Consider the following 72089-nt stretch of genomic DNA (forward strand, 5'->3'; position numbering starts at 1 on the left):
AAAAACACAAACATACATAGCCTAGTAACAAACAAAAACAGCACACATGGACACAATTTAAAAGGCCATAGATTGTTTAATTAGCCAAAGGCCTGAGAGAAGAGGAATGTTTTTGCATGGCACTTAAAGATGTATAATAAAGACAAACCTCCCCAGGGAGAGCATTCTTTAATTGTGGAGCCACTGCAGAAAAGGCCCTTTCTCATGTTGCCATCCTTTGCAGGAAACACATGAAGAGCAGCCTCATGATAATAGCAAAATTCAGATCAGTTCAGATGGGGAGCAGCAGTCCTCGAGGTTATAATTATGAAATGTTATCATTGCGTAACACCTCGCATAGCTCAGTTGGTAGAACATGAGACTTCTAATCTCTGGGTTGTGGGTTCGAGCCCCACATTGGGCAAAAGGATTGCAGGGGGTTGGACTAGATGATCCTCATGGTCCCTTCCAAATCTACAATTCTATGATTTCCCCTTTACTAATTTATGTATGTAAAAAAAGGGGGGACCACACTGTACACATGTTCTTCAGCAAGCATCTAGGAGGTTCTGAAGGCTGGCAGGTCAGTAGTTTCACCAATCTTGCAGAGGCTACTTTTCACTAATTCCAGTTTTGCTTTCTAGGACCCATCATTCCTGCCTTTAACAAATCGAGATCTGTTCCGCACAAAGCTTCCCATGCAGTCCAGGGTCTCACAGCTATTGCCCAGTTGCTCACTTTTTAATGGTTCTGCAATCAGTTATCAAAGACAGGAGTGCCTGGCATGCTCTGGTCCATGGGGTCACGAAGAGTCGGACACGACTAAACGACGAAACAACAACAATCAGTTATCATTATAGTAGCACCCCAATGACTGGTCCAGGGGTGTCAACTTGGAAAAAAATACTGGGGGGGGGGGTAAGTAAGCCCTGCCCTGCATAATCAATCACATGATGCAACGCATGGACACCATTTGAATGGCAATACCCACCATCAATGTGGGGGGGGACTGAATACCCCTTGGCCTCTAGGAGTTGGCTCCTGCGGACTGGCCTAAATTCCTATAGCATACTAGGCAAAACTGTATACTTGTAACTCATAAAGCTCCAAGCTGCTGAAGAACTGAGTACCTTAGAATTACCCCTCTTTCCTTCCATAATCTCCACAGTCTGCAGAAAACAACATATTTGATCACTCCACCGATGGAGCAGTGGTGGGATAGATAGATAGATAGATAGATAGATAGATAGATAGATAGATAGATAGATAGATAGATGAGAGAGAGAGATGCCAATTTTACTGGCTCCTGCCCCAATTTCTGTATGCCTGGCAGCAACTTGAGCTCTAGATGTTAGCTAATGTCTATCTCATGAAAAGAGTCCCCTGCTAATTTCTTTTTCAAACCTCACTTAATTAGGTCCGCTATAGAAGCAACAGCAACGATAGCAGCACTCTGGCTATGGTGTGGAAGGGGTTTTTAATACTAGCAGGGGGAAAAACAGGGGTTTCATAATGTCCACCTTTTCTTTAAAGTTAGCATTTTTAAGTCCCATAAATTCATATCTGGGCCTTATCCTAGCAAACATTTCCAGCATTTGCTGGAATAATAAATTGACTTAAAGCAATAATCCGAAATGTTATCTGCAATAGCAGTTACTGCTCACCACCTGCCAGATTTGGCCTCCACTGCTTCCCTTTGTGTCCAAAACATAAGAAACCAGAAGACAAAAGAGCATCAAGTCATCTACCAGAAAAAACTCTCTAGGAGGGTCCATTACAAGGCATCAAAAGAAAGCCATAAAAATTCAAAATTTCCATCTGAAATACACTAACGCAACAACTGTACCAGTGGCTTCAAAGTATCACTCCTGGAACATATAGGTAAATGAAGACCAGAGAATTATTCCAATACGTCTTCCCAAATGTTTCAAAATGAATTCTGAATATCCACCCTCATAAGTTGCATAAGGGTTTGATGAGAGAGAAAAGTTTCAATTTCTTGCTGTACTAGTTACATCTCTCTGTAGCCATAAGTGATCAAAACAAATGTTAATGCTGTGATGCCCAGTATTCTGTTAAAGACTTTGCACTTCCACTGCCCAAAATGCTTTTCCCCCTGCCTGGGATGGGGAAGAGGTGCATTCCACAGTATGAGATCCTGTGATCTATTATACCATTAAAATGTTCTTATTTCTCTCCAGAGTGTTAGAAAAACATTTGCTGATCAATAGACTAATAACAGCTTATAAGCAGAAACCACACTCTTAATGTTTGCAAGTAGAAGAAATAAAAAGAACACTGATAGCTTGTATTAAACTGGCCACAACTTTATTGAAGGAATAGGCCAATAACATGGCAGCTATGAAGAACATTGTGGAGTGGAATGGTTATAACCCTTTCTGTGAAGCTGCCTAGGAAGACTGTGTAGGAAAGGTCCTAGAACATATAATTCAACAGTTGGTCTATGCGCATTTAAGAAAAGGATGCTGTGATTGCTAAGACTCAGCATGGGCTTCTCAAAAATAAGTCATTCCAAACCAATCACATTGCTTTTTTTTGATGGAGTTGCAAACTTGGTGGATCAGGGGAATGCTGTGGGCATAGTGTATCTTGATTTTAGTAAGGCTTTTGAGAAAGTGATATTCTTGCGAGGAAGCTAGTAAAATGTGGGTTGAACAAGGTAACGGTTAGGTGGATTTGTAGCAGGTTGACTGACTGAACCCAAAGAGTACTCATCAATGGTTCCTCGTCATCCTGGGGGAAAGTGACAAGTGGGGTGCCGCAGAGTTCCATCCTGGGCCTGTTGTTGTTCAATGTCTTTATAAACAACTTTATAAATAGCCCATCAAATTTGTGATGACACCAAACTGGGAGGGGTAGCTAATGCCACAGAGGACAGAATCAGGATTCAAAATGATTTTTACAGATTGAAGAACTGGGCCATGTGCCTTTTGGAATGTTGCCAAGTAAGAATCCAAATTGAGATTTCAAAAGTTTATAGTTAAATGAATGGCTTGGCTTGGATATAATGTGGAAGTGATTATATATCCCACCTTCTCTGTATTAGTTGCCTCTCCCAAGAGGAAATGAAGAGCTAGTAAGACCCTTGTAAAAAACTTGAGGGTGACAGAAATTCATGGCCAGCCTTTGCACAATAAGCTTCAAGCCTTGCACCACAATTCCCAAATAGAATCATAGAATCATAGAGTTGGAAGAGACCACAAGGGCCATCAAATCCAACCCCCTGCCAAGCAGGAAACACCATCAGAGCACTCCTGACATATGGTTGTCAAGCCTCTGCTTAAAGACCTCCAAAGTAGGAGACTCCACCACACTCCTTGGCAGCAAATTCCACTGTCAAACAGCTCTTACTGTCAGGAAGTTCTTCCTAATGTTTAGGTGGAATCTTCTTTCTTGTAGTTTGGAACCATTGCTCCGTGTCCGCTTCTCTGGAGCAGCAGAAAACAACCTTTCTCCCTCCTCTATGTGACATCCTTTTATATATTTGAACATGGCTATCATATCACCCCTTAACCTCCTCTTCTCCAGGCTAAACATGCCCAGTTCCCTTAGCCGTTCCTCATAAGGCATCGTTTCCAGGCCTTTGACCATTTTGGTTGCCCTCCTCTGGACACGTTCCAGTTTGTCAGTGTCCTTCTTGAACTGTGGTGCCCAGAACTGGACACAGTACTCCAGGTGAGGTCTGACCAGAGCAGAATACAGTGGCACCATTACTGTATTCTGATATGATAGCCATCTCCAAATATCTGAAGGGCTGTCACATGGAAGATGGAGCAAGCTTGTTTTCACCTGCTCTGAAGGGTATGACACAAACCAATGGCTTCAAGTTACAAGAAAGGAGATTCTGACTCAACATCAGGAAGAACTTTTGGACAGTAAGAGCTTTTTGAAAGTAGAACATACTCCCTTGGGAGGTGGTGAATTCTCCTTTATTGGAGGTTTTTAAGCAGAGGTTGGATGGCCATCTCTCATAGATGCCTTAGCTGAGATTCCTGCATTGCAGAGGGTTGAGTTCCTTCCAACTCTATGATTCCATGATTTGCAAGTCTGCCAAGGGGTTTGGCTGGTAAGTACTTCCATGTCTACTGGGCAGGACTAGCCCAAGCATCAAAAAAAGAGAGGGCCCTGCAGCCATGAAGTGTTTTGTACTGCTGAGAGGTGATTGCAGTCATCAGTGCAGGCTAGCAACTAGGAACAGTGACTGCAGCAACTATATTTAAGGCTCTGAAGGCAGGTTTTAAAGGCGCCGTGAAATGAGATTAATTACTTGTTGATAATTCATACATCTGCTTGATTTGTTAGCTAGTAGCAAAATTTTATTTTTATGATTAATAAATAAGAGCTTTAGATACACCAGTGTTTAGTCTTCCAAATTCTGAGCTCTGACCACCTGAAATAATTATCCATATTTGTGAAAGTGCCCAGGAGTGCAAACTTGGAAAACCCACTCAAGGAGGTGAGAAACACAATTCACCTACAACTTTTTTTTTTAAAAAAAGCTATGAATCTATCTTATACTGAGTCAGGCCATTGATCTATCAAGCTCAGTGTTGTCTTCTCCATTTGAAACTGGCCAGATTCTGAGGCAAAGGTCTAATAAAGCGCTGCTACCCAATATCCTTTAATTGGAGATACTAGGAAATAATAAACCTTGAGATTGCTTGCATGCTTTACTGCTGAGTTATGTCCCCTTTACAGAGAACAGAGCAAGACGTAAACATGACAGGTATCTGTGAAGTGTCAGAATATTTAAAATCAGCAGTCACTGTGTCCCTAGAATAACTCTGGTGATGCTGTCACGTCACTTCAATTACTGCGTCAAACTGATAATCTGAATTCATTGAGCAGTAAAAGGACTTTTATAGAGGAGAAAACACAAACCACCAAACCAACACCAACACCAGTTTGAAGAGGCACTTAAGTATTATACATTAATGCCTATGATGTATAATACTATTGCTTTGTCTTTGGCCACCTCTCAGGCATGAAGGTACATTAGAGATTTCATGGCATATTGGCCACTTAGGCATATTGCACCAAACACTGAAGAAATGCATTAGAAACCTAGGCATAATATTACACTTCACTGATTCCATGATGTTTCAGCATTTGGCAGTGCAAAAAGATGTATTTATCTTCTGCTGGTGGGCAGCTGGTGACCTCATATTTTGATTTCAATATAGCTTACTTTGATTCCTCAGTCCAGCTCAGAGCTTCATTGGGCACACTACAACTATTAGGATAGATGCCCTGGGCACACTCTGTCTAATAGCTGTGGATATTCTCTATTCATTTAGGCCTTTATAATCCCATGCAGAACTTTTGCCAACAGCAAATGGGCATCTTAACCCAAGAAGGAAGGCATTGGAATACAGCTTTACTAGATACTGCATGTTCTCATAACAATTCAGGACAAGTAAACATGCCCCTCATCAGACAGAAAGTTGACAGGTATCTGTGAAGTGTCAAAGTATTCAAAATCAACTGTTACTATTTCCCAAGAATAACTTTGGTGATGGTATCATGTCACATCAATTATTGCATAGAGGCCTTCCTTTTATAAATCAGATATGATTTCCCATGTGCCCATTAGCTGATTGCCAGCTCATATCAACAGTGTCAGAGTAGTACACTATGCCAAGTTGTAGAAACATCTCTGACTACAGCATACACAGTATAAGATTTAATTATTTTTTTAAAAAAAGAACAGCCAGTTAAAGATCCACAAATCTCAGAAATGGGAAGCTAGCACCGATACCTTAAGTGATTGCGATCAGTAAGAAATTGTGCACTATCACAAATGGTGCAATGCTTGCAACCAGCCTTCCTTTGCACACACACATTTAATTGGTCTTTCAAGCCTAAATCTAGATGGGGAAGATGTACTGCCAAGGACCAGTAAAGGGCCCCCTTGCTCCTGTATTGTTTTACAGAGCAGCTGAGCTTTTGGCCACTTCCATTAATCCATTTATATTTCAGCACATTTGTAGACCAGTGCCTCTTCCCTTCCAAACGGCAGGGACACGCAAAATATCAGGTTAGACAATTAAGCTCATTTATCTTAGCCCACACATCTTTTCTATTGCAAGTGATGCAAGAGAGTGCAAATTGAAGCAGAGAAGTGGGGTACCGGAAGAGTGTACTTATCAATTGTTCTTCTTTTCAGCTTGCCACATTGTCCTTCCCAGCCTGTTTTATCCGCACCAAGTAGCTCAGGTTCCAAAGCAAGTCCAGGTGTCCTGATGTGCTTCTGTTGGTGGAAATGTCAACACAATACTGATGAAACCGATTCTGGTAAAGCCAGAAACACATAAAACATAAAGTATAAGTATAAATACTTAGGATTATAAGGGAGGAAGTTTTCATTGTTCATAAGCTGTGTTTCAATGAACATCCTGTTTCAAGTCATTACATGTTTTTTGTGAACATTTACATATTTAATTACATTTTGTGTGTGTGGGCTGGCTAAACCCTCTTGATTAACCCATAAACAGCACTGATACCTTTTACGTCACATCATCAGTTGCTGTTCTTAAAGAGATTAACAATTATTATTTTTACATGCTTTATTTGCTGGTCTTTAGTTAGTCCCATTTTTTTGTCACGGCCTTTTTTATTTAATTGTTTTAAACATGTTAAAATGTCACACGAGTGCTTTTGTTACTGAGTTTCTACAGCTATGTCAAGTTGAATACTTATGATTTTCCCCAGTAAGACAATTCAACTTAAAAAGTATTCGTCCTTAAGAAACTCTTTAAAGTGCATCTTTTCATGTGTTCTCCTTTTTCTTCATCCCTCAGTGACTTCAACATGTATCTCAGGGGCAACCTAAAGCTCTCCAAATGTCGTTGGACTCCAGAGGTGAAACACTGTGACTGAAAATGTTCACAAAAAATCTTTTTTAAAGTACTTGGGGCGCTTTCAGGAGGGCAATTCTATGAAAGTGCCATATTTGTACAGAAAACATTTGGTTAAGAACACTTTAATCCGAAAATGTCCTGCATGTAACCAAAATGTATTACACTTGATTTGCACTATTACAAAAATGGATGTCCATACATTTCTTTAAAGGTAATTCTACATATATCCTAATTTAGAATCAAAGTTTCCAGGTAGAAATGCATATGAAATATATTTTAGATTATTTTCTGTTTCTATGATATAGGTGAAAATATATTAATAAACAGACATGGGGAAGGAGATAGTTACTAGTAGTATGGCTGCAAAATTTGTGTTGATGGATGTAGCAGCAAAATGGATAGTAATAATGATAATAATAATTTTATTTATACCCCACCTATCTTGCTGGGTTTCCCCAGCCACTCTGGCTGGCTTACAGTATATCTAAAAACACCCAACTGTTAAAAACCTCCCTATACAGGGCTAATAGTGTGTCACTAGAGATGTAAAAAGCAGAAAGGTAATTTGGGGCCTAATAATATTTGACAGGGTCATATTAATCATACCTTTCCTCTTTATTTTACACTCACTGAAATTAAAAAGCTAGAAAAACTGTTCTCCTAATCAGTTCTAAATTTCTATTCTGGCCACCCTGACTGGTGAAAGCATTCTTAGGTTTCAGACAATGGTATTTCTGAGCCCCACCTGAAGACACTTGGGATAGCACCAGGAAGTTTCTGTTTGAGCTATGCTCTTTCTTTCCCTCACCTCAGATAGTTTTTAGCACAAAGCGTGTTCTCCTTCATAGAGAGCACGTGTTGCGGTGGGATCTAGCAAGACATCCCACTGTTGCTGGGCGGGTGAAGGTAGTTGGCCATCATTGCGATTGGGCTCCTCTTGTCATTGGGGAGACATTGATGTTGCCATTTTGTGATTGACAGCTAAGAAGTCTTATATTCTCTGCACACAGTGTTGAGCTTCCTCTTTTTGCTGTGCACATCGGATCATCTGCCCACCCTCCCTATATTTAGGGTTGTTCGCTTGACCTTGCTATGCCTGTCATGGGGTTGTCTGCTCTTGGGGCAGGGGCCCGGTAGGAATTTTGTCCATTTGGCTGATTGGCTGGTGCCATTTGGTTTTTGCCTACTGCGTAGCAAATCGTCACAACTTGTAAGGTTGCGGTTAGGCATTGGTTAAAATTGGTTGGTGGAGGGGTATGGATTCGACTGTGCCTGCCCCTCCAAAATGCTGCTGCTGCTTCAAGGGTTTTCCGTTAAAGGAACCCAGGGGCTCCCCATGCTTTTGTCCGAACCCCTGTCAAGGGGCTAGAGCCACGCAAGAACCGTGCGGGGTCAGATAGTTGCAACCAATGCCTAAGCAACCACTCACATTTCTTGTATTTTAATAAAGTTGCGGCCAAAATTATGCCAAAAACCTTAACAAAATTTCTGTGTGAATTGTGTTTTATTGGGGTGGCTTGGGGACCTTGATACGCAACTCAAATAAATAAAGAATGGCAGTTGACTCTGTTCCTTCTGATTGTCTAATCCAGTGTTTCCCAACCTTTTTCCAACTGTGGCCCCCTTCTGAGCTTGTTTCCTTCATGTGGTCGTCCCCCCCGGCATAGCCAGTGGGGCAGAGGGGCAGCTGACCCCCCCCCCAATAAGTAAAAATCAATACAAATCAGAGGTTCTCCCCCCTCAATAAAAGCCAGTCCCCCTATCAAAAATCCTGGCTATGCCCATGCCCCCCCACCCTACTGGTAGAAAAGTAGCTATTTAAATGTTTTGTTTGTAAATAGAGCATGTTTTATTTATAATTTATTTATAATGTATATAAAATACAATTACATAAAATGATAGGAACATAATGAAATATTGTTGAAGCAGAAAAACAGAATCATGCAATCATAGAGCTGGAAGACGCTGAAGGTCATCTTTCAAGCTCTGCTTAGAAACCTCCGAGGAAGGAGAGTCCAGAACCTCCCGAGGGAGATCCATCTTCCATGTATTATAAAAAGTAAACAACACTTATTTGACCCCAGTTATTTGACACGGAGGAGGAAACCTACAGAAACAGTGCCCCCTACCCATTTATGCATTTTTACCTGTGCCCCCCTTGGAATATCCTGGGGGCCCCAGGGGGCCATATGGCCCCCAGCTGGAAAACCTTGGTCTAACCAATTATAATTTTCATATCTGTTTACATTATAATTCACATATATTTGCAGATAACTCTTTGAACAATTGAAACAGGTAAATTACAAGTGACGAAAAGCAGGATCTAGCATTATTAGAAGAAATCAAAGCTTTCCATTTCCTATAACATTTCTGTTATGTACTGAGTTGAATAGGATCCAAACTGCAGCAGTCTGATTGGTCCTAGAACAATGCAGCAGTATGATTGGTTGGCAGGAACGACCCAATCATGCTCCAGATATAAGTGAATCCACAACCTGATTGGCTTACAGTAGAATTCCAGAATTGGCCAATCATGTGCAGCCCATTGTGTAAATAATGTATATAAAGCAGATACTTTGAGGGGACATTCATTCATTCCTCCTCACCACTATGAGCTGAATGAAGAGCATGAAATCACTTTGCGACTCTGAGTATATTTCACTGGCGACGAAGGTGGGATCCCACTGAGCTGACTGCCACACACAGCACCACAGCACCGCCACCTGCCGCACCGCTGCCTCGCACCGTGTATCCAGGCTTCAGCTCTGGGACACAAGGAACTCAGAATGGCAACTGACAGCAGCTTCTCGCCATTCAACCCAGCATCTGGAGACTGGGAAGCGTACGCCTCCCGTTTCACCTTCCTCCTAGAAGCCAAAGGGGTCACCGATGAAGAAGACGCCAAGAAGAGGGCAATATTCTTCAGCGTCTGCGGAGAGGAGACATTTGAAATCGCCCGGGCTCTCCTTGCACCTGAAGACGTCGCTACTGTTCCATACAAAACAATAATGGAACAGCTGAAGGGGCACTTTTCGCCGCAGCCCTCAGTGGTGGCTCGTCGAAATGCCTTCTACGCAAAGCGGCAAGCCCCTGGGGAAACCATAACTGGGTTTGTGACCTCTCTCCGCCAAGCCGCCCGGTTCTGCAACTTCTCAGAGCTGGAGAACATGCTTCGTGACCGCCTCGTCGGTGGCCTGATGTGATGGCCTGGGATTCCGATTCAGAGGATGAACCAGAGGAATCCCAGCCTGCACAGGAGTCCCCGCCTCCAGGGCCGGCTGAACTGGGGCAAGGCCTAGATGCTGAAGAGCCTGCACCTGTGGCAGAGCACCAGGAGCTGGCCCCAGGTGAAATCCTTCAGGCCCCAGAGGGGCTTGAGGACTCAGTGGCTACAGGTGAGCCTCCTCCAGGGCCCAGTAACCCTTCGGCCTCTCCTGATCTGCAGAGGCTTAGGGCAGAGAGGCGAAGGGAACTGGTTGCTCCCAGGAGGAGTGCTCACCTTAAGGCCAGAGGAGGCGGGGCTCCTGGGGGCCGGGACCGCCCCTGGCCTTAGAAGAGGATAAAAGCCCAGTCAGCCCGGTCCCAGGTTGCGGGAGCAACGTCGTTGTTGGCTTTGGACCTTCCTGTGTTCCTGATCCCTGCTTGGCCTCCTGTTCCTGACCATCCGGTGCTCCTGTTCCCTGCTCGGCCTCCTGTTCCTGACCATCCGGTGTTCCTGTTCCCTGCTCGGCCTCCTGTTCCAGCGTTCCCGTTCCCCGCCCGGCTCTCCGCCTCGGACCTCGCCCCTCTTCGTGTGGACTCAGACTACGCTCACGGTACCTTTCCCCCGGGTCCAGCACAGTTTGCTCCCGCCACACCCGCACTCCCCCTTCGTTGGGGTGCGTTCGGGAAGAGCCAGAGGCCATGGCTGACCAGGTGGCTGCGCTGGTGGCTTTGGCCCAGAAGAACCAGGCCTTGACTCACACCGTGCAGCAGCTCAGCGACGCGGTTACGGCACTTCAGCAGCGCTTGGAAGCCCTACCGGCTCCTGGGGCCAACGCCCCGGCTCCTGGCAAGTACCCAGTGGCTTTGCCCGAGAAATTTGATGGAGCCCCGGCCAGCTTTCCCATGTTCCTCGCCCAAGCCAAGCTGTATATTCAGGGGCGAGCCCGGAACTTCCCTGACGACCGCACCAAGGTGCACTTTTTGATTAGTTTGTTAAAGGACCAGGCGGCCAAGTGGGCGTTGCCGCTACTCAGGCAAGACTCCCCCTTGCTGGCAGACTATACGGGGTTTTGCAATCTTTTGGAGGCCGCGTTCGGCAACCCCCAGAAAGGGAGTCAAGCCAACCGGGCGATTCGGCAGTTGAAACAGGGCGAGTCCACGGTGGCCGCATATACCACGGAGTTTCGGCTGTTGGCACAGGACTTGACCTGGAACGACTCGGCATTGCGGGACCAGTATCTCGAAGGGCTTTCGGACGAGATACTGGACCAGCTGGCCACAATGGAACGCCCCACCACGCTAGACACTCTCATTCAACGGAGTCTACAGATAGACGACCGGCTGGAGGATCGTCGCCAGGCCCGGGGCCGACGACACCTCCAGTTCTCGGCACCAGTTTCTTCCGGCAGCTCCACGGTCACAACTGAGTTATCGGAGGAGCCTATGCAGCTTGGGGCAGTGCGGCCACGCCTTTCCCCCGCAGAGAAGGTGCGGCGTCGGGAGGGGAATCTATGTCTCTACTGTGGCGGAAGTGGACACTACGCTCGGTCCTGCCCTGAGAAACGCCAGCCGCAGGGAAACCGCCAACCCCCAGTAGCTGATGGCCCTAGCTACCGGGGGTCCCAAACAGCGCAGAATAGGCCCGCACCAATGGACTTGCAACATCTTATGGTTCCGGTACGTTTATACCCTCCAGGTGGGCCCTGGATTCTTACCCATGCTTTGGTGGATTCAGGAGCAACCCGTTCTTATATGGACGCTGCTTTTGCTGCCCATCATCAGGTGCCACTTCGGAACAAGCCAGAACCGGTCCAGGTGGAAGCAATTGACGGACGGCTTCTACGTTCAGGAGCCGTTACTCAGGAGACCCAGCCCCTGGTCCTGTGTCTCCAGCAGCACCGGGAGTTGCGAACTTTGGACATTGCCTCTATGCCCCGGTTCCCCCTCGTGCTCGGGATGGACTGGCTGGAAGCTCACAACGTTCAGATTGACTGGGTCAAACGGACTGTGCACTTCCCAGACCCATGTTCCCATGCTCAATCCGAGACGCTGGCGGCCGCGCCCACGGAGGAGGCAGCACCCACGCTCCCAGCCGTGTACCAGGACTACCAGGACGTGTTCGAGGAACGGGGGGCAGACCAGCTGCCGCCGCATCGGCCTTTTGACTGCGGCATAGACCTCCAGCCCGGAGCGCCCTTACCAGTGAGTCGCTTATATTCTCTAACAGAGCCAGAGCGCGAGGCTTTGCAGGACTTCTTGCGCAAGAACCTGGAGCGTGGGTTCATTAGGCCTTCCACCTCGCCTACCGCGGCACCAGTGCTCTTTGTTAAGAAGAAATGTGGGGAACTTCGCCCTTGCCATGATTACCGAGCCCTGAACAAAATTACCATCCCAGACCGGTACACCTTGCCCCTTATCTCAGAGTTGCTGGAGCGGGTGCAAGGGGCACAGGTGTTCACCAAGCTGGACCTCCGGGGGGCCTACAACTTGATTCGGATCCGAGCCGGGGATGAGTGGAAGACAGCATTTGGGACCCGGTACGGGCAGTTCGAATACTTGGTTATGCCTTTCGGTTTGTGCAACGCGCCTGCTGTGTTCCAACGCTACATCAACCACGTGTTCCAGGACTTGTTAGACAAGTACGTGGTGGTGTACTTGGATGACATACTGGTTTACTCCCGTGACCCGGCTCGCCATGAGGGACATGTCCGGACCGTGCTGCAGCGCTTGCGTGAGCACCGTTTGTACGCAAAGCTCAGCAAGTGCGAGTTCCATCAGCGGACTGTGGACTTCCTTGGACACCGGCTCTCTCCAGATGGGGTGCAGATGGACCCTGGGAAGGTGGCAGCGGTTCGAGAATGGGCGGCACCCCGGAACCGCAAGGACCTACAGCGTTTCCTGGGGTTCGCCAACTACTACCGGACCTTCATCGCAGATTATGCTCATCGCACCACCCCGTTGACCCGGCTACTGCGCCCAAAGACGCCGTTTTCCTGGGACAAGGAGGCAGAGGAGGCGTTTCAGGGGTTGAAGGCCTGTTTCCAGAGGGCGCCAATCTTACAACATCCTGACCCCTCTCGACCCTTTGTGGTGGAGACCGACGCCTCCAGTACGGCTCTCGGTGCCGTCTTGTCTCAACAGAATGGACCTGAAGCGCCACTCTTACCCTGTGCCTTCTATTCCCGCCAGCTCCTACCAGCGGAGCGTAACTATACTGTGTGGGAGTGGGAACTACTGGCCATCAAGGTGGCCTTTGAGGTCTGGCGCCACCATCTTGAGGGGGCACGACATCCGGTGGAGGTGAGAACTGACCACCGGAACCTGGAGTACCTCCAGACCACCCGCAAGCTGAACCAAAGACAGATCCGGTGGGCGTTGTTCTTTTCCCGGTTCCAGTTCCGGATCCGCTACATCCCTAGCTCTCAGAACCAGAAGGCGGATGCCCTGTCCCGGAAACCTGAAGACAACTCAGACACGGTACAGCAAGCAGAACCCACCACGATCCTACCTCCAGCTGCATTCCTGGCCACCCAGGAGGCGGAGCCACTGCAGGCTCGGGTGCGGAAACAGCAGCGGGTCGACGCTTGGGCCCAGGAACGACTCCAGGAGCTGGCTGAAGGGTCCAGCCCACAGTATCCGGGGCTGGTCCTGCATCAGGGCCTTCTGCTGCACCACGGTCGTCTGTACATCCCGCCAGGGCCACTGCGGCTGGAGGTTCTCCGGATGGCCCATGATGCCCCAGCAGCGGGGCACTTTGGACGGTATCGGACCACCCATCTGGTCAGTCGTGAGTTTTGGTGGCCCCGCCTGAAGGCTGACGTGGCTCGATACGTTGCTGGTTGTGATGTCTGCCGGCGCGCCAAGGGCCCTACCGGGCGACCCCCCGGCCTACTTCAGCCATTGCCAGTTCCACCGCGCCCTTGGCACACGGTTTCGTTGGACTTTGTAGTGGACTTACCCCCGTCTCGTGGTTGTACCTGCCTCCTAGTTTTCTCCGACCATTTCACCAAGATGGTGCACTGCGCCCCCTGCCCATCTGTACCCACAGCCAAGGAAACCGCTCAGCTGTACCTTCAGCATGTCTTCCGCCTGCATGGCCTACCTGAGCGCGTGGTGTCCGACCGGGGCGTTCAGTTCACATCCCGGTTCTGGCGAGCATTACACCAGACCCTCGGGACAGAGGTCTGCCTCTCGTCAGCCTACCACCCACAGACCGATGGCCAGACGGAACGGGCGAACGCGGTGCTGGAGCAGTACCTCCGGTGTTACTGCAGCTACCAGCAGGATGACTGGGTCGACCACCTGGCATTGGCGGAGTTCGCCTACAACAACGCGGTGAATGCGTCCACCCAGCAGACCCCGTTCCAGGCCAGTTACGGTTATCATCCACGGCTGTTTCCAGATGTGCTGCCGGCATCCGCGGTCCCGGCGGTGACGGAGTGGCTTCAAGAGCTCCAGTCCCAGCAACAGCTTTTGGTGGAGCAACTGCACCAGGCCAAGGAAGCGTACAAAGCCCAGGCCGACCGCCACCGCCAGGTGGGGCCGGAACTTCGCGTCGGTGACCTGGTTTGGCTCTCCACTCGCCACCTCCACCCCTCTCGACCTTCGCGGAAGTTGGACGCCCGATTCACCGGCCCGTTCCCTATCGTGGACCAAGTCTCTCCTGTGGCATTCCGTCTCCGGTTACCCGCAACCCTGAAGGTTCACCCGGTCTTCCACAGGTCCCTTCTGAGTCCAGTGGCCCCACCCGACGAGTTCCACCCGAACCGTCCCCGACCGCAGCCAGTGTTGGTTCAGGGAGAGCCTGAGTACGAGGTGGAACGCATCCTGGACTCCCGATACCGCAGGGGAAAGCTGCAGTATCTCATTGACTGGAAGGGGTACGGACCGGAGGACCGTTCCTGGGAACCAGCGGCCAACGTCCACGCACCTGCCTGCCTCCGAGAGTTCCATGCGACGTACCCCGGCAAGCCGGGTCCGGACCCTCGGTTGAGGGGGGGGCCTGGGAGGGGGGATGGTGTGATGGCCTGGGGTTCCGATTCAGAGGATGAACCAGAGGAATCCCAGCCTGCACAGGAGTCCCCGCCTCCAGGGCCGGCTGAACTGGGGCAAGGCCTAGATGCTGAAGAGCCTGCACCTGTGGCAGAGCACCAGGAGCTGGCCCCAGGTGAAACCCTTCAGGCCCCAGAGGGGCTTGAGGACTCAGTGGCTACAGGTGAGCCTCCTCCAGGGCCCAGTAACCCTTCGGCCTCTCCTGATCTGCAGAGGCTTAGGGCAGAGAGGCGAAGGGAACTGGTTGCTCCCAGGAGGAGTGCTCGCCTTAAGGCCAGAGGAGGCGGGGCTCCTGGGGGCCGGGACCGCCCCTGGCCTTAGAAGAGGATAAAAGCCCAGTCAGCCCGGTCCCAGGTTGCGGGAGCAACGTCGTTGTTGGCTTTGGACCTTCCTGTGTTCCTGATCCCTGCTCGGCCTCCTGTTCCTGACCATCCGGTGCTCCTGTTCCCTGCTCGGCCTCCTGTTCCTGACCATCCGGTGTTCCTGTACCCTGCTCGGCCTCCTGTTCCAGCGTTCCTGTTCCCCGCCCGGCTCTCCGCCTCGGACCTCGCCCCTCTTCGTGTGGACTCAGACTACGCTCACGGTACCTTTCCCCCGGGTCCAGCACAGTAAGGTCCCCACAATGGGGGTGGGGACCTTCAGGGTGCAATACCGAGGGCGGACGCAGCAACTGGACTTGCTTGTGGTCAAGGGCCCCTACATTAGCTTACTGGGATTGGCATGGTTTGGACCACTGGGGCTAGCCATCACCGGGGTGAACCACACTACCTTACAAGTGGACGTGGACACCATATGCAAGGAATTTCCAGGGGTTTTCGATGGGAAATTGGGACAGTATACGGGCCCCCCCATTGCTCTACAGCTTGACCCCGCAGTACGACCGGTCAGGCTCAAGGCCCGCCGGGTCCCGTTCGCCCTGAAACCCCATATAGACGAGGAATTGGACCGGCTCGTGGAAAAGGAGTGCTGGAGCCGGTGCCTAATGCCCCCTGGGAAACCCCAATCGTCACACCCGTCAAGCCTAATGGTTCGGTCCGCATCTGCGCAGACTACAAATGTACCATAAACAAGGCCCTCACGGCCCATGCATACCCAGTGCCAGTGGTCAGCCATGTCCTTGCCACCCTGGCTGGGTCGAAAATTTTTGGCATGCTGGACTTGGCCCAAGCATATCAACAGCTGCCAGTAGATGAGGCCACAGCAGAGGCACAGACGATTGTGACGCACAGAGGAGCGTTCAGGGTAAAGCGGCTGCAATTCGGTGTCAGTGTGGCACCAGGCATATTCCAGAATCTAATGGACTCGCTCCTTAAAGGGATTCCTGGCGTCACCCCCTTCTTCGATGATGTGTTGATTGCCGGGCCCACACCAGAGGAGTTTGAGGACCACCTCCGCACTGTTCTGCACTGTTTCCAGACGGCGGGTCTCAAGGTGAAGCAGGAAAAATGTCTACTAGGAGTGCCTCAGGTGGACTTTCTGGGATTTATGGTGGATGCAGAAGGGGTCCACCTGACTGGGGACAAGGTACAGGCCATTTGTGATGCCCCAGCGCCCAAGAGTAAGACTGAACTTCAGGCCTTCTTGGGACTATTGAACTTTTACCATTCCTTCCTTCCCCACAAGGCGGCGGTAGCGGAGCCCCTACACAGACTCCTGGACAAGCGGGCCCCTTGGGTGTGGGGCCAGCGCCAGGAGGCTGCATTCCAGGCAGTCAAGGACTTGCTTGTCTCAAACTCGGTCTTGGCACACTTCGACGAGAGGCTGCCAGTGGTGCTAGCATGCGACGCCTCGCCCTATGGCATTGGTGCTGTCCTGGGACACCAACTCCCGGATGGAAGAGAGGTACCAGTAGCATACTTTTCCCAGACACTCAACGCAAGCGAGCGGAACTACTCACAAATAGACAAGGAGGGTTTGGCAATCGTGAAGGGAGTAAAAATATTCCATGATTTCTTGTACGGGCGGCCCTTCACTGTGGTGACTGACCACAAGCCGTTGCTTGGCTTGTTTGCCCCCGAAAAGCAGACCCCCCAAGTGCTGTCTCTTCGCGTCCTCAGGTGGTCAATTTTCCTTGCCAGCTACCAGTATGCACTGATTCACCGCCCGGGGAAGGCGATGGGCCATGCGGACGCCCTCAGCAGGCTACCACTACCGGAAACAGGTCCCGACCCAGCACCTGCACAAGAGGTTATGAGCCTGGAGCTGCTTCCCGACTGCCCCATTCAGGCACAAGAAGTTGCACACCATTCCAAGAAAGATAGGGTCATCTCCCGGGTCCTGGACTGGGTGTGGAGGGGATGGCCCAGCAGCAGCCCTGGGCCAGAATTCGCTGGCTACACAACCCGCAAACATGAACTGTCGGCCCACAAGGGGTGCCTGTTATGGGGAAGCAGGGTCGTTGTTCCCCAGCCCCTCCGCAAAAGGGTCCTCACAGCCCTACACGAGACACACCCAGGGGTAGTAAGAATGAAGGCCCTTGCCAGGAGTTATGTGTGGTGGCCAGGGATCGACAGAGAGATAGAGGCATGGGTCAAACACTGCCAGGCCTGCCAAGAATCCCGCCCAGAGCCCCCAAGGGCCCCAGTCCAGTCCTGGGAGTCCGCCGGAGCACCATGGTCACGCCTGCATGTGGACTTCGCTGGCCCCTTTCAGGGGAAAACATTCTTCATAGTGGTGGACTCCTACACCAAATGGCTGGAAGTTGCACTGGTACCGTCCACTTCTACATCCGCAGCCATCCGGGTACTACGCGGGCTGTTTGCAACCCACGGGCTCCCTGACACTCTCGTCTCAGACAACAGGACTGCATTTACGTCAGGAGAATTCCAAACCTTCACAGCGCAGAACGCCATCCGCCACATCCGTTTGGCGCCATTCCACCCTGCCACCAACGGCCAAGCAGAAAGCATGGTGCGGACCACCAAGGACACCCTTCGCCGCATGACGCAAGGGGATTGGGAGTACCGCCTTGCCACATTCCTCCTAGCACAGCACAGCACCCCCAGCTCAACGACTGGCCAGAGCCCCGCTGAACTACTAATGGGTCGGCGCCCTGCAATCAGATTGGACCGCCTTCACCCCGATAGAGCTCAGGATGAGGTATTGGCGGGGGAAGGCAGGAACCCCCGGACCTTCGAGGCCCAGGACCCAGTGTACGCAAAGAATTTTGGGGCAGGCCCAGCATGGGTACCTGCCACAGTCACCAGGGTCACTGGCCCCGTGTCGTACGAGGTGCTAACAGATGGTGGGCAATGCTGGCGCCGCCACTGCGACCAGATATGGCGACGATTCCTGGGAGAAAACCAGGAGGAGGAAAGGTCAGAGGAATCCCAAGGGAACAGTGGGGCAGTGAGGCCCATAGAGCAGCAGGGGCCAGCAGGAGAGGCAGAATCAGTAAATACAGAGAGTACCCGCGAGGCCGAAAGGACACCAGAACCAGAACCACGACTGAGCGAGCCGGTTGTGCCAGACCAAACAGCCCCATCACAGCCAGCATCCTTGGAACACGAGCCAGAACCTGAACCCCGGACCAGGGAACACCACAGGCCGCAACGCACACGTAGGCCGCCGGCGTACCTCGAGGACTATGAATGCGACCTCCCGGGCAGGACTGGAACTTAGAGGGGAGGGGTGATATGTACTGAGTTGAATAGGATCCAAACTGCAGCAGTCTGATTGGTCCTAGAACATTAGGATCCAAATTGCAGCAGTCTGATTGGTCCTAGAACAATAGGATTCAGAATGCAGCCGTCTGATTGGTCTTAGAACAATGCAGCAGTATGATTGGTTGGCAGGAACCACCCAATCATGCTCCAGATATAAGTGAATCCACAACCTGATTGGCTTACAGTAGAATTCCAGAATTGGCCAATCATGTGCAGCCCATTGTGTAAACAATGTATATAAAGCAGATACTTTGAGGGGACATTCATTCATTCCTCCTCACCAACATGAGCTGAATAAAGAGCATGAAATCACTTTGCGACTCTGAGTATATTTCAATTTCCCTATAAGATTCAAATTTTATTTGTTTTCCTGCCTGGGTTGTTCTACTTATTCTGCCCTGCTGTCTTCATGGAACCTGGAGTAGCATACTACTACTACTACTACTACTACTACTACTACCACCTATTAAATTTATGTACTGCCCTTCATCCAAAGATCAAAGGGCAGTTTAGAGTATTTGGTTCCCAGGCAGACAACCATCCAAGCCCTGAACAGATCCAGACCTACTTTGCTTTCATATGGCGGTGGCCTCTTGTACCTGAAGATTATGCACCCCAAATAAATTTGTCCCCATACATTTACCCTTGCCAAATATAAAATTGCTCTTACTGAAACCCTGTGCTGCAATCCTACTCTCAACTGAACTTACTGTGACTTGCGTGTGTAGGTCCCCAGGCCACCCCTCAAATAACTTCACACATAACACGTAATTTTAGTTTTGGTTTTTGGGCACTATTTTGGCCACAACTTTATTAAAATACAAAATCAGTGAGTGGTTGTTTAGACATTGGTTATGACTATCTGTCCCCCCGCCTGGGACAGAACTGACATCCTGAGGTCCGATCGGTAGCCAGTAGAAGGGAAAGTCAAACTTGGGGGTCATTTGAGCTAAGCGTCGGACCCACGCTGCTCACCGCAGCAGCTCCCCGAAAGCTTGCCGGCCCTGGTCCCATGACAGGGATTCCCATGACAGGGACTGGGCGGCCCTGATCCCATGACAGGGCTTGGACGAAATCGTGGCAAGCCCCAGGATTCCTTTAACGGAATTCCCTTCAGCGCAATAGGAGGGGCAGGCACAGCCTAGCCTGACCCCTCCACCACCAGCATATTATAACCAATGCCTAACCGCAACCTTACAAGTTGTGATGAATTGCTGAGTAGTAGGCAAAAACCAAATGGCACAGCCAATCACCAAATGGCAAAATTCCTACTAGGCCCCTGCGCCAAGGCAGACGACCCCATGACAGGCAAAGCAAGGTCAACCGGAAAAGAGGGTGGGCGGGTGATCCGATGCACTCTGCAAAGAGAAAGAGAAACCAGAGTGCCCCAATATTTAAAGACTATGGTCCCACCCACCCAATTTGCAACATACAATTTGCCCCAGCAACCCGGTTATCCAATCAAAGTACCAGGCAACAACCATTAACCTGCCTGGCAACAAATAGGGCTGACCCGGCGGCCCACACTGCAACACGTGCTCTCATTTATTGGAGAACGCGCTTTACCAATGTAATTTCCACATCATAAGTTTAAAGCACATAGCTTCCCTTTGCTGGGAACTATTTTTTATGGGTGCTGGAAATTATAGTTTTGTGGTGGGTAAACAATAATTCCCAGGAAGCCATGACTATTAAAGTGGCATACATAAATGTGTTTTAAATGTATGGTGTGGATGTGACCTAAAAACCTATTTAGAAGCATGATTTTCATTGATTTATCTATCAGTTAAACCAACCAGAGCTTGCACATTTAGAGGGGTTGGGGCTTTTCTGCACCAATTACCTTGTCATTTGTTGATTCTACTTCTGTATAATCAGAAACCATCCATTAGCTTGCAATAGTGTCTGCTTTGAAGTATTGCATCTGGCAAAACTGCTTTGGTGGGTCAAACACACACACTCCAGAGGGGCACTTGGGGCAAGAGGGTTCACTGTGGATGGGGTGAGCTTTTGCCTTTTCAACCGTATTGTTCTTTTCCTGGTGGGAAAGGATGGGTTAAATTAAAAGCAATAAATAATGTTCCTTGTTTCTTGTAGCAGGTGGTGGACGGCTTGTAAACCAGTCCCATCACTCCCTGCAAGGGGGGAAGAGGATTATAGTGACCTGCTGGGATCCTCCAGTCTTTGCTGGACCCTACGGTAAAAGATCTTTGGGGGGTGGGTGGCAGCCAGTGGAGGGCTCAGGGGGAGAGCTGAATTGTTGTGGAGGCAGCTGCTTGGGTTGAACTGTGCCCACAATTCTCACAATTTAAGACAGGATTGCCTGCAAAGAAATGTTTCATTGTGTGAAACAGAGAAGCAGCAAGCAGCAATTTAATGATTTTGATTTTACAATTAACTGTTGAACTGATAATTCTGCATGAATAGCATGGAGGAGCTGGCAAACACCATGCATCACATGAAGCTGCCATTTACAGAATCAGACTGTTGCATGTGAAGACCCCCAGACCCTCTCCAAAATAAATCACGCAGGACTCAGAATATTTGTTTAAGATTTTTGGTGTTAATTTGGCCACAACTTTATTGATTACAGCATGTGAATGGTTACTTAGGCATTGGGTCGGACTACCTACACCGGCAGGAACAGGAGTGAAACCTGGAACCTCCAGAGGTCAGTAAGGGAAAACATCCTGGGGGAGCACAGAGGCGGATTTCTGACTCTTAGTTCACCCCAGATGCTCCCAGGAACTCTGGCATGGCCCTACCCAAGAGAGGGGATTGGACAGAGCAAGTTGAGCCCCTGGATTCCTTTAACGGAATTCCCTAGCAGCAGCAACGAAAATGAGGGGCAGGCACAGCCAACCCATAATCCCCTCCACCAAAGAATGAACCAATGTCTAACCGCCAACCTTACCAAGTTGTGACGATTTGCTACACGGTAGGCAGAAACCAAATGGCAGCAGCCAATCAGCCAAGTGGCAAAATTCATACCGGGCCTCTGCTCCAAAAACAGACGACCCCTAGACAGGCATAGCAAGGTCAAAAACACAACCTTAAATTATAGGGAGGGAGGGAGATCCACTGCATGATGCGAAAGAGAAAGTACTTCGCCTCGGGCAGCCCCTAAATAGCCCCTTAGTTGCCAATCAAACCCAAACCAACAGAAAAATTTCTTCTTTTTTAAAAATAAATATTTATTGAGATTTTACAGAATCATAACAAAATACAGCGAAAAAAGAGAAAAAAGAAAACAGAAAAATACAGGATACAAAAAACAAAAAGTAAATAAAAATAGAAATAAAAATAAAAAATCCCTCTTTCCTTTTTTTAACTTTAAAGTTCATTACCTTGTTTCCTTGACCTCCTCACACCTCCCCTTTTTGTATTCCCATTTACATAATCAAATCAGCAAATCCTTACCCTCTTTCAATTTATCATCTTTAACTTTGTATCTTAAACATATCACAACTCAAATGTTTTCATCCATCAATTCGTTTTTGCATACTCTTTCTAACTTTATCACTAATGCCACTTATTTTCAATCCAACATCATTTTAGCATTCATAAATTTTACACTGTTTCTGTAGATAGTCTTTAAATTTCTTCCAGTCCTCTTCCACCAGCTCCTCTCCCAGGTCTCGGATTCTGCCAGTCATCTCCGCCAACTCCATATAGTCCATCACTTTCATCTGCCATTCTTCCAGAGTGGGTAAATCTTGTGGCTTCCAATACTTTGCGATAAGGATTCTTGCTGCTGCTGTAGCATACATAAAAAATGTTCTGTCCTTCTTTGACACCAATTGGCCAACCATGCCCAGGAGAAAGGCCTCTGGTTTCTTCAAGAAGGTGTACTTAAACACCTTTTTCATTGGATTAGAGATCATTTCCCAGAAAGCCTTAATCTTTGGGCACGTCCACCAAAGGTGAAAGAATGTACCCTCAATTTCTTTACATTTCCAACATTTATTATCGGGCAAATGATAAATTTTTGCAAGCTTGACTGGTGTCATGTACCACCTGTACATCATTTTCATAATATTCTCTCTTAGGGCATTACAAGCTGTAAATTTCATACCGGTGGTCCACAACTGTTCCCAGTCCGCAAACATAATATTATGACCAATGTCTTGTGCCCATTTAATCATAGCTGATTTAACCGTTTCAAACAGAAAAATTTCCCCAGTAACAAAGAGGCAACCAATGAGGTGAGGTCGTCATCCAAACGGGCCCACCCCAGCAACAAGAAGGCAGTTTGGTGATCTCACCTCAGCACGTGGCTCTCCGTGATTTGGAGGACACAATTTAGCCTACCAATCATACTAGGACTTCGTATGCACAGACTGCTTCTCTGCAGCCCCATAAGAGCGGCGGGGGGGGGGGGGGTTATGTACTGAGTAGCTGGTAACAACCAACCATCCAGGCCATTACTGCTCATTTAAGAAAGTATTCTCTAGCCATCTACAGTGATTGGGAAAATGTCAGCAAAACTGAAGCCTTACTTGATAGCCTTAATTTCATTATTCAATTAAAAACAAATTATTTTAATGGTGTTTTTAATAGACTTAACATTATCTTCACATTCTGCTAAACTTTGAACTAGACGTTATGTGAGCAAACATTTGGCAAATTACCAATCTCATGTGCAATATTAAGTTCTGTGTTTTTTAGAAACTGTTGTTCTCCTCCTCCACCACCCCTTTCTCAGAATTTAGTCATGAGGTGTATGTACAAATGTACTTACATTTATAGAGTACCTATATTTATGCTATATGTAATCACATAAAACCATAATGCTGTTGGCTCCTGGGGTTATTTAAGTGGTTTTTGTTTTTTATGTTAGGATTACTGGTTGGAATGAATAGATAATGTGATCATAAAAGTAATTTTAGACAGCCAAGGAATGCATTCAAGATGACAAATACCTCTTAAATAATCCCCTTGGAGTCTTTAGTTAAAAACATGATACAGCTTTCTTTTTTCATTAATTGAGGACATAAGGAAGTGTTTTAAACGTGATTCCCACTAGGAGTTCAGTTAATCTCTGCTAAAGAACTGGATTTAAAGCATGCATTCTTAAGCAGCTTACAACTTCAGTGAATGCAACTATGCCCCTATGGTATTAGTTCTGCAAAATATATGTTCATTTATAATGGGACTGCTTGTTTTATGAAATGTTGGATCACAGTTTATTGTTAAAGTCAGCACTGAAAAGAAGAAGAAGAAGGAGGAGGAGGAGGAGGAGGAGGAGGAGGAGGAGGAGGAGGAGAGTAGTTTGGATTTGATATCCCACCTTTCACTCCCTTTAAGGAGTCTCAAAGCGGCTAACATTCTCCTTTCCCTTCCTCCCCCACAACAAACACTCTGTGAGGTGAGTGGGGCTGAGAGACTTCAGAGAAGTGTGACTGGCCCAAGGTCACCCAGCAGCTGCATGTGGAGGAGCGGAGACGCGAACCCGGTTCACCAGATTATGAGACTACCGCTCTTAACCACTACACCACACTGGCTCTCCAGTGTGAAAATATGTGGTCAAAATGTATGCTATCCCGTAACCCAAACTGATTAGACAACAAGCAAAAAATTATTTTGAAACATTTTCCAAGTATTGAAATTGTAATACATCACTATCACTGTGCAAAGAAATGCTTTCAAGTCTGAAAGGAGTGGTCAAAATACGTTTTATAACAGTTCAGATCACCCAGGGTGAAGAATTCACCTGCCCACCACGGACAGAGATGGCTTTCCAAATGCTCTGGAAGGGAGATAAGGCAAGTTAGATGTACTGGGCAAATATGTCTCATACCGTACATAAATGTAGATAGAATCGTGTTACGCAACTGTGGGCACAATGCACTTCAGTATGGAATGAGCAGCTTAGGATCCAGCAGATCTCCAGCTGAGGCAGGAGGTTCCCGGTGCTTCTGGGCTACCACAGCTTAGCTCTCTGATCCTCGGGTCAGTCAAAGATATGCTGGCACATCTCCCCTATCCAACTAAGATGAGCCCAGCAAATCGTAAATGCCATAAGCCCTAAAAGGGGAGCCATCCAGGGTCATGGTGGTGGTCAGACTGGGGATGGGGGGGGGTGTTGGCTGCATCCTAAGCCAATTCAGCTCACAAGACTGAATTGCATAAGTCAAGTTGGCAGAAAGGGTGCTGTAACACAAAAAATATTTTAAAGGTCTGTTTTGCCTCTGCCAGACCTATGCTGATTCAGACAGCAGTAGCCCTGCTGCTGAACCAAGTTTGGATCTGGTGTAATTTTACACTGGTTTAACTTAGACCAAATTGCTTTATGCCACTTTCTTGTGTCAGGATTTCTCCATGGAACATTAGTTCATGAATTTACTGATTAAAATTGTTATGTATTCAGTGGTTTGTGTTTGCCTGAGCTTGAATCTGGACTAAGGATTCTGAGCTCCTGTGTTCTGATTCAATACATGATGTCCAATCACAGAACATTTCAGGATTTGGGCCTCTGCCATTGGCCCTTGAACTCTGAGTCATGATTCACAGCTTGGAAATTTAGACAGCCAATCACGGTGGGAGTGGGAGTGGCCCAGGCTTTCAGGAATGTATATAAACAGTTGCTTTTGCCCGTTTCCCAGTTATGTAGTTCAATAAAAGTTACTGCTGTTATCACTGTGTCTTGCCTCGTGGGAACCCACCTACACCTCAAAAATGATTATAGATTGCAGGTCTAATAGAAATATATACCATGGCTGTTCCCATGAACAACTTTGTTTGGAGAAGAATGTGAAGACCAGTAACATCCAGGGGTTTTTTTCAGCCAGAACTTGTCAGAACTCAGTTTTGGCACCTCTCAGGTGGCCTCCATTGCCATTATAAAAGAACAAGGGAGGTGTTCATGGTGAGTTCTTGCACCTCTTTTTCTAGAAAAATAAAACTGGTAATATTTATATGTCACAAAAATGAGAAACACAGAATGTATCTTGGGCCCATATTAAAAAGAAAAGAAAACCGTGCTACAAGGCTTGGATTCCCTTTGCTGTGATTGCACTTACCCATGACAAAAGCAGAGGAGGCTTTGGTGTGGTGTGAAGTCCCATAAGGCCACCACTTTGCCATTATGGATCTGGCCCATGCATGGACAGCAGACCTCCTGGAAATTAACTGTATGAAAAAAGTAGGATACTAATATAAGAATATAAATAATGTTTTATACTAAACTATTTTCTCAAAATTTTGGATTTCAAAAAACAGAATTAAGAACATTTATTTCACCTCAGATTCCATGCCCAGAGTGCACTCTGCTAGTTGATGGTTTGCAAGGTCATAGATCTCAAATTTATCTCATAGGTCTTCAGTGTGATAACATAGTGTGATAACAGGATTTGATATGAGCATCTCCTTCCTTGTGGGGTTTCACCATAAGTGATAGGAGAGGGTGAATGAGGATTCTCCTACTGATGTGTGCAAAGTTATTCAGACTTGGAAACATAACTCAAAATTATATTTGTACTTGTGCTTGTTTCTTCTGTGGGAATTAGGAAGTTCTAGGAGTTTTCATTTACAAGCTATTTGTTTTTCTCCTCTCCTTCAAATGCCCTCTCAAAACTCTTCTTTCCTACAGGGCCTTTGGCTTATCCTGTTAATCCTCATTCTCAAATATAAGCAAGCTGTAATGCATTTGTCCACATCAATCCTGTCACTGCTGTTTTCCCCATTGTCTGTTTTAAATGGTAAGCTTTCAGGGGAGCAAGGACCCCTCTATTTTTGCCTATGAAATTTTGCAATCTGCCAGTACATAGTTGGTGCTGTATAAATATGTATTTTGGGGGGGGGTGTTAAAAATGCAGATTAATGTGGAAATGGAGTGGAATTATGTGACAGGATCTTCCAAACAGAGGCCTTGCATTGCAATTGGGTCATAAACATCCCAATTCTTCCTGTGTGTTTTGCCAATCAGCTTCCACATCTTCTCATGAGTCCTGGATATTCTGCTGCTTGGATTAGCTAAAAGGATAGAGAAAATCCATACACAGAAACAAACAGCCGAGGCTCAGTCAGTTGTATCAGAAGGTTATGATATAAAGTATGAATTCGTTTAGGAGAGGAGTGGGGAACTTCAGGCCCACGAGCCAAATGTTGCTCTCCAGTCCTCTGTATCTTTGGAACTCTTCCTACGCAACACCCTACCACATCATCACCCCAGGATACAGCCCCTCTCCTATCTTATTTCGCCCCACATGAGCATTTTACCTGGCTGAAATGTGTCCTTGACCTCTGATAATATCTTACACTTGCCTGGGTGGAGGGTAGAGAGGTGCGTGGTTGGGTGTGCACATCCCAGCCTACTGCATTTAAGAATTTGGGCACAGGGACATAATTAATTCTGATAATGATGAATGACACTTGCAGGGCTAGCTGGTGGCAGAGTGATTTGGTCTTCTGTTTTTAACATTGTCATGGAAATTACTTTTGGTTTTGCAATATACACGAAAACAGTGGGGAAAATCATTCCTACACACACACATTCTGTGAAGATGTGAGCAGGAACTTTGGACGCCTTATGAAGTTCAGTGACACACCATAGGTAAAGTAAATAACAGGCAAGGGAATAGTTGGCAAGGGAAGGTGCCAACCTGAGCTCCCTGGAGGAAGCATGAAATATACATGCAATAAATAAAAACAGATTTGCCCTATGTTGCATAAATATATGTAAAGCAGCTGAGATATACAGACAACTTCAGAAAGGATGATCAGTGAAGCACACGGGGCAGGTGCTGCTTGGTAATAAGGCAAAAACATCTGTACAAGCAGGAAGGCTCAACCTAGAATCATAGAATGACAGAGTTGGAAGGGACCATGAGGGTCATCTGGTCCAACCCCCTGCAATGCAGGAATGTTTTGCCCAATGCTGGGCTCAAACTCACAGTCCTGATATTAAGAGTCTCAAGAATTCCTCTCTTCACAACGAAGGATAGAGAAACAAGTCTGTTCTTTTGTGTGTGTCACTTTCTTTTATAGCAAGAGAAGATCAGAAAATATTCCTCTATGCCACACGAGCGGCAAGGATCCTAATTGCTAAAAACTGGAAAAAAGAAACTGTGCCAACGAAAAAGGAATGGCAAGACAAACTGTTAGGGTATATTGAACTGGCTAGATTAACAGAGGCAATTAGAGATCACACTAGACAAAAGTTTCAAAAAGCATAGGGAAAGTGCAGAGAATACTTCACAAAACAGTGCCCTAAAATACATACCTGGACTTGTTTTGATTAATGTCTGTAGGAGACTTTGTGGACATTTAAGTTATAATTAGAAAAATCTTAAGTATTCATAAAGGAAACAGCTTATAAGAAGCAAATAAGGAGGCCAGATACAGGATAAAGGAAGTCTTTTATTTCGTTGTTTGTACTGTTGTATGTTATGCTCACTGTATGTCAGTGGCGTAGCGTGGGTTGTTAGCACCCGGGGCAAGGCAAGTAATTTGCGCCCCCTAACCCGTGGATTTGCGCCCCTTAACCCTAACCCCCAGATGTTGCGCCCGGTGCGGCCGGCTCCCCCTGCACCCCCACGCTACGCCACTGCTGTATGTTATGTCCACGTTTAATGAGGGTTTATTTGTGTATTAGGGGGGTGGGGGGTTTGTGTTATGTTGTAAATAAAATTCCAATAAAATTAAAAATTTTGTGTCACTTTCACATGTGTTCATTCATAAGTCTGTTCTGTCCTATTCCGCATCGGTCTGAACTTATTTTTTTTTTTAAAAAATGCTCACACAAATTCACGCTGGTTTTGACCCCTGAAATGTAACATTTTAAACACCTTTTAGTAGGGGCTGGGTCTTTTGTTTGCTTGCTTTTTGAGCTTAAGAACTGTGTTCCAGTTCCCACTTTAATTCAGGAAGCATAAATCAGGTTAGTTTATTTAAAAATAAAGACCACACTAAATCCTTGAGCATCCCTAACCACCAGGGGCTTGATGAAGAGCACAGTCAAATGTCAGGGAATACTAGATCCTAGTTTCATGCAATCTTGTGGGTCAGAAGTACCATTCAGACTCTCAAACCCTGCTGCTTCTTTCCCCAATATTGGAAGAACGAATTATTTTAACCACATGGGACAAATCTGAGTTAGGGTCCTTTGGACTTTTTGAATTGCACTGTATTTTCTTTTTTTATATATAATATTTTTATTAAGTTTATGAAATACAGAAAAAAAGAATAAAAGACAGATATAGAAAATAAAGTAGAGAATTGCAAATTTCCATGATCCTTTTTTTTCAGCACATCTAATGGACTTCCCCGCATCTTCCTAACTCTGCGTTCTCTGTGATACAAAACATCAGCAATTTGTTAACTTATTTCAAAACTTATTGTATCTTTCATTTTATCATGTTACCTAGTTTCCAAAGTGTTGTAACCCACATCTTATACGTTTTAGCTTAAACATAATAAAGTTATTTCATTATTCCACCTCTGACTTCAATGCCACTCCTGTATTTTCAATGCCACTCCTGGAAATGTGAAGCTCTGGTTGCTGAGAGTGCCTCATCTGGAATTAGAGAAGTTATTTTCCAAGTTCAGAGAGGGAAATAAGGTGTCAGTCAATGGGACTTTTTTTAAAACAAGTCACTGATGAACAAAACCACCTCTAAGAAAATTACAAGAAAGCCAAGAAATGCAAACCAAGCTGCTTCGCCTTTTATGGCTGCTTGTGGCCACTGAGAAAGCAAAAATGTGGGGGTAGCAACAAATGTGGTGGTAGCCTTGCATGTTCCATTCCCTAACTTGTGCCCTTGTTATTTTTCTAAACCTTTCAAATAATCTGGAAAGATGCTCGTGCCTTATATAAGAAAAACTGAAAGTATAAATTGATAATCATACCCAGAAACCTCAAAACACCAATTTAAATAATGCGAGCTGACAAATTAAAACTGGCAGATATGAAGAAAGCTGGGGCAGAGGTAACACGATGCCATTAGTTCACTGATGGCTCGCTTAATTCTGAAAACACTAAATTCACAAAAACATATGGGAAGTGCCAGAAAGAGTTACAGCCAGCAGCCTGAAATAGGACTGTAGGCCTAGATATGAACAGCAGTCAGAGGGCAATCCCATCTGAGGCTGAGGAGCAGAGCAGAGTCAGCCCCAAAGAGCAGCTACCACCAGCAACAAGCCCCAGTATTAGCTGCTGTTGATTGACTCCCTTCTGTACAACTTTCTAGTGTGGGTACCTAGAAGCTATTGCCAGACTGGAGGAATTCACTCTGCGATCTCTCTCAGGGATGACTAGGCTGATGCAGCCATATGTAGCCCTTCATAAACTTGTAATCAAGCAAGTCGAGCACAACCACACCATTGTGACCTGCCAGGTGTTTGGGAACCTCTCTGATTTTGCCACCCCAAGCAGGGCAGATAAACCAGTAAGTACCCTGATGGCTAGACATGCACACACTCAGCTTAATAGGCCTCCAGTCCTGCAGGCCTGCCATAATTGGTATTTCATTTGAGCAAAGCAATTTTGGATCAGTGAGACAGCTGTAGAGAATTGCTATTTGTTCATTTTCCCTCTTGCCATTCCCAGTAAACCTTAATCAAACTCATGACTGCACCTGACCTAGCATTTTGTGTTCCCATTTAGATGTTTGTCCCAGCTTTATGTTAACTGATGGACAAACTCCAAAGGACTCTAGTCAAAAAGATCTACCACACATGAAAAGTCAGCTATGTTCATTTAAATGTTTGGATATTTGAAAACAAGGCTGTGTCAAAGCTGGGTTTTGTCGACCAATTTATTTAGACACTCTTTGTAAAAAGAGCCATTGAGTTTCTTCCAGTGGTTTTCATTTGATTCAATGAAATGTGAATGGTTATTTATGGACATGCTCCTCTTTCCTTATGGGATGAAACCACCCCAATTTCCCCTTGTAATCTTATGGGATCATATGCTGAATGTGATTGGATGATCCAGTGCACCTGAACATTTTTAATTAATGATGCAGTGACAGACACACAGCAATCCCAGGTCTCCCAACGCCGCCCCATGAGAGAGAAGATTAGATGGCAAGAACAACAGAGCACAGCATGATGGGAAGTGTCATTTTTGTGGCAAGTACTGAAGTGTGGAAATGAGAAACCTGGTGCCAAACCAGCACTGATAAAGGTGCCAGAATTGGAGGAAATTGGATAAGGTGTCTGCCAAAAACTTATTTTTCTCTGGAACGCTGGCTTTTTATTTGAAATACAAACCTATAAAATGAGAAGCCTAGTTCACATTTTTAGAAATATAAAAGGACAGCACACCAAAACTCTCTCTCACACACACAGTTTCCACTAGCAAAAAGTAACTTTATAAAATATCTTGAGAATCTTGGGCATCTGAATGGCAAAACATATGCAGTTGCAGACATTGTGTCAGCCTTGCATCATATTTGACCTCCAGCTTCTCATCAGAAATGCTTACATGGCTGGCTGCATACAGCAAAGCATTCAGCTTCAAAAATTCAATTGCAGCTAATTGTGCAAGTAAGCAACTAGATGTTTTGCATCAGGGACAGAGCAGATACTTCTGTTCTTATTTCTGTTTTGCTCTATATAGTGGATGTACATGGAGTCTAGAAACATGTAGGAGAAGATATTAACAATACAGAATATTGTTTAAATACCCTTTTCACCTGTGCTGGAAATTAGAGGTTGAATCCAAAGCTAGTTGTGCTCAGAGTAGACCCATTGAAGTTAATGAACCGGTTTAACTTAGGTTTATTCATTCCAATGGGTCTACTCTATGTAGAACTTAGTTGGATACAACGCTAGGCACATTTAAAAAAATTAGTCACCTTGCTCCATATGGGAGGCCTGGAATGTCTTTTTGGAACAGCCCACTCATTGCCATGTTTGCATGCATGCAATTCCCTAAGTGAAATGTAGCACAACTTCTTTCATTTCTTTTCCCATTGCTTCACCATGCTGGATATGTGCTGTTAATTTTGCCTGTATAGAGGCAGGGCTTCAACAGTTAAATAAGAGGGTTCAGCTGGAGTGCCCAGGAAGCCATGCTTTGATTTCTTCATGTCTTCATGCCTCCTTATTCATGCCTTCAGAAGATGTGAAGAAAGTGTAGAATCACATGGGATAGGGCACCACAAGTTGGGCATCACAAACTACTCCTCCACACCAGGAGAGGTGGCAGTGCTTTGCCAATTCACACCTAAAAACCTTGTGTCACAGTTACAGTGGAAGGAAAACTAACTCTCTCTCTCTCTCTCTCTCTCTCTCTCTCTCTCTCTCTCTCTCTCTCTCACACACACACACACACACACACTAAATGAGTGAATGAAAGGTGACAACCCCTGGGGGAAAAGATTGGTTTGGAAGTGTTCAAGTGATGAGTGTGACAGCTCTGTTTCTAGAACTGGCCCAATATATTTTGCAGTGTGAGGCAGAGCCGCCAATGGTGTCTCCTCCATGGCCCGCCAATTTATTGAAGCACCTTAGGCAGGAAGTTTGACAAGTGCCTCTTCCTGGTGGTAAAAAGAACCTGAGGCAGCTACCTCACTCAGCTGGCCTTGAGGTGCTAATAAACTGTTGAGCACATATGTGAAGTGCTTATTCGTGTACAAGAGAGAACTGGAGGGAAGGAAATTTAGATTGCTGCATATGTTGCTCTCAGACCTCTCCTTTTGTTCTGTAACCAGGCATCAGCCTCTTCTTGGTCTCATTGTACAGCACACACGAGGAAAGTAAAACTGCCAGGAAAATGTTCTTATTCGAAAGGCTTATTTTAATGATTTCTCTCTTGAGACTGTGGCTCTTAGGGTTTAGAATATTGTGGTTTTAGCTCACTTACTGGCATCCCTGGTCACAGACGTCTGGTAAATCTAATGAAATACAGATTGTTTGGAATATGTAGCTGTCAGCCAAAATACCCACTTTTTCAGGTTTAAAACTCAAGGTCATAAAGACAAAGAGATGCAAAGCTGGAAAATGTTGTTTGTGTGATAAACATTGTTTATTCCCATCCTTCCCCTAAGGCTCAAGGCAGCTTACAGTTACAATTGAGAATTTTAAATTATAATAAAAAGGAGAACCACTGGTGGGGAGAACAGCCTTAAATAAGAGCTGGAGCCAACTCAGAGGCAGCTGGCAGTTCTGACTGACTTTGTCCTGGAAGGGAAAGTGTGGGCCCACAGCTTCCAGCAGCATGCTGTCTTTGTAGTAAACAGCGAGCACAGACACATTTTAAACAGTTGTGTCCTACCTTTCCCTGTGCTTGCTTTACAAATGGCTGATTTTTAAAAATGGTGCCCCCGAATTTAAAACATCTAATTTAAAACAAATGTTAATTGTTTGGATGTTAAACAATTAACATCCAAACATTAGTTTGGCTTCTGTTTGGTGGCACAGTGAGTTAATAGCACAACATTAACTTTACATGGTACAAAGGTTGCGCATGCAATACACTGCTTCTCTTGGTCCCAGAAATGCATGGAAGAGGCTTCTTTCCCCCATCTTTTTTCACTTTCCTCAAGGACAATTACCATATTTAAACAGTTTGCAAGAACAGGACATGACCTCTGATGATTTACCTGCTCTTTCTCTATACAGATGTGAGTGTTGTAAGCAACGTCAGAGTGGACCTATGCATTATCTGGGCAAAGTGTTTTGCCAAGCACTATTTGCCAAAGTAATGTGAATGCAGGAGTGAGGATCACTTGCGTGGCGAGGCCCTGTGACCACCCCGTTCCCTAAGGTGCAAATAACTAGACAACACATGGCATATTGGTTTTAGGATCAAATAAGGCCACAACGTTATTGGTTACAGATGTAAAGGTTTGGCCATAGGCATTGGGGTAAGCGATGGCGCATGTTACTCCCATCTGTCCACCAGGAGTGTATCTAAGAGTGAAGCCAGCAGGGGGGCTATGATCTATGTCAAATCTGGGCATCCACCGAACAGTCCCCATTGGAGGAGTGGTATGTCCCTAGCCCCTGTCCAGGCATGGGACAGGAGCCACTCCTCCTGGATCCTTTTAACAGGATACCCTCACAACCTCCCCTCCAACTCAGAGTAGGCTTACCCACTGCCTATCCAACTTACAAAGTTGAGACGATTGCTATGAGGTAGGTGAAAACCCAAATGGCGGAGCCAGTCTGCCAGATGGGAAAAATTCCTGCTTGGCCCCTAAATCCAGCAACTGGCATAGTCCATAGCAAGGTTGTAACATCTGCAAAACTCTAATCTCAGGGAGGGTAGGTGGGAGAACCGGTGTGGTGAGAAAGTGGCTGAAAGGTCCTGCAGACTGGGCATTTATCCTTGTCCTGGGCACGGTGCCAAGCACCACTACTGGTCAGCTTGCACCAGTGCCCAATGGAACGCCCCCTACATTGCTACTGCCATTGACCAGCTGTGCATTAAAGTAGTCTGAAGGATAGGTAATAGAGAGCAGAGGTGCAAAGCAGAGGTTTAAGCATCTTCTCCCACCTGGCATTCTTCCCTCCAAATTGTCCCCATCCCTAACATAAGCATTATAGGGAAAACCATTTATTATATTCAATAGCTTCCACCAAGCACAGCACATTTCACCAGGATGTGTACGTGGAGAATTATTTTTTGAAAGGTGAACATTTATTGACTACATACTCATATCCATTCATAAATAATATAATTTTTTTCATCAAATAAACTAAAGAAACTAAGGTATCACTAAACTTATTTTTTTATGAACAACTAAACTTTACTTTAAAAATATGAATTTTAAAAAATAGCCACAAAATACCATTTCCTCCTGTAGTGATAACCAGGTGCATACAAAGATACAGTCAGTTTTCATGAGTTTTATCTTTAACTCAATAATAAACTACACCAAACTTATCAAAACAGATTAAGGTTTCATCATCTTCTTGCCCTAGAGAAAGAGACATAACTCATCAGATGTGAGCAAAAGGTGTTCATATAGGCTCAATGTTAATGTAATTTGCCATCTAGGAAAGATCAAGACCACTAGGGAAAACTCCGTGGCCACATTCTGGGCTCATCATCCACAATTACCTTTTGCCCTCACTCCTTACCACTGAATTGGAGCAAATGGCAATTCAGGTCTTCCACAGATTTCTGTTTGCTCCAATTCAACATTAAAGAGTGGGTTTTCGTGGGGAAAGTGTCGGGAGGGGAGGGGAGTTCAGACATGGACCTGGAAAACCCAGATCTATTGCCTAGAAATATGGAGCAAAGTGTGGATGAGCCCTGTATCTGACTTTATGTGACTATGAAAATTGTGTTCTTGTTTATTAACAGAGTGGGTTAAACCACAGAGCCTAGGACTTGCCGATCAGAAGGTCGGCGGTTCGAATCCCTGCAACGGGGTGAGCTCCCGTTGCTCACTCCCTGCTCCTGCCAATCTAGCAGTTCGAAAGCACGCCAAAAAGTGCAAGTAGATAAATAGGTACCGCTGTGGCGGGAAGGTAAACAGCATTTCCGTGCGCTGCTCTGGTTCGCCAGAAGCGGCTTAGTCATGCTGGCCACATGATCCCAGAAGCTGTACGCCGGCTCCCTCGGCCAGTAAAGCGAGATGAGCACCACAACCCCAGAGTCGGTCACAACTGGACCTAATGGTCAGGGGTCCCTTTACCTTTACCTTACTCCATGGTGTGGCTTCACAAAAAATGTGTATTCAGTTTTTCTGAGAAGTCCACTCACCCTCATTGGTGGTTGGTGTTGCAGCCAGTCCCTGGACTGCCCAAATAGGCCAGATTGCCTGGCTGCTGGCTATTGGCCAGTGCTGACAGCCCTTGGATGGGCATTCCTCTGGCTGTGGGGGGAGTCATTAAATTGCAACCTGCTAGGCAGCCCTTCCTGTCTGTTAATTTCCCCAAAGACTGAGAAGGATTTGCTTCATATGGAAAATATTTTACGGGAGGCTTAGTTACAATATGATTCAACATCCTTTTATTATATCCACTTTGGAAGCATATAGAAAGAAAGCAGTGAATAAAATCCTACAAAGCATTATAGGCTTGGCTTTTTGATAATACCCAAATGTAGTTCCTCAATATACTGCTCTTAATTTCATTTCATTTCAATAAGATTGCTTTCTAATTAGTGTTCTGTAAAAAAGGATTTTGAAGGCTAGGTGTCAGGGACTGGGCAAAGGAAGAATGGAGGAGACCCCCAGCCTGACCCTTCCAGAGAAGAGGAAGACAGTTCAGAATTACAAAAGGGGTTTGAGGGAGGCCACAGCTCAGAGGCAGATGAGAGGGAAAGTTGGGAAATAACAGGAGAGGAGGAGGAGAAAGAGGAAGCACCAGGGGGGTGACAGTAATGGACACAGGGTTTTTAGAAAGCATTCCAGACCCTCCCCCCCCCCCCCCGTCCTTCGGGTAGTGATAAAGCAGGATATCAAATCCAAACTCCTCCTCTTCTTCTTCTAAATTACTGCAGATAGTGAATGAGCAGAACTTCGCGTGCTCAGCTTCATGTTCCACATAGCACCTGCTTTTGTGAAGAGTGGCAGTGAGTTACTAGCTCCTGCATCTGTCCCACTTCCTGCATAAAGTGATATTTGAACTGTCCTGCAGCTCATTTATCTGCAACAGATCCCCAAAATTCCAAAGTCTAATCCTCCTCACTCAAACTGAAGAAAAGATAGAATGGAATATGGCATCACTAAAGCCTTGCCCACACTAAAAGAGACAGTCACATAGCTTTCTCTGTTGAAACATAAAATCGGACAAATACTTTAGAATGAAGCTTTTAGTTCTCAGGTCAATTCAGAATAGGAGAATCTTTCAAATAATGATAACAATAAAATGTTTTTACAGTAAGTAAGAAGCTTCAAGTTACCAGCTCAAAAGTAAGAACAGTCTATTATAGTATGACAGTATAACAATTTGTAGCTTAGGAATCCTCAGCATTTTCCTAGCTAACATCGTATGCCAGTCTCTGGATCAGTGCAGCCCCTCTTGCAAACCCACATTCCCACTCTAAGAGACATATCCTCAGTGAGCCAATACATTTGCATCATGGTGGTAGGGGTGTGTCATGGAATGGAACAAGATAATGTGGAGGGAAACCCCATGCTCACCACACTTTTGCTCAATATATATTAAATTCCCTTCACATTCCAAGGGATTTCCAGTAATTTGGAGCATTACCGCAATGGCGCAAAGCTCTCTTTGGTTAGACTTATTGAAAATATGGTTCTCACACTACTTTTCAAATTTTGTAAGAATTTTAGAATTTGCTATAATTGAAATTCAGTGGTGGTCTATAGGAATGTGTAGAACCTATCCACCTTCTAAGTGAGAAATGTTGATAGTCTGCCTTTCCTCAATATATTTCACTTGTGGAACTCAAAAAATTGATTCAAATTTCATTTCAGATGAAATTTGCTCACTATCAAGTTCAACTTGATCAAAACTTGGGATTTCCCATTAGGTGAGGCTAACTTCAGCATTCACTTCAACTTTAGTTTTAAGGGAAGATGACCATAGCAACACTAAACTCTACTGCAATCCCTTCCCCAGAATGCAATTTTTGAAACAAAAGTATACTGCTGTTCCTCTTGATTGCACTGTTGGGTAAAACTTCAAAAAAATCAGATATAAAATATGTGATGTGTTTCCACAAATCACAAGAAGAGGATAATAGTGCAACTGTTTTTTTCTGTCTTAGCCATATGTACCTGAAACTAATTTGACTGCAAAAGTAATATCAGAAAAAAAGAGTTTGGCTCATTTCAAAATAATATGTGAACAGCCATTGCTTTTTGGCCCCGGCCTTTTGCAGTTCTTCAGTTTTTCCTTTTTCTTCCAGACTTTCTCCTACGGAACTGTCCTGCCCTCTCTTTCTTCTGGACCTCTCCCTTGTCCAAGGATCTTTTTCTTTGTCCTAGGACAGGCTTCCTCAACCTGAGCCCTCCAGATGTTTTGAGACTACAATTCCCAGCATCCCTGACCACTGGTCCTGCTAGCTAGGGATCATGGGAGTTGTAGGCCCAAAACACCTGGAGGGCCGAGGTTGAGGAAGCCTGTCCTAGGACCTTCTTGGGTGCTTTCTCCGAGCCTCCTTTCCTGTTTCTTCTATTCAGAGGCAAGTCACCATGAATGCCACCCTTGTTCTCTTATGATGGGCAATGGTGCCTCCCTGAGAGGTGCTGGGACTGAGTTCTGGTGAGTTCTAGCTGAGGAAAAATCCCTGAGTGTCCTCCCTCTTTAGGATTAGTGCACCTCAGCCAATGGCAGATAGAAACCCTGTGTGCCTGAACTTCCCTTGTTTTTGGACTAATACTCTCATCGGATGAGAGGAGATATGATAGACATCTTCAAATAACTACTGTATTTTTTGCTCTATAAGACTCACTTTTTCCCTCCTAAAAAATAAGGGGAAATGTGTGTGCATCTTATGGAGCGAATGCAGGCTGCCCAGCTATCTTAGAAGCCAGGACAGCAAGAGGGATCGCTGCTTTCACTGTGCAGTGATCCCTCTTGCTGTTCTGGCTTCTGGGATTCAGAATATTTTTTTCTTGTTTTCCTCCTCCAAAAACTAGGTGCGTCTTATGGTCTGGTGCGTCTTATAGAGCGAAAAATACGGTAAATAATTGTCACACGGAAATAGAGCAAGCTTGTTTTCTCTTACTCCAGAGGGTAGCACCCAAACCAGTGAATTCAAGTTACAAGAAAGGAGATTCTGACCAAACATCAGGCAGAACCTTCTGTCAGTAAGAGCTGTTTGATAGCAGAACAGATTCCCACAAGAGGTGGTGCACTCTCCTTACTTAGAGGTTTTTAAGCAGAGGTTGGTTGGTTGGTTGGTTGGTTGGTTGGTTGGTTGGTTGGTTGGATGGATGTTTTAGTTGAGATTCCTGCATTGCAGGTGGTGAGGTTAGATGGCCCTTGGGTTCTCTTCCAACTCTCCAGTTCTTTGATTCTATGACTCTGCCAGCATGGTCAGTGGTCAGAGATGAAAAGCAACTAAAGAGCACCAGGTTGGCTACTCCTGCTCTATGACACATGGAGAACTAAGCCAATCACTACTAATAACAATTACAACACCCCTTAGCACTTTGCAAAGTAAACGGTTCCCTCCTCCCAGAACTTAAGAGTTGCAAGCAATCATTTCCTTCCTAAAAAGTGATTTCCCATCACTTATTTTTTTATCAGTATTGTATCTAAAAAAGAAATTCTTCCTTGATTTTCTCACTTTGGTACACAGCTTTTACCAACTGCAGACATTTCCAGGAAATGGTCTATATCAATCAATAACACTTTTATTTTGACTCCAGATGTCTGGTAAACCACTAAGGGCTACAATCAAATTCTTTTCTTCCTGTAGTTCGCCTTCTCGCCTTCTGTTTGTATATGTCAGTGAACAGGACTATGCACCAATAGGTAATAATTTTCTCATCATAGTGATTTAAGCAATTCAAGGAAAGAGCTGGGAAATCATGCTTCCAGATGCTATTCTGAAAATCACCATTTCACTTCTGCAATGTTTTCAAAGTACCTGGAGGCTATCATTTCTAAACTGAAGCAATAGGATGAATTGCACAAGCACATCAGTCCACCCAAGGATCTTTTTAATGCTCTGGTTCTTAGGAACATTTGATATTGGAAGCAGACTTAAGTATGGATTAGTACAGCATCATCTATGACCTGCCAGGCAGAATGGATCCTATGGTCAGGTACCTGTCAATTTCCCTGCTTTTGTGAAGTCATGCAGAAGGTTTATCAAACCCGTGGAGGACCCATCAGCCTGCCTGCTGGGCTGTGCTTAGCTCGATGAGTCACAGGTTCTGCAGGCCTAGATGTAGATGCATTTGAGCACTGGAACCCTAGCAGGACACTTTTGGTTATAGGGAAAAATGGGGGGAGGAGGGGGGGTTCAAAAGATATGCTCCCATCTGGCACTTCTCAGGACTGGATTTTCCAGAAAAAAACAACCATTTCCTGCACTGTCTTCATGTACCACAAAATGGCAGGTTTTTGTGTCAAGTTTCCCTTTTCAAAATGAGTGACACCACTACTTGCCTCATGACTTGACGCAATTATGTTGAATGTTTTTCTGTCCCTGGCTTCAGCAGCCAATGATGTAGGGCAGGACCAGGAAAGAGGGACAACATGACTTATTTAAACTCCACCCTTCTATTATTATTTTGACCTCTTAGTTGCTTATTACAAAAAAGCCTCTAAGCAGCTTACATAAATGTTAAAAGAAAAAAACGCATTAGATATTAAACTGTGATTTCTATAAAACAACCCCAGTAACCTATAAACAAACCCAGCAGAAATAAGCTTTCCCATGATAGATTTAAAATGTATTGTTACATGCTACTCTAATCCATGAGTGGCAAGAGACTTAGAGGTGCCAGTGCTTTCCCAGGGCGGCATATCCTTGGAACGATGAGAGACTGTGGTGTCTTTAGGCCATATGATTTTATTTACACACATATACAACCTAAGGATCGGATGGAGGGGCTCATGGCATTGGCACCCCAACAGATCCATTAGGTTTTTGAAGAAACCCCAAAGCAGCTATTGGATGTGAGAAACAGTCTAGGCAAGTGGAATGATGAAACACTGGTTGTTGTGCTAGAACTAAATCTGCAGGGCCTGATACACTAAATAACATACAGCTCCTCTCCCCCCCCCCCCTAGCTTTTTGAACAGTAACCACATGGGAGCAGAGGCAAAGGCTCCCCCAGTGTCCCAAGTACTATCTTCCAGGAACATGTGCAACAACCCTTTATAAACTGAAGCCATACAGGCCTTTCTCGAGGCACTTAAATGCATTGTGTCTCTATAAATAGGAATAACACTTGGCAAATGAGTTGGAAGAAGTATCTTAAACAAGCTGAAAGAAGCATAAGGGTGAAGAGTGCTTTTGAACTGTGTTGCCTCTCTCTAGAGAAATCAGAGTGAATGACTGGGTAAGCACAATAGAACTGACTTGCAGGAGATTAAGTCACAGGGTCACTCGGTTTCATTCTATCACTCTCTCAAAGAGAAGACAGGAGACACAACCCATTGATGCTCAAGAAAGAAAGTGGTTTTTTTAAGGTGAGTGTTTCTCAGGTACATGAGAGCTTACCTAGTATAATGCTATGAATCTGGAAGCTCCTGGATTACATCTCACATCCACCTTCAATTCACTGGTAAAAGTTCCCCATGTGAGAATTTGCAGTCCAGCTGAAAAGGCTTCCGTACGCCTAGGGCTGTAATTAGATCATGCATAGGAAGTGTTCTGAACACTCTGAAAGTGCTACATAGACATTCTTGCTGTAGCGTAGCATGGCAGGTCCACTAAGTGGCAGGGGTCCTGGCTTGCCCGCATCATGTGACGTGCCCCGCCCCTGCCCAGCCTGCGAGCACTCAGGCGCTGAGCTGGGCTGCATGGGTGTTCTGGAGGTGGAGAGGGGACAGGAGAAGGAGGTTGGGCAGGCGGGAGGCGGAAGCACAGCCACTGGGCTTAGCCTCCTCCCCACGGCATGTGCCAAGCAGGGGCAGGACACACAGAGGGCGATCTTCACCCTTACTTGCTCCAGCCACCCCCCAGGCTTCCAGGGTGCCTCAATATTGGGGGGGGGAGGCTGGAGCTCCTGCCTCAAAATATTGAGGGGGCTGAAGCGCCTTGTGCCCCTGCGAAGTGGATTGCTGAGGTTAATATCAGTAATGGACTTTCAGCTGCCTATGAGGGATGCTCCTCCTCTTACAATACTGACACCGTCACAGCTCTACATGAAGTTTACATAGATACGTCAGCGGTGGGAAACCTTCAGTCCTGTAGCCCAGGCTTCCTCAACCTCGGCCCTCCAGCTGTTTTTGGCCTACAACTCCCATGATCCTTAGCTAGCAGGACCAGTGGTCAGGGATGATAGGAATTGTAGTCTTGAGGTTGAGGAAGCCTGCTGTAGCCCTATTTAGGCCTAAAATATACTAATTTGGCTCTGGAGGCCATTTTTCTGAAGCCACACCCATTCACCCTATGCCGGACATCAGCAGCAACTGAGTTCCCTTACCTTTTTAAAATTAAATGATTTATCTTTTTTTGTTGGGGGGGGGGGGGCTGGAACAGATACACAACCAATGCCCAAGCCAAAAATCCACCTATATCTGTAATCATAGAATCCGAGTTGGAAGGGACCCTGAGGATCATCTAGTCCAACCCCCTGCAATACAGGAATATGCTGTTGTCCCATATGGGAGTCAAACCTAGACAACAATAAGTTGGTATTGTTTAGCATCAGACTTATTCAGGGAACAATTCATAGCACTGAAACAGGAGATTGCAGTAGAAACATTAAAGAAACTACCAGGTATCTGTACATAAATTTGTTGGATCATTGTCAACAATGGCAATATGCAGCAGCAATTGTCCCGTCTTTCAAGAGTCTCCCTATATAGTGGCAATAAGTTAATTAACTACAGACGTCTACAAGACCAGAATATTGTCCCTCAGTACAACAAAGCTTAAGACCCATATCCAATATAAATCATCCTTAATACTGGTGTCCAATGCAACTTTATGCCCCCGCCCCAGAAAATGAAATCAAAATCAAAACTCAGTTCCATTTCTTTCATTCTATTTACCAAGACTATGTGGATGGCTATGATATCACCACAACCTCTGCCATAGAAATGGTTGCCTGTTTTCTCCTTTAGCTGAAGAAACATGTTCAATATGGCACCGAACAATTCACAGTTCTGCCATCCATGGATTTCCCTTTGAATTCATCTCACTGGATGCAGCATCATGTGGCAATACTGAATAACATTTAAGTGGTTTGTGAAGGAGAATTTTATGTGGGTCAGTCCTGTACCTACTGCCAATTTCTTTGAATGATCTCATTTTCTAGAGTTATTAGACATATATTAATCTCTCTGGCATTCAGGATTTAACAGATTTCTAGTAGAAATCTCCTTTGTAAACTTTTTAAAGCCCTTGAAAGAAGACTCTATTAATCATTTCATTTCAGCAAGGCATTTGACAAGGTGCCCCATGATATTCTTGTAAAGAAGCTGGTAAAATGCGGACTTGACTATGCTACCACTCAGTGGATTTGTAACTGGCTGACTGACCGAACCCAAAGGGTGCTCATCAATGGTTCCTCTTCATCCTGGAGAAGAGTGACTAGTGGGGTGCCACAAGGTTCTGTCTTGGGCCCGGTCTTATTCAACATCTTTATCAATGACTTGGATGATGGACTCAAGGGCATCCTGATCAAATTTGCAGATGACACCAAACTGGGAGGGGTGGCTAACACCCCAAAGGACAGGATCACACTTCAAAAGGACCTTGACAGATTAGAGAACTGGGCCAAAACAAACAAGTTGAATTTTAACAGGGAGAAATATAAAGTATTGCACTTGGGCAAAAAAAATGAGAGGCACAAATACAAGATGGGTGACACCTGGCTTGAGAGCAGTACATGTGAAAAGGATCTAGGAGTCTTGGTTGACCACAAACTTGACATGAGCCAACAGTGTGACACGGCAGCTAAAAAAGCCAATGCAATTCTGGGCTGCATCAATAGGAGTATAGCATCTAGATCAAGGGAAGTAATAGTGCCACTGTATTCTGCTCTGGTCAGACCTCACCTGGAGTACTGTGTCCAGTTCTGGGCACCACAGTTCAAGAAGGACACTGACAAACTGGAACGTGTCCAGAGGAGGGCATCCAAAATGGTCAAAGGCCTGGAAACGATGCCTTATGAGGAACGGCTAAGGGAGCTGGCCATGTTTAGCCTGGAGAAGAGGAGGTTAAGGGGTGATATGATAGCCATGTTCAAATATATAAAAGGATGTCACATAGAGGAGGGAGAAAGGTTGTTTTCTGCTGCTCCAGAGAAGCGGACACGGAGCAATGGTTCCAAACTACAAGAAAGAAGATTCCACCTAAACATTAGGAAGAACTTCCTGACAGTAAGAGCTGTTCGACAGTGGAATTTGCTGCCAAGGAGTGTGGTGGAGTCTCCTTCTTTGGAGGTCTTTAAGCAGAGGCTTGACAAGCATATGTCAGGAGTGCTCTGATGGTGTTTCCTGCTTGGCAGGGGGTTGGACTTGATGGCCCTTGTGGTCTCTTCCAACTCTATGATTCTATGATTCTATGATTCTATGATTTTATTGCCCTTTTCCACAGGTTATCCAGCTCTACATATCCACATCTCTTTATATAGAAAAATAGGGTGACCAAAAATTACACTGTACTCAATCCATAATTACATTAATTTCTACCACTGAATCTGCCATTTCCCCCATTGTCATATAAGCATGTAGATCTAATTTTTACAGGGGCCTTTTCACCAAGATATCTTTCTTGGGTAATCAAAGTATTTTTAGAACTCCTCCCTGTATATGCAAACTCAGCCCTCCCCCTCAATATGCATTACTATACACTTTTATGGAACATGACTTGCCAATATGTTGTCCATTCTTCCTTTCATGAACGGCTTGGTTTTCCACCATCCTGAATAATTTGGTGCAATCTGAAACACCGCTGCCCAACCCAAATGTTAAATCATTTGTGAACAAGTTAAATAGCACTGGTACCCCCTAAAATGCCATTTATCCAGGCTACGTCTTTCACAGGTAAGAATTTTGCATATTCAGTGACTAACTCGTAACCTGGTTTGGTTTTTATTTGATTTTTGTTTTTGGTTTTTATATTATATTTTTATTAGTTTTCAAATACAAAAACAAATTTATACATTCCATACATCATAATTACATCTTACTTCTCTTTTTTTGACTTCCCTCAATTTGTCTGCCATTCCTTCCTTTTGTTACATTTTACACATTTCTGCCCTTTTAACCCTTTCCCCTCACAGAGCTTCCTTAAAGCTTACAAACGTAATTTTATTATCACTCAGTTTTTGCATATATTGGATAAACTTTTCCCAATCTTCTGTAAATCTTTGATCTCGTAGATTCCGGATCCTTCCTGTCATTCTGTCCAATTCTGCATAGTCCATCAATTTAGTTCTCCATTCTTCTATCGTAGGTAATTCCTCCTGTTTCCATTTCTGGGCCATCAATATTCTTGCTGCTGTCACTGCATATAAAAATAACTTCTTTTCTTTCTTATTTATCTCATTACCTGTAATGCCTAGTAAAAATGCTTCTGGTTTCTTAACAAATGTATATTTCAACATTTTCTTCAATTCATTATAAATCATTTCCCAAAAGCATTTTACCTTCTTACATTCCCACCACATATGAAAAAGGTACCTTCTTTTTCTTTACATTTCCAACATTTGTTACTTATCTTATACATTTTTGCTAACTTCACAGGTGTTACATACCATCGGTACATCATTTTCATAACATTTTCTTTTATAACTGTGCATGCAGTGAATCTTAAACCTTCTTTCTAAAGTCTTTCCCAAACCTCCATTTGTATATTATGCCCTATATCTTTGGCCTAGTCAATCATAACTGATTTTACCTCCTCATCCTTCGTACACCATTCCAGTAATATCTTATAAATTTTTGCTAAATTCTTATAATCATTATTCAATATTTCTGTCTGAAATTTTGATTCTTTGTCAGCAAAACCCCTCTGATTTAAATCTTTTCTAAACATCTCATTAATTTGAAAATAGTGCAGCCAGTCATTCACATAGTCCTTAACTTCTTCAAATGGTCTCATTTTTCATTTCCCTACACTTTTACACATTAACTTCTCATATGTCACCCAACCCCCTGGTCATATTGACTTTCTTCACACTTATCGCCTCCAACGGCGACAACCAATATGGAGTTTTTTGTTCCAACAAGTTTTTATATCTTTCCCACACTTCAAAGACCTTCTTACAATGTGATTTTCAAAACCTTTATGTACTCGTCTCTTGTCATACCACAAATACACGTGCCACCCAAATCTATTATCAAAACCTTCAAGATCTAACACATCCGTGTCTTCTAATTTCATCCATTCCTTCAACCAACAGAGGCAAGATGCTTCGTAATACAGTTTCAAGTCTGGCAGGGCGAAACCTCCTCTTTCTTTTGCGTCCGTCAATATCTTAAATTTTATCCTCGGCTTCTTACTCTGCCAGATATACCTTGAAATTTCTCGTTGCCAATTTTTAAAAATCGCTGCCCCTTTGATTACTGGAACTGTTTGAAACAAGAATAACATCTTCGGTAGCACATTCATTTTTATCGTTGCAATTCTTCCCCAAAATGACAATTTCATTCTTCCCCACACCTCTAAGTCCCTTTTGATCTTATTCCATGTTGGAATATAATTATTCTGAAACAAGTCAATACTCCTGGGGGTTAACCAAACTCCTAAATATTTAACTTTCTTTACCACTTCTATTTCAGTTTGCTGCTGTAATCTGTTTACATTCTCCGAGTCTACATTTTTAGTAATTGCTTTAGTTTTTTTCTTATTCAGAATGAATCCTGCCAACTGACCAAACTGGTCCATTTCTTTCAACACTTCTGCTACCGTGTTCATGGGATCTTCCAAAGTTAATACTAAGTCATCCGCAAAGGCTTTAACCTTAAATTCTTTTCTACCCACCGTTACCCCTTTTATCTGATCATTACTTCCGATTGCCCTTAAAAACACTTCCAGGACCGTGATAAATAACAGAGGTGATAGAGGACATCCTTGTCTTGTTCCCTTAGTTATCTTTATATTTTCCGTCGTCACATTATTAACTATTAATTTAGCTCTTTGATCCATATATATAGCCTTAATACCATTTAAAAATGATTGTCCCACCTCCATCATTTCAAAATTCTTTAACATAAATTCCCAAGAAATATTATCAAAGGCCTTCTCTGCATCCACAAATATTAACATCGCTTGTTTGTCATTCTTAGCATTCAGGTATTCCAAAATATTAATTATGTTTCTAATATTGTCTTTCATTTGTCTACCTGGCAGGAAACACGCCTGATCTTTATGTATTAGTTCCTTCAATACTTTTTTTAACCTGTTTGCTAGTATGTTTGCAAATAATTTATAATCATTGTTCAAAAGCGAGATCGGCCTAAAATTTTTAACCTGATTTAGATCAGAGTCTTGCTTGGGTATCAAAATGATGTATGCTTCTTTCCAAGTTTCTGGTATTTCTCTGTTTAGTAAAATGTTGTTCATAACTTCTTTTAATGGGACAAGTAGAATGTCCTTCAATTCTTTATAATATCTTGCACTTAGTCCGTCGGGTCCCGGTGTCTTCCCACTTTTTAATTCTTTTATTGCATTTCTAATCTCCTCTAATTCTATCTTCTCATTTAATTTTCCTCTTTCTTTTGTTGGAATTTTCTGCACCCCTTTTTCTATTAAGTATTCCTCTATTTTTTTTATATTGACTTTTTCTTTTCTCTTGTATAATTGTCCACAAATCCTTTTCTTATCCCTTTCGGATCTTCAATCTTATTATCTTCCACAATTATTCTGTGAATAGTATTTTGCTCTTTCCTCTTTTTTTATCTGCCAAGCAAGCAATTTTCCTGACTTGTTTGCAAATTCAAAGTTCCTTTGTCTCATTCCTTTAATATTCCATTCTACTTCTCTGTTTATTATCATTGCAAATTGTGCTTGTAACGCTTTAATATTCATTTTGGTTTTTTTATCTTCGGGACTAGTAGCCAATCTCTTCTCATTCTCCATTATTTGTTTTAAAATTTCTTTTTCCCCATTTTCTCTTAATTTATTCTTAATTGAATTCTGTTGAATAAAAAGTCCTCTCATTACAGCTTTACTAGCGTCCCAAACTGTGGTTATTTTTGTTCCTTGATTCATGTTATTTAGAAAGTAGTCCTTCAAGCACTTTTGTGCCTCCTCTACAACTTTTTGATCCTCAAAGAAAGTCTCGTTTAGTCTCCATCGGAAAGATTTTTCTTCATATCCTTTCAAGATACACTTTATTGGATTATGATCTGATAGTACCTAAGGTTGAATTTTGATCTTTAAAATTCTTGTTATAAGCTCGTTAGTTATCCACATCTGATCGATTCTTGACATTGATTGATTTGCTTCTGACTGATACGTGAATTGTTTTTCTAAAGGGTGTTTCAGTCTCCAGATATCTATTAAATTGCAGTTCTCTACCATTGAAAACAATGTCTTTGGTAATTTCCCTTCTTTGGATTTACCTGTAGCTCTTAGTCTGTCCATGTCCAATGAAACAACTGCGTTCATGTCACCCATTATTATAATCTTTTGGTCCATATATTCAAATAATTTTTCCTCTAATTCTTTGAAAAAGTCCATTCTGTTTTCATTTGGTGCATATACTCCGACAATTATTAATTTTTCACCTTGCCGCTTAACTTGTACTGCCACGATTCTACCCTCATCATCTTAAAAAATTTGTTGAGCTTCTAATTTGTTTTTAATATATAATACCACTCCTCTCTTTTTAGTTTTGTCCGATGAGATAAATTCATTTCCTAATTTTTTGTTTATTAAGATTTTCCTGTGTTTTCTCGTCACATGTGTTTCTTGTAGGCAAATAATATCTAAATTTTGTTTTTTCAAATATTGATGAATTTTATTTCTCTTTCTTTCTCGTTCATTCCATTAACATTCCAGGTCCATAATTTCAACCCCATTTTGATTTCTGATTAATTTATGATAATAGTATTTAAATTTTACTTCTCCTCTTCTTCTTCCCCTTCTCCTCCCTCCTCTTTCGATTATTGTGAGGCTCCTCCTCCCGCTCCTGCTTCCGTCAGTGCTGCTCCATCTTCTTCTCTTCCCAGTTCTTTATATCTTCTCAAAAATTTATCCATTTCATCAAATCTTGTTATCCTATGACTTTTCCCTTTATAAGCAAATGACACTCCTTCTGGGAACTCCCATCTAAATTCAATTTTGTTTTTTCTCAAAGCTTGCACCAGCTGTTGGATATTGGTTCCGTTTTTTCAGAAGCCGAAGTGGGACATCTTTAAAAATAATTATATTGCTCCCGTCGATGTTCAATCTCTTCTCCCTGTTCTTTTGCAGAATTAAATTTTTCATTTCTCTATCTTTAAATATCACCAAACAGTCTCCTGGAAACTTCTTAGCCTTTGTTGATCTCACTTTGATTTTGAAAGCATTTTGTATTGTTTTTGCTACGTCCTCTTCCTGCATCACAAGCCATATGGCAATTTCTTTAATTAATTTCTCCTTTATTTCTTCTCCTTGGGACTCTGGTACCATTCTAAATCTCAGATTATTCTCCTTCTGTCTCAGTAAATTCATTGCAATAGCGTACCACAATTGCTCTTGTGTCTTGTTAACCTCTGCTACTTCTGCTTTAATTTTTTCTTCTTCTTTTCTAATCTCCTTGACTTCCGTTTTAACCTTCCTTGCCCCTTCTTCCAGATTTTGTGTCCTTTTTATCATATCTTTCATCTGCCCCTTTATTTGTTTGACTGTTTCATCAATTTTTTCCACGGTCACATCTATTTTTTTATCCACCAACTCCAATTTTGACTCTATGTTTTTCTCACTTTTTTGTATTTCTGATTTAAGATCTGCTTTGAGCTCTGTAAACATCTTTATTAATTCTCCTTTAATATCAGATTCTTGTCTAGAACCTTTCCTTTCTGCTGGTGTCCCTGCTTCACCTTTTTCTGTGTATGAGACATATTGTAAATTTAATCAAATTAAATTAATAATTTATTTTGATGCACCAATAAGATTGTCCACCAGGGGGCTACATTTCCCTAAAGTTCAATTTCTATTTTGTTAGGACTGTATTTATATGGTTGTCCACTAGGGACAACCAAAATTATCAACCAAATGTTAGAATCATAGAATCATAGAGTTGGAAGAGACCACAAGGGCCATCGAGTCCAACCCCCTGCCAAGCAGGAAACACCATCAGAGCACTCCTGACATATGGTTGTCAAGCCTCTGCTTAAAGACCTCCAAAGAAGGAGACTCCACCACACTCCTTGGCAGCAAATTCCACTGTCGAACAGCTCTTACTGTCAGGAAGTTCTTCCTAATGTTTAGGTGGAATCTTCTTTCTTGTAGTTTGGATCTTCCTTCTTGTAGTTTGGATCTTCTTTCTTGTAGTTTGGAACCATTGCTCTGTGTCCGCTTCTCTGGAGCAGCAGAAAACAACCTTTCTCCCTCCTCTATGTGACATCCTTTTATATATTTGAACATGGCTATCATATCACCCCTTAACCTCCTCTTCTCCAGGCTAAACATGGCCAGCTCCCTTAGCCGTTCCTCATAAGGCATCGTTTCCAGGCCTTTGACCATTTTGGTTGCCCTCCTCTGGACACGTTCCAGTTTGTCCGTGTCCTTCTTGAACTGTGGTGCCCAGAACTGGACACAGTACTCCAGGTGAGGTCTGACCAGAGCAGAATACAGTGGCACTATTACTTCCCTTGATCTAGATGCTATACTCCTATTGATGCAGCCCAGAATTGCATTGGCTTTTTTAGCTGCCGTGTCACACTGTTGGCTCATGTCAAGTTTGTGGTCAACCAAGACTGTTAGCCAAGGAAGATTAAAACAAAAGCCAAACTCAAATAAAATCTTCAATTCTTCTCGCCACTTGGTTGGCTAAATCCAATACAGTGGTTATGATAATTAAAAGTCTAAAAATATTCTCAGAAATATCCTTTAAATCATGGTAGCAAAGTCCTTGGAGAAAATAAATCCAAAAAGCCTCAAAATACCAACCATAAAAAGAGAGACCCCCACAAAAAACCACAAAAAATAGATCAACCCATGTTTCACGAGGGGGGGGGGAGAGAACAGGGTGAATAGACACAACTCCCAACCCTTTTCAATGTCCAAAAATGAAATAAAATGGCGTTGCTTTCTTCTCATAAACAGTCAAATTATTGGGGGGGGGGGCACAAATCCTCTGGATAAACTTTCTCAAAAAACCAAAATAATCGTTCCAAATATATCCCAGTCCACTCTCCAAACAGACATAAAAGGCAAATAATACTTCTTCCCTTGTTAATAAACAATACTGCCAAGGTGAGGGTGTAAAAATAACAAAAAATAAGAACTTTCCAGTTCGTTGTGCAGTTCACTTAAAATCGAAAGTAAAGTAATCAGTTCTCAAAATCCTTCCTCGCCATCTTGGCCACTCACCAAACTGAAAAGAAGGGGATTATTCCCTCTACCCCCTCGATCTTCTTCACCCCACCAGTTCCTTATGTAAGTCCCATAAAAAATATCAAAAGCCAAAAAAAATAAAACAGCAAGATAGTTCCAATTGCCAAGCAGTCTCCGCTTGTTTTTTTACTCATGGTTATGCTCCACACTGATAATAGTCCTTGTGTGCGCTTCGAAATTCAGACAAAGCTGACCTCCTTTTTCCCCTTTGTCTGCATCAAATTGGGTCCAAATGAGCAAATTTTAATCCTTTTGAAACTTCCCAAACGATTTCTTTTAATTTGGAAAGCCGATCACTCCAGTGGGCAGGCTCGGGGCTGCACTCCTAGAGGCTGGCAATGGCGTCCCGCTGCAAGCCCTTCTACCCCGCCGCTCTCGTCTCCTCTTTAAAGAAGATACCTGGAGGCTGGGGGAATCACTACTCCGCAGCGCTGGGATCCTTACCCCCTGAATATCCTTTCAACGGGGTTTGGGGGGGCTAAGGCACCCTTTTAGCACCCCCTTTTATCTTCTAGGAGCTGGCCTCACTCTCCCGAGGGAAAACCTGCTTGCTTCCACTTTGCGATCAGACCGGAAGCTCTATTTGATTTTTGGTCCAGTGCTTGCTCTAGGGACACATGGTTCACATGTTGATCAATGCAGTTAATTCCATAAGAATGCCCAAAACTGACTACTATCCTAGCAAACAAGTTAAGGGATAAAATATGATTCCAAGAACATACCACATACAGAGAAATGTTCAATATAAAAGTTAGTTAATGTTTATTTTGTCTAAGCAATGTCTTTCCATGTCCCAAAATATTCAGGCTAAAAACACTTCACTATCTTACTTGGGTTTGGTGATTATATATTCATTATTTTTTGTGCATAACTCAAGGTATTGAAGTGATGAGATACAATTAATATATGCAGTACTTTCATATGCTCCCTAGACTAATACATGTGGTATTTGATACTACATATTTTATAAGTTTTAATATAATTCCAGAGAATACCAGCTATGGAAGGCAGCATTTCTGAAAATTGTGATCCCACAGCAAAAGCCATTCATGATTCCAAGGACAATATCATGCATCTAGGAGCGAGGGGATCTGAAGCAATAATATCCATTCAATTCACAAAGGGCCTGAATAGACAGAGTAAAATTACTCAGTTGTGAATCGGAAGCCCTCAGGGTGACTATATTTTAGCAGGAGAACCACAGAGTGAACAACAAGAGAAAATGACTTTGCATCAACTTACTTACTTACTTACTTACTTCGCCAAACCTTTATTAGGCATTACAAATATAGGCCATCATAAAACATCCGTATATAAAATTTTGAAATATATACAAATAAACAGCCATGTAAAAATACGTAATAATGAGGATTTTCATTAACCACTCTAAGAGATACTATTGATAAAAACTCAGCCACCCTTGCAGTTAAAGTAACGGTAAAGGTACCGCTGCCCGTACGGGCCAGTCTTGACAGACTCTAGGGTTGTGCGCTCATCTCACTCTAGAGGCCGGGAGCCAGCGATGTCCAAAGACACTTCCGGGTCACGTGGTCAGCGTGACGAAGCTGCTCTGGCGAGCCAGCACCAGCGCAGCACACGGAAACGCCGTTTACCTTCCCGCTATAAAGCGGTACCTATTTATCTACTTGCACTTAAGGGTGCTTTCAAACTGCTAGGTGGGCAGGAGCTGGGACCGAACGACGGGAGCTCACCCCGCCGCGGGGATTCGAACCGCCGACCATACGATCGGCAAGTCCTAGGCACTGAGGTTTTACCCACAGCGCCACCCGCGTCCATGTTACCCTTGCAGTTACTTCTGGGTTTACTGGAATTACTAATTCTGAACTATAAGTGACCCTGTTATCTGCTGTATTTAAACCATAGAACTTGGGGGAGCAAATTTTATTTATAGCTACTCAATGTTTTATTTTTCAGTGTCCCTTAATCTGGTTAGAATATTACAATAAATATATTGCTCACTTGAATTATACAAGAGTTGCAAGTCAATACTAATAGATCTGATTTTGCTATGTAAGAGTTGGAACCATCTGGATTGATAATAAGAGCCTTTAAGTAAGTCAGAGAGCAGACTCAAAGGTTGGCAACAGAAATGGCAACGTAATCACTATTTTATAGTGCTGGCCCAATATCCCATCGTATATACCTAGTTCTGCACACATTGTCTCCTACTTGATTGAACTTGGGAGCCCCAGGATACGTCTCAGGAAACTTGAGTGTATCTTATCTAAATCATTATTATATGCTTGTATCCATATTGGGATCCCAAAATGTAGCTGGGATGACGCTTTAGCTTGAAAAATTTGAATGGCAGCTGGTATGAATTGGTTACCTTTCAGAAAATGAATGCGAGCTACAGTACTGCTGAGGATGCACACTTTGCCTGTTTGATAGCACTCATCTGATGGTTTGACCAATCTGAGTCAGCAATATTTTAGGAAAATTGCCAAGGGAAAGATGGTATCATACAAGGGAAACTGTAAAAATGGGACATGCAGCCTTTACACAATCCTGTAATAAACTGGGAAGATGTTTATGATCCTCCCCATGCCTGAAAACCCAGCACAGTTATGATTCCCATTTACAAGGAGGAATATAAAGGTGTTCAGTTGAACATGCTTACATTTCCCCTTCAGGCCTTCGTGCTGAAATTGAGGTCAGGCATGCCAGAGTATGCATGGATGTTGGTTGTGGTGCTGGCATGTGCATCCACTTCCAGTTCCCTCTTCAGGCATAACACATGAACAGGGCTGCAGGTCACAGCCATGGTTACATATGGCCACAACGGGTTGAATTAAGGACAGCTGCCATGGTAGAATTTCAACCTTTAGACTTTTCAATTTTAGTTGCTTTTTTCAGTCTTCAGTCACCCCTGAGGGATTCATTTTCCATGCAACGATGCATAAAGTTATAAATCAGAAACATTTTTGGCATTAATAGGCACTGTCACATTTTGTAGTTGCTGATCCCGCCATTGTTTTTAATAGCTTTTCAAATGCTTTGGGAACACAGGGTGCAATCTATCACTTTTTGAAAAATCTCAGTAATACCCTCCCCCCCAAAAAACCCCCCACCAAAATGGTCAAATTCACTTCTTACTGTAAACCACCATCTTCTCATTCACATGTCAGCTGTCCTAATGTCCTGGAAGCAAGACACACGTCAAGAAGTTAGAAAAGAAATACATTGTCTCTCTCAAACAAGTACAGAACAGTAACAGGAAATTCCTGACATATAACCAAGTCCAGTGAAACCTAGTGAATAACATTACTCTCCATATAGCTGGTACAAAACTATGATGAGAACAGTTTGTTGCTGTTTTATTTCTTTATTTTTCTCTTTTCTAAAAAAGAAGGAAGGAAGTTTGCCCTCCCAAAGCATCCTTCCATCCTCCTCATGCAAACACCACAGCAATTTGATGTCACATCATTCCCATGGGCATTTCTTGGAGTGGAACAAATGGCTGCCCCCATTTGCCAGGGAGCAGAGCTATCTCTCTCCCCGCCCCCGGGAATGCCTCTGGGAATGATATTACAACATGATGCAGGGCTGTTCTCATGTGGAATTTTGTCCCAGGGAAGCAGATGGGCTGCTAAGAACAGCAAAGCTCCCATTTGAAGTGGCATCAAGAATTTTTTTTTCCAGAAAGAAAAATTCTGCCATTTCATATTTTGCCCAGATTTAGTTTTATTTGTCAGAGCAAGATAAATACAAACCAATTCTTTTGCATTTAGGTGCTCACAATTTTAATATGTCTGAGGGATGAATCATTGGTGCATTTAAGATATCTGTAGGCACATGGAGGCAATTTCCACCCCAGCCTTGCACAGGTGACACCATGACTGCATAACCCATCAACAGCAAAAACCAGCTGCATCTAGCAAGGCAGCCACTGGTTGCAATTGCTTCTACCTGCCCAACCCCATATGGTATAAGTTTTGCATTGGCCAACCGCACATAAAGAAGTTACCAGCATGTTAAAGATCAATGTGAGCTGTGTGCAGTCGTAAGGGTAGATGTTACCAAATGCACCCTGGAAGTAACTGCAAAGGCAGTGGCAACAAGCATAGCACTGCAAATAACATAGAAATAAGATTTAAGACCTAGTTCATGCACATGCTCCAACATCAACATTATTTTCATAGTGGAGCAGCAGGAATGTGCCTCTCTCATTGAACCAATAAATAATGTAGAGTGCGAAGCCACACATGTTTAAGCCCATGTGGCACAATCTTTCTCCCCTTTGTAAGGAGAATTGTACAAACCAGGTTGTTACGTAGAGCATCCAGCATAGCACAGTCAACCAGAGAATAGAGAAAGAAGCACATGCACACCCCTCTACTCACTGGCCTGTGATAAGTAGACAGTCAGGTCAGAATTGCTCCTCCTTCTGTTCTGGTTCTGTGATGCATTAAATATCTGTAGACAGTAATTCCTTACAGGACAAATCCCATGCATATTTACTCAGAAGTAGGTCTCACTGTGCCAAATGATGCATACACTCGAGTTAGTATGTTTGGGATTGGAATAGCCTAAGTAAATCTGTACTTTAAATACCGGGAATCTGTCTTCATGCTTACATTTTTACTACAAAGTGAAAGTTTATTCCCCTCTTAATGGTTGCTTATAAACATAATACATAGATAGATTCCTGTCCACACTTTGTGCTAAAATAAATAAAACAAATTTTGTAACATGCAATGGGATGCCAACCCATTGTACCAAGAAAAACTAGTTTCTACAGTCAAAGTATAAATTATGCAAAATGAACATTTGTACAATGTATTCTGTATTAGGTTGCATAATTCAAGTCTGATTTTGCACATGGTGGGGACAATAAATTAGGCGCGGCTGAAACATCTACTGCTGCAAGTTTTATCCAGCCATTTCTTTGGCTTATGAGTTTTCAATGTGATTACCCCACATGTTTTCAAGCAGGTCTGGGGTGAGAAACTCTGAATTTTCCCACTAGTTGAATTATGCAGCCACTACCTCACCCAGGCCCTTTTGGGAGGAATGGTGTAAATGATGATGATGATGATTGATGCAGTTCAGCCCCAATTAGACCCTGTGCTACTACAGAATTATGGAATACAAAAACCTGGATGAGCTGCTTTGTTTCAGAGTAGGGATAGGCAAATGTATCAGTTCTGGTTTCTCTGTTTCACATTCAGTTCTCTACATTTCTGTTGTAGACATGTGCTGCTAGCCATGACAGAGCTCAGTGGAGGGAGAAGCCAGCCAACCAGCCAAGGAGGCAAAGTCCGTATGCAAGGTTCAGTCCAGACCTAAGATCAGGAGTATTTCAGTTCAAATAGTCAGACGATTCAGGAGTCAAGAAAGCTAAGGGTCACGAGAAGCAAGAAGCAGCAAGGTCCAGGAATGTTGTTTCCAGCAACTGACTGTTGCATGTCGAGGTCCCCGAGCCAGCCCCCAATAATTCACACATCACTTTTGGTTTGGGTTTTTGGCACAATTTTGGCCACAACTTTATTTAAATACACACAACTGAGTGGTTGCTTAGGCATTGGTTCTGACTATCTGTCCTTGCCCAGGGACAGAACTGACTTGTGGATTCCAGTTCAAGAGCATACACAGAGTGCTCACAGTCATTGGAGGCACAGGGAGCCTCTGGCGCCCTCTGTCTGCCTCAGATATACATTAGCAGCAACTGAGCCTGCAAGCAAAAGATACATTCTTATAGATAAAAGAGTCACATGTCACAGAGACTTCACAATTAACTGCTAACTGTAGCAGGCTTAGGTCTGAATGCAGGCCTCACTGCTTCTGCTCTTAAAAATCTTTGACTCATTGCAATATTAAAGGAAGCTCAAAATAGTGCTCCCGCCCAAGGCTAGATTAAAATTTGGCCAACAGCGCTGCACACACCCAAAATAAAGCCAACCTATGGGGATACTATAAACGAAAGTGATTCCAGCTAAGCTGGGAACAGCCTGACTGGCCCCACAATTAAACAGGTGAAAATGGGGAAAACCTTTTTGCAAAAGAAAGCCCCTAATGGGGGCTCTCTCCCTATTGGGAAAGGCAAGCCCAGGAGGATTATGCACAGGCAGCGCTCACAGGTACAGGGAGAATCTTCCCAAAGGGCAGGGTAAGGGGTGGGGTGGGAAATCAAACAGAAAAAAGGGGGGGGTTAAATTAATTAAGGGACTAGAGAAGATTAAAAAGAAGGGGAAAATAAAGAAATGTATCCAGACAATGAGACAATGAGAAGATCGCTCCACTGTCCTCCAGATGGTCCAAGTGCTCCAGGAGATCCGTTGCACACAGCAAAGAGGACGCCCAAAGTTGGGCGTCCAATATTTAAATCCTCTGACCCCTCCTTCAAAATTGGCAACAAGCAATTCGCCCCAGCGACCCAATTAACCAATTCACTGCCTGGGTCACTCCGCAAATCCGCCCAGCAACACTGGGGTGGCTTGTATCCCCCACAGCAACACGCTGTCTCTGCTGGGGAGAACACGTTACTCTGGAATGCCTGCTTCAGAAAGCTGGAGCCAGCCAGTTCACATCAGGAGCAAGAAGGCTGATCAGCAGCAGGTAGAGTCACTTCGCCTTCTGCTCCTTCAGGCTGCTGCTCAGCAGGTGAAGCCGACTCCTGGCTCATGACAATTTCCACATTACTTTGAGATAAAAATGAATCCATGTGAAAATTCATCAGCATTTGAATGTGAATTTCCCTTACTAAACATATTTTTGCACACTTTTTTTGACTAATATGCACATTTTTGTAAAGCACAATTTCCCTAATATAATTCATTTTGTATATTTGCACTAATATGTGCATTTTATAGGGACATGGGTGGCGCTGTGGGTTAAACCACAGAGCCTAGGACTTGCCGATCAGAAGGTCGGCGGTTTGAATCCCTGCGACGGGGTGAGCTCCCGTTGCTCGGTCCCAGCTCCTGCCAACCTAGCAGTTCGAAAGCACGTCAAAGTGCAAGTAGATAAATAGGTACCGCTCCGGCGGGAAGGTAAACGGCGTTTCCGTGAGCTGCTCTGGTTTGCCATAAGCGGCTTAGTCATGCTGGCCACATGACCCGGAAGCTGTACGCCAGCTCCCACGGCCAATAAAGCGAGATGAGCACCGCAACCCCAGAATCGGTCACGACTGGACCTAATGATCAGGGGTCCCTTTACCTTTTACCTTATGCATTTTATGCACACTTCACCCTAGTATATGCATTTTTGCACATATTATGTAATGGTTATAAGGATTACTTGTGCGTAAGTTGCCGTTACTTTCGGCTAGATTGCCTGGCTAACCATGCCTTGGCTGACAGCCCTCCACTCCGTGACCGGTCAGTCACTTGCAGAATCCGTCAGTGGGCGTTTCTTGAACCTCTTCCAGCATAGAAGCTGTTTGACGCCCAATCTCCGCCTACTCTCCCTGCGCGGAACTCTTCTGCGCAAGGAAGGACTGGGCAGAGGTGTGCCTGCGCTCTCTCCACTAGTTTCGGTCGAAGAGTCTTGGAGACCCCTCTCCGAATCCTCCATCTCCCTCCCTTCTCTGCTGGTGTTGCGCTGAAATCCTTCCCCTCTGCTGGTCCCCTCTCCAGCATCACTCGGAAGCCTTGCCTCCACCTCTCACTCCGATGTCAGTTCTCTGACATATTACTTGGCTGGAAACTATTATGAAATTCAGAGAAGTGTTCATTTCAATGGATGGATATGTTTCAGTCTTTGTAAAGTGCGAATTTAAAATGTGTCTTTAAATATGAACTGAGTGATATCTTCCCTGCTCCAATCTTGGAGCTGTAGCACACAACTAATTCTAATAAACATACAAACACTTTCTATCAGATTTCTCAAATATACCTTTGAAACAGTAACAAGAGGACGATTATAAGCAAGAGAAGTTTGAATCCGGGCTCTTAGTGTGATGCTTTTCTAGTTTTATTCTGTGATGTGATGCACACTGGCATATTTGGGGACTGGAAGTACTTAGCATGTTATCATTCTTTTCCAGAGTTTTATATCAGCCTCTCAAAGGGCTGATTTACACATTACATTTCACTCAGTTTTCCCCATGGTTTTAAAACATCAAGTATGGAGTACACATTAAAAAGAAGGAAATGACTGGAACAGCATATGATAAAACTCTGGCACCTGCAGCAGAAGACAGAGAACTCTGTCAAACGTTCTGCTCTTAGAACTATTGGCATTCCATAGTATCACTTGCAACAGAAATTGATTATTCTTTGTCCTGGGCAAATCCAAGATATTTTGCTGTTGCTACCTGAGGGGAAGGACAAGATTGTGCCCTTCCCCATTTGACATACAAAGGCAACTGAATTTGAATCGCAATGAATTTCAATTCAAATTGTATTTGACTTAATAATAGTAATATTTTTATAATTTATACCTTGCCCATCTGACTGGTGTGGGAACGTTTATATAATTTAGCAGAGTTTAAACAATCCCCTGTTTGAATTTATGCAGTGACAAGCAGGTTGCTAACTCGTTTGAGTCCTATCAAGAATTATACCTTCCTGGTTGATAATCCCTTTCTGTCCCTCTTAAAGAAAACACACATGAATCTGAATCATATTAACATAAACTACTTTACTATCAGATTCATTCAGGTTTACAGAGTTGTTCCTTAAGGTAGGCTTAGGTTACATAATAGATAAACTATATACTATATAGTACCAGTTACAGATAGGTAGCCGTGTTGGTCTGCCATAGTCAAAGTGCATGCACACTTCTTCAGATACACTGAAACAGAAGTCACCAGACCCTTCTATATATATTTCGTGCATGCACACGAAAGCTCATACCAAGAACTAACTTAGTTGGTCTTTAAGGTGCTACTGGAAGGAATTTTTTTTATTTTGTTTTTACTATATAGTAGTGAATCATGAGAAGACTGCATCTGAGTCGTTACCAGTTAACACTCCTTGCAGCAACCGACCAACTGACAAAACTGCCTGTCACATAGAGGCAGTTAGTCCTCTTGGAATGTTGGACTTGACTGACAGCTTTCTATCCCACAACTGGGTTGCCCCAACTTTGACAATGGTGGCAGGAGAGCACCCTCCACTTCACTTAAGGCAGCAGGCTAGTTTAGGGGAGCCACTCCAAACCCCTCCAAATGCAACTGGCCGCACCCTGCTTCAAGGTGCTTGGGAGCTTTTTCCTCCCTTGCTGCCGCTGCCTCCTTTCTTAAGCTGGCTCCACCGGCCTCCCAGCCAGTCCTTCCCCCCAAGGTCTGTGTACAAGGCAGAGAGGGAACCCTTTTTCACCTCCTGCCAGCAAACCCCTCACAGCCGGGCTGCCTGCACACAAAGGTGCCTGAAGCGAGAGGTGTTACTGGGTGCACCTAGGCTGGCGGTGTGTGCATGAGCAGGAACATGCAGGCTCCCTGCAGTTGACGTTCTCAGTGGAAACACAGCTGGAACTGTGGATTTTATTGGGTGAAAGTGGATTTGATAGTTGGAGAGGTGCTGGAACTGCATCCCAGCATGTTCCAGCTGAAAAAAAAAAACCCTGGGTATACCCCTTTACCTAATGTATATATATTTACATGCTTTTTACATGTATCTCTCTACTGTTTTACTCATTAAGAATATATATTTTTGCATACATTTTTGAAGTGAAACTGCATTCAGAGACGAGCAGCCTGCTAACTTCATTCTCTGAGATATGTGAACTAGGTTGTTTCACTTTAAAATGCAAATTGAGTGAAACTCTACTCCAGGGGGAGGGAAAAGATTGGCCATTGGCCCACATGGCAGCTATCTTTTTCCCTGTATCATGTCTGGCTGTGGTGCTGGGTAGTCATGTAGCTTATTTACTAGAATTATAAACTGTTCATTAAATTGTAATGCTGGGCATTTCCCAACAAGATATCTAAAATCAAACTACAATAAATGTGTCATAAAAGACTAATGAAATCCACAGTGGAGGAGGGGTTGGTTCCAATATTATCAGGTGAATGAGGTATTTTTAAAAGATTAAGAAAAAGGGTTTGAAAAAGTCATTATAAAGAAAAACTAACCTCCAAAATTTATAAAATTCTGCTAGAGTGCAAGACCAAGGATGAAATGATAAAGGCAACCACGATTCATTGGGCAACTGATATAGGTCACAATATAGAAATGACAGCATGGGAGAGACTGTGGAACATAACAATGAATTTTTCAGCATGTTATACTCTAAAGGAGAATTTACACACACACACACACACACACACACACACACACACATATGATGTATAGATGGTACCTCACTCACCTCAAGCAAACTTGTGAAAATATATTAAAAAAGGTATCTAAACTATGTTGGAAATGCAAGAGATAGGGGGAACCTTTATACATATGTGGTGGTTATGTAAGTAAGCTGAAGAATACTGGGAAATTATTTACAATATGTTAAGGCTGACATTTTCCAAAAAACAAAGCAAAACCGGAGAGCTTACTATTAGGTATAACAAATGGTGAAATTCCCAAGAGAGTATTTTGTCTCTCTTTATGTGACTTCAGTGGCTAGAATAATTTATGCACAAAAATGGAAGGATAAAGGAATCACTACAAAAGAGGACTGACAAAATAAATTAATAGAATATGAGGAGTCAGCTACTATGACAGCAAGGATAAGAAACCAAGATAAGTCCCCTATAAGGGAGGAGTAGAAATACTTTGAAGATTATTTAAAGAAATATAATAGCCATATAAACTTCCAAGTATGGCTAGAATTATGAACAGCAGTTAAAAACAATTAGAACATTGTGTAAAATAAATATAAAACCAAACCTAGTAAAAGATGTGAGCAGTAGATCAGTGGAATGATTCAGGTGAAAGTTCAGTGGTAATTTGCCAGGCACAGTGCTGGTAGTTGCTGCTTCCCTGAGACAGAATCCTATGCAATTCTAACAGCATTTCAATAACAAAATATTGTGGAAGGTATAGATCTCATGGGAACCCACTGTATGCATTTTGCACCTTCCTGAGGGCCTTAAGCATTGAACACCCCCAGTGAATCTCCCAATCTCTGTGTTAATGGCTCTATTTCATTCACTCATTTGGGCAAAAGGTTCTAAAATTGACATAGATTTCTAGTAAGGCTTCCAAACGTCTTGCTTATAACTTAATGAGGCATCTCTGTCTATATATGAAGTGATGGCAACAAGGCTAATCTTTCTCCATTATGTAGAAAGAAGATATCAAAATACTATTCAACTTGCATGATTACATGCAGACTGGATACCGTAATATACCAGTAGCAATTATTATTATTATTATTATTATTATTATTATTATTATTATTATTATACCCCACCCATCTTGCTGTGGGGCTAGTGAGTACAGTGCCAAAACAGACATAAACACATTGAAATCAAAATTAAACAAACTAAAGTTCAAAGGCAAAAATGTAAAACTCTTCCGTTTTAATTAATGAGTCTTAAAAGTGCTGTCACATGCTGGGGGTAGGTTCCTGTACACATTTTTAGGCATACTGTATCCTACTATATGCATGTCGGGGCACATTAATTGGAAAACTACACCACAAGATTCAGAGAAGTGCTAATGTCAAAAGGATGGCTCTGCTTCAATTCACATATTGTTAAAAAAAGGGGTAAATTTGGAAGGTTCACCTTTAAATGTGAACTGAATCAATTTTTTCCCCCATCCCTAGCCTAGGTTGCCTTATGTTTGGATTTTCCCGGACATGTCCTCTTTTTCAGGCATAAAATTTATGTCCGAGCAGAACTGTAAAATGTGGCAAAATGTCAAGAGTGCTAGCTTGCCCTTCAGCATCCTCCAAGCCCCACTCCTTGTTGCACAAGTGCCCCCTGCCCACCCCACCCCCAGGCGTCCTTGTTTGTGTGTGCGCGAGTGTGTGAGAGGGAGAAAGGGACAGAGCAGGAGGGAGGGGGACCCAGAGACAGGCAGCCTCCTCTCAGCACTTCCTGATCAAAGCCCCCCCCCCCCCCCCGGACAAAATCGGTAGCAGCCTCTCTCTCTCTGGCTCCCTCCCCTGGCATGCCTCCTCTGCACCCCCCCCTTTCCCTCTCTCTTTTTCCATCCAATGATCTCTCCCCCCTGCACAACTACCCTTCTTCCCCTTGTCCAGAAAAGGAGGCTATCTTTGGCTCCTTTCCCTCAACTGGGACTTATTGATTTAATTCTGCCCCTTCCCTCCTTTACCTGCATCTCTGCTGTGCTCCCTGACTTTTTCCAAATGAGTTTTCCTCCTGATGCAAATGAGTTTTCCTCCTGAGTGGCTTTTTCAGTCCTTTGCCTCCTACCTCCTGCTTGGATGCCCTCCCCCATCCCTCCCCTCTCCTTCTCCTCTGGACCCTCTTCATTTCCTTCCCCCTCTTTCCTTCTGCTGGGATCCCTCTTCCATTCTCTCCCCTTTCTCCCCTGAGTCCCTCCAAGGGCTTGCCTCTTTCTCCCCTCCGTTGCCCACTGCATGGCTTTTGTCCCCCCCTCCAAGTCCAGCGTTTTACCCCCTACACTACGGTGGCTGCCCAGCATCTGCCTAAGGACTTCCTGGGATTGGGAGCCTCATCCAGGGTTTGTCCATCATCTCCCTGCTCATGTGATCTTCTGTTTGTTTTACGGCCAAAGCTCAGTGGCAGAGCATCTACTCTGAATGCAGAAGGCCCTGATCCAATCTCCAGCATCTCCCGTTGTGGCTGGGAAAAGAGCCCTGCATGAAGCCCTGGGGAGCTGCTGCCAGTCAGTGTATGACCTAGCAGTCAGCAAATGTGTCCTCTTTTTTGCTCTTCAAAATATGGCAACTCTACCCTGGCTGCCCTGCACATCCCCAGCAATAAAGGGAAGGCCTCACCTCCTCTGTTGTAATATTATAGCAGCCGGAAGCTTCACCTAATAAATCACCTCACCAGCCATGCTCCCCAAGAGGAATGGTTGCCCCGGCAGGAAGAAAGAGAAATGCAAATCACAATGAAGTCAGGACATGGGACGAGTTGAACCACAGAGTGGGGACGACTCATCATGGAACCTAAGTTTTCTCTGTAAAGTATTGTTCTGCTCTAAAAATATCAAAACTGTCTGCTTAATCTCTGCTTCTGGGGAAAAAATGCCCCCAGCAGAGCAGTAGCTACAGATAAGTTTGTGTTCCTCTCGTAGCCTTTTGCTGCAGTGCCAATAAATACTGAAGTGTTAAATCCAACTCAAAACATTTATGTTAGGCTACAAGCAAGATAAAGTATTTTAATGACATATATACTTGGGGTTCCATCTTTCCAGGGGTGTTTAGTGCCTCACACCACTGGTCGCTTGATTTATTCTTCTTATCTGTAGCCCAGATGCTGAAATAGATCACTCTATTGCATTAGCTGATGCTCCACCACTAGGAGGACGAAGACCAACTCCTTCCAGCTGGCTCTTCCCCTCATATTTGCATGCAAGGATTTGCTGATGACCAATATAATGAGATACTATAAACTATCCCTCTGCACTTAGTGCTTTTCCATAATGTAGGCTCTCTTTAAGCCTTTAGCTGGCACATTCCTAATTCTGCTTAATAGTTATTCCAATAACGTATGGAAAAGCTGGTACCTTTTAGGCTGCCTATAAAATATCTGCAATTGTAACTGAAATTCAGATAGAAACTCTGACCACAATTACATTAACACAAGTGACCAGAGAAAGCTTGTGCATTCAACATCAGATTGAGCCTATTAATATAACCCAAGGTCCATATTATAAATGATAAGAGAACTCAAAGTAGCAAAATAACATTGACCAGATGATGTTTGAATTCCTGCCTTATAGAAAATCTGGCACAAATTCTGCCATATATATATATATATATATATATATATATATATATATATTCCTTTGATAATATTCTACATTCTTAAGAGCTTTCCCATTTCATCGTGCTAGCCCTTGTTTGCTCCATGCACCCTATAAAAATATTCTAACTTCAAATGTCCTTTATTGTATTACTAACACGATGCTAAGGACCTGTTCCACATAAATCCAGCTAACTTTTTTAAGCTATGAAAAGCGTCTCTGTTACTAATGGGTTTTCAGTAATATTTAAATCTTATCCAAACAACAAACCCACAGACTTGTCTTCAGATCCATAAAATAAACTTCACAAAAGGATTGAAGGAAGAAATAGGTAAGAGTGGGTCCAGGGATTCCCTACTGGATGTTACCCTGACATCCAGTTACTTGTCCTTTCTTGTTCAATCATAAAGGAACAATAGAATGCTAACCAAAACTCTGCTGCGGAAGGCAAAGTGGGAGAAGAAGTTGCAACTTTTGAGTATCATTCTTACTACAGGAGAGGGACCACAGTGATTTGCAGGCTGTATGAGGACTCTAGACTAGTCAGAATAAATCCCAGGTGCCTAATTTTCTGGTCTTGCCCGATCAGTAAAAAACAACTTCCTATGTGCTGCAAAGCCTCCACTTTTTGTTTAAAATGCAGCTTGAACCTCAGCTTTGGCAATTGATTTCAATGACTCTAAAGCCCATTCATGTGTTATTTGCATTAGCATGTGGAGTGGGGACACACTATTAACCTTGCTCCCAAAATCACCACTTCTTTAAAGAACCATGCACTGTACATGGTCAAAAGTAAATAAAAGCCAATGCATCTAGGGGCTGCAGAAAAGTAGTTGTGCAGGTATCCTGACACATGAGCAGGAATTTGTAGGCTGGGGTTTCTTTACAGACCACAGTGTTTTCTGAAACACAGCTGTTGCAGGAAACACTCACCTCTGAGTCAACATGGTAATGTCCTACACATGAGAAATGCAAGCAAGGGGGAGCTTAATAAGTGCTCAAGACTACTTTCTAGATGTTACCCTGACACCAAATACAATGGACCTTGGAATACCTGTATTTCCACAATCAAGAAAATTAATGAAGCAAAGTAGGTAACCATTGCTAGATGTTGGGAGACAAACAGAAAGAGTACAACTTTCCTGTTTCTCCTTGGCCTCTCAGCAGCTTTTAATTTCATTGACAATGACATCATTCCATAACAGCTCCATGCGTTGGGAGGTGGGAGGGCACTGTGTTACAGTGCTACTGCTCCTACCTTTGGGGCTATTTCTGAAGAGTTGCATTGAGATCATAGGTGCTGACTCCCTGGGGTCCTGGGTGCCCGAGTACCCACAAAATTCCCCATTAAGGGGCTAAAAGGTAAAGGACCCCTGATACTTAAGTCCAGTCGCGAACGACTCTGGGGTTGCGGTGCTCATCTTGCTTTACTGCCTGAGGGAGCCGGTGTTTGTCCGCAGACAGTTTTTCTGGGTCATGACTAAGCCATGACTAAGCTGCTTCTGGCGAAACCAGAGCAGCGCATGCAAACGGCGTTTACCGTCCCGCCGGAGCGGTACCTATTTATCTACTTGCACTTTGACATGCTTTCGAACTGCTAGGTTGGCAGGAGCTGGGACTGAGCAACAGGAGCTCATCCTGTCATGGGGATTCGAACCACCGACCTTCCGATCAGAAAGCCCAAGAGGTTCAGTGGTTTAGACCACAGCGCCACCAGCTAGGCACCCACAAATTTCAGCACCAGGGCCATGAACACTCCATGGCATCCACGGCCCCGAGTGCCCACAGTCACGGGGCCAAGCTCAAACCCTCCAACATTTCTCCAATGAAAATAGGAACATCCCATTCCCTAATGATAATTTTACTATTTACCGTATATCCCACACATCTTGCTGGGGTAGCCCAGCACTCTAGGCAGCTTCCAACATATATAAATATATATATTAAACATTAGAAACAATAGGAAAAAAACTTCCTTATACAGGATTGCCTTCAAATGGCTCAGGGGGTTGGATAACTCCATACCCACCAACATTTCTCCGATTCAGATAGGGACAGCCTAAGGAACGGGACATCCTAAGGAATTCCAGGATGAAATCAGAAACTGGGATGGCTTCTCTAAATCAGGGATGTCCCCAGAAAATAGGGACACTTGGAGGGTCTGCAAGCTGGTACATCTGATTGAGATACTCCCGCCAGCGCTAGAACTTGAACCATCTGAATTCCCATTAGGACAAGAATGGGACCATGAGGCAGAGGGTTTAACATTCAAAAGTGCAGAAGGTTGGGTGCAGTTGCTAGGGAGTTTTGGACAAACACAATTTCAGGCTTCTGTGGCACCATAAGTCACAGGAAATAAGATTTGACAGGAGTGAGTGTGTGGCAGAAGGATGCGGATGTCTAACATCTAGTCGCACTAGCAGAACTAGCAAAGGGCTGAGAACAGACAAGAGCAAGCCAATACCCCTTTGTTAAAGCAAAGTTAGTGGAGAGCCCTAGTGAAATCATTCTCTCTTGGAAGTTTGACCTTATATGACAAGCTTGGGGAGAAAGGTTTTAATTTTTGCATGCAAATTGTATGCAGTTAAGTGCCCCAGATCATTTCAAATGTCCCTCCAAATATGTTTTGTAGACATTCTTCTTCAGTTCCTTTTTATTCAGGATTTGCCCAAATCCAATATATCCCAAGTAAATTACTGTCTTTGGCTTTTAGGAGCCTATTTGAGATGAGGATGCAGTATTTTACGGGAGCCCTATATCAGGCTGGTGGGTGTTTTGTATATGCAACTCTGAAAATACAGAATGCTTGCCATCATTTCTCTGCAATAGCCCAATCTCCAGGTGTTTCATACAGTCCATCTCAGTGTCTTTATACAATCTTCTTACAATAATGGCTTTCACCAGAAAGTGCTTCCTGTGTGGAGGGCAGTACCACACCAGCCTTGAAGATGTCTTCTGATTCAGCAAAGGATAAGGTAAGTGAGAATTACACCTTTAATTTGCTCAGATAGTGTTCCAGGACCATTTTACATGGGTCATAAACATACTTTAAGTTATGATCAAGCCGCAGCGAAGCCTATTTATATGAATTACTTGCCTGCAACAAGCTCCAGGCACACAAAATAATCCTCATTATGAGATAAAGCCACAGCACAGATCACACAATAAAAAAAACATATTGTAGGGACTGGCTTTCAAAAGGTTCACATTTCTTCTTCCTTCTCTCCTGCCTTGTCCCATCAGAAGATAAGTCTTTCTATGTATTTCCCCATTTTCATACATTTCAGCTATGTTTATTTATCAGGAACAGATGCTATTTTTACTTCATCTCCTTTGTAAATCTCTGTTTCTGCTTCAACCTACTTTTGCTTTGGTGGAGGGGGGAATTGTCAGGGTTAGCACAACCTGTGCACTGGGGTTGCTATTATAAATAGTTACCTATGTTAACATTTATATCCTGCCTTTTAGAAAAAAATGCTTACAAAAAAATCACTTACCATATCTTAAGATACAACACAAACAATAGGATGTATGATCAAACAACAAGCTGCCAACAATAAAACAAAAACAAAAACAAACGAGTAGGAAACTGAAATAAAAATGTCTGCTGAAACAACACAGTTGTCAGTAACTACTTCAGGGCCAGCAATAAAGAGAGCAGCTGAACCTCTCTGGAAGAGTATTTCATAATCTTGAGCAGGGCTAGGGAAACTTTGGCCCACCATAAACTAGGAAGGAATAGTTCAGTTGGTAGAGAATGAGAAGCTTAATCTCAAGGGTTCAAGCCCCACGTAGGGCAACAAGATTGCTGCATTGCAGGGGTTGGACTAGATAAACCTTGTGGTCCCTTCCAGCTCTAATATCCTATTATTCTATGCCTCTTCATTTGGGCCACAAGGCCATTTCCCTGAAACCATGCCTACCTGCCCCACACCTGGTATCACATGTGATGTCAAGTATGAGGCATGTGTAGGGCTGCCATACGTTTGGGTTTTCCTGGACATGTGCTCTTTTGGGGAACCAGCATGCCCCTCGGGGAGTATTTTTGTCTTTTATGTGGGCAGTCTTAAGCCTGGCGGAGATTCCAGCAGCCTTTCCTGGCCTGGCCTTCCTGGGGCTGCTTGGCCTTCCATCTTCCAGAAGGCAGGAGGATGAAGAAAGCAAAGGGAAGAGAGGGGAGGGAAGCAGACCCTCCAAGTGTCCCTATTTTCCAGGGACATCCCTGATTTAGAAAAGCCAGCCCTGTTTCTGATTTGATCCCGGAATGTCTTACTTTTGCTTAGGATGTCCCTATTTTCTTTGGAGAAATGTTGGAGGGTATGGGGAAGGTGGGGGCCAGCAGGTGGATGAGGAAGGGGTGTCCAGCTTTTGGGGCTTTGGAATATGGCAACCCTAATGCAGAGACACAGTTGCAGCCTGTGGTTTGAAACCAGAGCTGAACTCCCATCTCATCAGTGGAGGAAGTAATTTGCTACATGCCAGAGCAAACTGGAATGGGTAGGGCAACAGCTTTGTTTAGGCACACAAGCGAGTGCAACTGCACCTTGCAGAAAGCAGAACTGAACTCTGAGCACAGCAGCTGATGTATGACAAACTCAGTCTTTGCTTGGTCCCTATCTCCCCACCACCTCCCTAGGCCAACTTTGACTGATGGGCGGGTGCCACTCTCCTGACCTCATTATGATGTCCACCAGGCAGCTTTACTGATCTCCCCAACATATTCATTTATTTGTATGAAATCTTTGGTTGGATAATTGTGTCACAGAATTCAAAGGGTACATTATAAAGGATAGCTGTCTTTCAGTTTATGTATTAGCTTGGAAAGTGTGATCTAGATAGATGTGATCTAGATTAAAATGTGAACTACATGTTTTCCCCATCCCTAGGCTGGACCCAGGCTGTTGCTATGTTAATTCTTTCTGGAGGTTTTAAACACAAATGTCAGTATCCAGCTTCCCTTCATTTTTCTTTGCACCCCACCAAATTGTAAAATATTGTCAAATAAATTTAAGTGGCAGTTTTTAAATCGTGAATGCAACAGCATCCTTTGTGAGATTCCACATAATATTACACTTTCTTATTAAAAAGAAAGAAAATGAAACTCCTATCGTAAGTCAACTACATGCTCTCCTGCTGCTTGAGAAGCCAGAACTAGCTGCTGTAGAGCAAGCAAGCAAGCAGATACAGTAGGCAGAGAATAACAATCCATAATATGCACGAGGAGAGAAAGGAAAGATCGGTATGAGAATTGCAAGCATTATATGTTTACCAGAACATCTCTATTTTCAGCCATGAAATGTTGGAGAGGATTCTTTTTCTGGCCTGGCCTGCTCACTGGTCATCCCCTTACAGGCATTCACATTAACAAATTCCCTTTATATTAAGCTTTCATGCTGGGGAAAAAATAAAAACTTTAAAACTACAGGTTTGCGATCATTTTTATAGTTACTGCTGGAAGTTACTGGCTCTCTCTTTAGAAACAGACCTACAGTAGCTTTTAAATTAATGAACCGGAGGAAAGCACAAAGCTTACAAGGTTAATTTAAACTTCATGTACCTCCTGGTTTTTCTTTACTTTCTCTCTCTTTCTTGGAGTTTTCCATTAAGCAGATTGAGAGCAATGATGTGAGCCTGCATAGAAGACCACTAGTCACTAATAATGGTTGAAAGAGGATGTTATAAAAGCTAGGATCCATTGCAGTAAAAAAATATTATCCCACCACCTCCAATTTCCCTACAGTATTCTACAAAATTTTGCAGAATTATAATTTAAATATATTTTATTTGTAAGCTTATTTGAAATATCAGAGGCTTTGCAACAGAACAACAAAATCCACTGTGTGAACCAATGACCACAAGAAAGGGGGCATTTATGGATGTTAAAATGGGGTTTAGATTTGGAAACCCATTAAAGTGTGTCCACAAATTGAGATTAGTGTATGACATCTAACTCTTTAGAACTGTAGGAAAGTGTTAATGTTAATGCCATGTTGTGGAAAACTGGCCGGTAGTTGAGTCTCACAAGTCATCACATCTTTCTACTTCTACTCCTCTGGTCAAAATCTATCAAACAAGGAGAAAGAGGGATGGCAGCTTCAAATGACAGAATGTGCAGAGTTAGCAGGCCTAACCAGCAGAATAAGAGAGCAAGAAGATCAAGTACATAAAGAGGAATGGGAAATGTTTGTGGAGTATTTGGAAAATAACTGTCACTTGCTTATGAGTGAAAATGCTAACAGTATAACATACAGTAATCAGGGGCAAAACTAAATTAAATGATTTTTTTCTTTTAGAATATGCAGAAATTAAGGGAAAATTTAAAGAACTATGGGAGTGTAAGGAGGGAAGTTAATGAATGTAAGATTACAATGATGGGTACTTAATGACGGGAATGTATATTTGAAAATTTTCAATAAAAATCATTTTTTTAAAAAAAAAAACAATATCAAACATACCATCTGACAAAATGATTTTAAAAAGGCCAAATCAATGGGCACATGAAAAAATGTATTGGTTTGTTTTAAAAAATTGTTCTTCTGCATAGACATGTTCGACGACAATTCAACAGTAAACAATGTCATGATATGTATCTCCTTTAGCTTTTTTCAGAGTATATGACTTTGTCCACAGTCACATGACTGATAAAAATAACATACTATTTAAAAAATGACAACACTCCTATAACAGAAGCTGAGAATATTTGCCTCAAGCTATTATCTTATTGCACAGCTGCTGAAATTCTTATCTTGAATTGTTCTTGTCAGTTCACAAAAATACCAGGTGACTTATCATTTTATCATTTGATGCCTGTAAGCATCAACTGCAAATCATTGCAGTTCATGTGGTAGAATGTTCTCTTGGTGGGGTTTGATCTCCTGTAGCCCATCCACGTTTACAAATCATTTGACATGCTAATCATGTTGGTTGCAGGCATATGTGAACAAGCCCTGTATAGTGAATCAGTCAACTCTTGCCCATTAAACTGCTCTTATGTTTTTTCCTTCATTCTCATACTGATTACTGCTTTAGAACATGGGCTGAACCTAGAGCTTCCATTCTAGATGTGTATCTATAAATTTATCATGAAACATGAAATAATGTAAATATGGTTCCTCCTGCCCATTCCTTCCTAGTCCTAAAATCCAGTCCTTGCCTTTACCTGTTGTGTGGCTCACCTAGACATCTTGCCACTGCAGCAGGGCCAGATCTGAGGGCTGGGGCAAAATGAGCAGGAGCTGTTGCAGGTAGCATTACTTTCAGTGCATCAGTAAGAGATGGCACCCAAATCTGCTCAAACGGAACATATTTATCATTATCTTTAAGGTATATGTAAAAAAAATGTGCTGTATGCTCAGCATCTTTCAATATCAGGTCACACATGATTTAACTGGCTACTGATTTGGCTTGAGTCAGGGATTTTTATTAGTCTTGCCGTGGAAGAATTTGT

General features: G+C 43.8%; 1 long non-coding RNA gene across 4 annotated transcripts; it reads right to left on the reverse strand.

The window, feature by feature from the left end:
- Positions 1 to 4496: 4496 nt before the first annotated feature.
- LOC309339916 lies at positions 4497 to 57869 on the reverse strand. Of its 4 annotated transcripts, XR_014155652.1 has the most exons (6): positions 57076 to 57869; positions 55196 to 55329; positions 53949 to 53993; positions 25804 to 25912; positions 20625 to 20819; positions 4497 to 6250 (listed from the first exon to the last, which is right to left on the reverse strand). It is a non-coding gene; the product is annotated as an uncharacterized lncRNA (long non-coding RNA). The 4 variants fall into 4 exon arrangements; XR_014155653.1 differs by lacking the exon at positions 57076 to 57869 and having other exon boundaries at positions 55196 to 55368; XR_014155655.1 differs by lacking the exons at positions 53949 to 53993; positions 55196 to 55329; positions 57076 to 57869 and adding an exon at positions 26656 to 28162.
- Between the last annotated feature and the right edge of the window lie 14220 nt (positions 57870 to 72089).

The sequence above is a fragment of the Podarcis erhardii genome (assembly GCF_964252035.2).
Source record: "Podarcis erhardii genome assembly, chromosome: 4".
In the NCBI taxonomy this organism is placed as follows: domain Eukaryota; kingdom Metazoa; phylum Chordata; class Lepidosauria; order Squamata; family Lacertidae; genus Podarcis; species Podarcis erhardii.